The 72089-nt window shown below is 44.7% G+C and overlaps 2 protein-coding genes across 2 annotated transcripts; one reads left to right on the forward strand and one right to left on the reverse strand.

Moving 5' to 3' along the window:
- Positions 1-557: 557 nt before the first annotated feature.
- Positions 558-45255, forward strand: LOC126531660 (ceramide synthase 1-like). Its single transcript, XM_050179298.3, has 7 exons — positions 558-981; positions 9781-9943; positions 13913-14093; positions 18519-18680; positions 21003-21150; positions 31658-31782; positions 36002-45255. Exons 1-7 carry the CDS (start codon positions 739-741, stop codon positions 36132-36134), a joined length of 1155 nt encoding a protein of 384 aa, XP_050035255.1. The 5' UTR covers positions 558-738; the 3' UTR covers positions 36135-45255.
- Positions 21375-24680, reverse strand: LOC140218420 (uncharacterized). Its single transcript, XM_072288129.1, has one exon. It carries the CDS (start codon positions 24105-24107, stop codon positions 21924-21926), a length of 2184 nt encoding a protein of 727 aa, XP_072144230.1. The 5' UTR covers positions 24108-24680; the 3' UTR covers positions 21375-21923.
- Positions 45256-72089: the final 26834 nt, after the last annotated feature.

Raw genomic sequence — 72089 nt, forward strand, 5'->3', positions numbered from 1 at the left:
GCCTGCGTGACTCGGGTGCCGAGGGGCCCCGCACTTGCACTCAGCCGCTCGCTCTTTCTCGGTCACGAGCAGCGGAACATCCAGGCGCCGAAGGAAATGCGAGATTATGCAAGCTCAGTCTGGTGCGACCGATACATTCGAACAAAACCACGCAATGCGGCCGATTAAGTCGAACGTGTGCTACGTACTAATAAAATAAATATCGCTCCGGTGGCTTATTTCTACATATATCACTCTACATTCTTATGGCCAGACAGGGCGATATCTAACATGACACGCCTATCACAAGGCCCAATACAAACGCTGGCCTATTATAAATTCAGAGCACCTCATCATTTCTTTCGTTTCCACGCGTCCTTGTGAGCGGACTATGAAGGACACGCGAGTCGTGCATATTTCCGGACCTCGAGTTTTTCGGTGCAATAACAACACACGAAGCGGAGCGTAGCCGCGTATGACATCAAGCGCCTCCCGTGCGTTGAAATTGGTGACTCACTAACCGCGCCTCACTACGCCGCCGCAACAAAACGACCGCGCAGTAGTTTATGCCAGGAGCGGCGGCGGCGACCGCGCACCGCGCAGGGAAGCGCGTTCCCCAGACGACCGACCGCGCCCTCTCTCGCGGGCAGCTCGAAGGTACAGCAGCACATTCGTTGGGTCGTCGGCGTACGGGCTTTACGGGTTCCGCACGTAACGTCGGGGTTTGTGGGGGTGCGGTGGTGGTGGTGCTGTCAAGCCATGTCCGGCAACGACGGCCAGTGGGAGGTCCTGCCGTCGTACCTCGATGTTCTACGGGGAGTATACAACGTGTGCCACTATGGACTCTACGTGACTAACGGCTCCGAGCCCGTTACCGCCAGTGCCGCTGGGCCTCATCGGCGCTCCTGGCCCGTTGTACCGCTGGAAGATGTGTTCGTGGTCCTCGTGCTGGCCGTCCTCTGGACTGTGGTCAGGCGGCTGCTCACCGATCGTGTCTTCAAGGTAACCCTGAGTTGCCACCGCGCGTCTTTGCCTTTGCCTGTTGCTGTCGCAATTGCCTCTCACGGCCTGCATTGGTCGCCGCGCTCCATCCCGGCAGCGGAGAGCCGCGCGCTCCCCTCCCATTGCTGTGCGTGCGTCGTCGGCTGACTTGTCACAAGGCGAGCGGACGCGCACACCCCTTGGATCGGGTGCACCCCAGCCACCTACGGCCTACGCACGGGGCACACGCTCGCCTCTCGCGGCTGCCTCTGCAGGGGTGCCTTTCACCGGGCCTGACCAGCTCTCAGCGATGCGCACCGTCGATTGCGTGGCCCGGCGCAGCGTCGATCGTACGCACATAGCACTTGATGGGGGTAGTAGCAACGCGGACGCCGCAGTGTGTGTAATGGCGTGACCAAAGTTATAGCCGCGAGTCGTTACAGTCCGTGGTGTAGTGAAAAGTGGCCGGCGGTCCGATAACGTGGCGCCCACCGCCCATGTCTGCGCGTCAGTTCAAGCTTTGTTTGCGTCTGTGTGTCAAGTGCTTCTACAGCCGCTGTTTACATACCGGTTGTTTCTTGCAAAAAACGAAACCTGCTTTGACTGTTGGGAACTGTCGCCTTTAATGCCTGCCCTTTGCCGGCGGTCGATTTTCAAGCATCAGGTGCAGAATTCACAGAGCATTTCCTTCATTTAACACGGGGCAGCGCCTGGCCAAGTTTTCGCTGTAACTATTGGTTAGCGCCCGTCACTCTGCAGAAACCATTCCTGCGTACGATCGGCCCATAAATTATATGCGGAGTGACGTACGTTTCCTTGCTTATTTCCTGTTCTTGCTCGATAACACACACACACACACACACACACACACACACACATATATATATATATATATATATATATATATATATATATATATATATATATATATATATATATATATATATATATATATATATAAACAGAAATGTTGTATTTGTTGAAATGTTGTAGCTGGTAGAGCTCTAACCAATCAGCGGGGGCAGAAATGAACAGTCCACTAGGTGGGCACTTGCAGAATAACCCTTTCCCACCGCTCATGAAAGGTGGCATAATTATCTGAGCATAATGCTATGCATCATGTTTTGGGTGAAAAATCTGTTGGAAGGTGGGGAAGAAGGGGAAAATTGTCATCCACCCGACTGTAGCACAAAGCTACAAAGGAAACCCAATGTGGGTTTCTAAAAAGGAAGACTTCTAAGGTAAACTTCACATTTTAAGAAACATTTGTCCTGGTCCAAGGATTGAACCTGGGACCATTTTCTTTCTGGGATGGTCACTCTACCATTTGAGCTAACCAGGAGGCTATGAGATCACAGATCAAGGCCAACTTAATCTATAACTAGAAGGAGAGGGACATTGAATGACAAATGAGTTCCGTGGAAGCTTGCAAGGTGCAGGAAGGTGTATGACAGGTAATATTGTCATCCACTCACTGTAGCATGAAGCTACAAAGAAATAATGAGAAGGGAAATCATCATCCAACCACCTGTAGCATGATCCGGCAAAGAAACCTTTCTTGGGTTCTTTCACAGCTTTATGCTACAGTTTATTGGATGACATTCAACCTTTCCTGCACTTTCCTCCACCTTGCAGGCTTTTACAGAACTGATTTGGAAGGTGGAAGTGGATGCATATTGTGGTGATAGTGTGGACGGTGATAAATGCTTGTGAATGAAAAGTAAATGATTAGACAGTGATGCGTTAGGTCTTCTAGATGGCGAGAATAGAATAGAACAGTATAGAATTCTTCTGCTGCTTTCACTATACCTTCGAGATTGCTGATGATATTACCGTGCTTATCTTTCAGTCCATACATCTTAGTTTGCCCTATGCCAAGTTTCCTTCTCACTGATTTCAGGCTGCGTCCATTTTTTATGGCTTCCTCAGTCTTTCTCACATAATAATTTCGAATATCCCTTATTTTCGCCTTGTTGATCAGTTTTGACAGTTCCACAAATTCTATCTGATCTCGTGAGTTAGACACTTTCATTCTTTGTCGCTTCTTTATTAGGTCCTCTGTTACTTTGGAAAGCTTACCTACTGGTTGCCTTGGTGCCTGACCTCCCACTTCAATTGCTGCTTCTGAAGCCACCCTAGCTACGATTTCATTCATTGCCTCTATGTCATCTTCATCTCTCTGTTCTAAGGCTGCATATTTGTTTGCAAGTGCCAACCTCAATTGGTCTGCTTTTACGCTTACTGCATCTAGGTTGGCCTGTTTCTCCATGACCAATTTTACTCTTCTTCTCTTCAAATTGAGGTGAATCCTAGCCCTCACTAACCTATTATCACTGCACTTTACCTAACACTTCAACACCCTGCACTATGCTGGGATTGGCAGAAAGCATGAAATCAGTTTCATTTCTTGTTTCACCATTAGGGCTCTTACAGGTTCACTTTTTGTTCCAATGCTTCCTGAAGGAGGTGTTCATTATTCGCTGCTTATACCTTTCCGCAAGTTCTACCGACATGTCTCCTTGAGTGTTCCGGAACCCACGCTGTAGTTGCCAATTGCTTGTTCACCAGCCTGCTTTTTCCTGACTTTTTCATTGATGTCGCCCATGCCTACAGTATACTGAGTTTGCACTTTTCGCATCGCTAATTCAACATCTTCAAAAAAACTGTTCTATTTCTTCATCATCGTGACTGGAGGTTGGAGTGTAGGTTTGTACTGTCTTTATTCTATACCTCCATTTCAGCTTTATTACGACTACTGCTACCCTCTCATTAATGCTGTAGAATTTGTCAGTGTTGCCCGCTTTGTCTTTACGGATTAGGAGTACTACTCCGATCTGCTTCTTATCTGGTAGTCCTCTATAGCAGAGTACGTGGCCATTTGCCAGCACTGTATAACCCTCACCAGTTCTTCTAACCTTACTAAGGCCAATGATGTGATGTGTTGGTTGGCAAAGAAAGATTAGGCTCGCATACTGAGCCATGTGGTATCCCTGTAGCTATGGAGTTGCACTGCTGAGCTTAAGGTCGTGTGTTTGAACCTGGCTGTTACGGCCACATTTTAATGGGGGCGAAATCCAATCAGACGCTTGTGTACTTGCATTTAGGTGCATGTTAAAGAATACCAGGTGGCCAAAATTACTATGGGGACATCCCAGGTTAAAGAATCCCAGGTGGCAAATTCCACTACGCCATGTCTCATAATAAAATCATTGGTTTGACACCTAAAACCCCAGAATTTTTTTTTAATGTGAGGCATTGATGGTATTGCTATACTCATTTTCAAGTGTTACTTCAGGATAATTGGTTGGGTTTATTGCGTGTTGATTATGTGAGGTTGGTTGAAGCATTGTGTAGGTTGGAGCACATATAGCAGGGATTCGTCAGGTCACGAATGCCAGCTTGCCAATATACTTAAGTAGTATACAGTCAGTGCAATCTGCTGGTACCAAAGTACAGGATGCGAACTAGGCCCAATAAAATATTGTGTAAAAACTATCGACGATGATTGTAAATGTAAGCGAATAGCCCGAACGAGCAAATGAAGAAATGAAAGAGTGAATAAACGAATGTCACCTGGGTTTGACCACCAACTAACCACAAAAATAAGTGAAAGAGGTAAAGAAATCTAAAAATTTAATTATGGGGTTTTACGTGCCAAAACCACTTCCTGATTATGAGGCACGCCGTAGTGGAGGACTCTGGAAATTTCGACCACCTGGGATTCTTTAACGTGCACCTAAATCTAAGTACACGGGTGTTTCGCATTTCGCCCCCATCGAAATGTGGCCGCCGTGGCCGGAATTCGATCCCGTGACCTCGTGCTCAGCAGCCCAACACCATAGCTACTGAGCAACCACGGCAAGTGTTAAGAAATCTGTTTGCTTTAAATGTAAACTTGAAAAGTGGAGAACTCTGCAACGAGTAATGGAAGAGAAAACGATAGGGCTTAACATTAAGAAACGGGAATACATTAATATGGATTAGGGAACAAACTTGAATAATTGATATTCTAGATGAGATCAAAGGGCCTGACAACCGATTTTTAAGGACCAATTTCTTTAGGGCCAACACAGAGTTCACCCTCGGCAGTGTGTACATCCGCAGCGGTTAGTGCAAAAGCGCATGGATATTTAGTAAGCAGAATTTTTCTATCCGAGCAGCCTCTAAAAAAGTAAGAGTCCCTCCTCCAGCAACGCTAAGAAGTGAGAGTGATATTGATAGCCCGCCTCGCAAATTGTGAAAGCCGCCCATCGTTCTACTTTCACAGGAGTGAGTGTAACTGTGGTTAGCCACCTACATGTTGACCTTTTCAATCACTTTTGAAAATAAAAAGCTGGCGCAATAAGTTTGCGTTGTTGTACAGACATTTCTTATGCTTGTACCACGTTTTTCCCCAACTGCACACCTACTTCATGGCTGGCTGGCCCGCGTCGTCTGTGTTTACTGATAGGCGACCCAAGCCAACTTATTGAAAATGAAGGCACTTTTATGAATGAATGAAATTAATTTATGAAATGAGTTCACTTTTATGCTCACTACAGGCGAAGGCTTATCTGCCTATTGTAAGTTGGGAAAAGCTTATAATAATAACAAGTAGGCTGCATTTCAATACTAATAAAAAGACCAGTAACTGCGTACACTAGTAGAAGGTCACGTGGTGGACCTCTTGTGCAGCTTCATGTTTTTGCCACTTGGGGTGCCAGAGGTAATTTTTCGTAACATTTAGTGATGAATTAAAAATATATATCCATGTTTAATCAGAAAAACATTGCTCGTTTTAGCCACTAGGATAGGGAATCATTCCATCTGCACGGTTACCTTGATTTATGTTCTGAGCAGTTGTCTGTCCATTTGAGAGGGCAAGGTGAAGTTGTGCCATGTCATACAGTGTGTAAGGAATATAACTGGTGGCGTATTAGAGAGTTACAGAATGGCGATGAAGGGAGGGCAAGTGTAGTTCAGGACGACAGAGTATTGGGTGGTGTGGTGAGAATAGGAAATTTGTAGGCATAAGATGGATATTAACGACGCAAGACAGGTAATTGGACAGCTAGGAGAGGCCTTTGTCCTGCAGTGAAAATTAGCTAATGATGGTGCTTGTGTGCTTTAAATGCCGCAGGTTAGTTGCAAGAATTGAAGAGAAATCATGAGCAAACAAGTGCGGCTGGCATTTTTTGTCATATATATGTTGTAGGTCTGCCAGGAATCAGACAGTCATTATTGCCTTATCTGCAGAAGTGCTTTCAGTTTAGGTTAAAGTGCAGTGCAGTAGCTTCAGGTAAATATACTGTCTTATTTGTATAATAGCAACAATCATTCATTTAAGCTAGCTGATCTTTTAAAGTACCTTGATTGCTTGGTTATGACTCATAAGCTGTGTTTTTGCCTGATAAATGGCTGGAGGGGACACTAAAGACAATAATTTGGAAGCACATCATCAGTTGAGGCAGCTAGGGTATTCCTTGAAGCTACTGTATTCATTTATTTGGATAAAGATGTAAGACACAATACATCAAGTTTATGGTTGTCTCTCAGATGTCACGATGGTGTGAAATGCATCAATTAGGACATCCAAAGCAGAAAAAATTGATATATTATGCACCACTCTGAAACATACCACTGATTCGCAGTTAGTGGTATTGTGAAACTGACTTAATGTGTGTTAACAACTGTACATAAATGTTGAACTAAAATAGCATATTTGTCTGGCATTAAATGCCTGAATAGGTGCTGTTTGCAGAACAATGTTATGGTGCTAAGTCACAGAGTTGTAGATCTGGTGCTTCAAAAAAGTTTTCTTTGTAGTTTCCTATATTTTAGCAGTGTTTGTAAAATATTTGATGTGCTGAATCAATATTCTATCTTTAAAAGCCAGTGTAATTTAATTTTATCTCCTAAATGCAACAAACTTTATTCACATCCATTTGCTGTTGCTCAAAGAGACCATTTGTGCGTTTCACGTGTGTTTGTACAAAGAAGTCTGAATTCCTGCAGCGCTAAGAATTTTCCTTGGAGAGTTCACCTTGTTTTGCACTCCCTTGTGTTTTACTGACTCACTCAGCCAGCTGTGTTTACAATGTTCAGAATAAAGTAATCAAGAAGTGGGTTGGGCAAAACAGCTGTGTGTTGCAACATTCTTTTACGGCCAGGCAGTCTACATCCTCTTGTGCACGTCTTCATAACAGGTGACAAAATATGAGCACTTTCATGATGCAGTAGGCTTGCAGTTGAGTTGGAACAGCTGGGACAAATATTCTGCCATAGCAGTTGCTGAAACAATGGCAGCTGATGCAGATATCACTTGCTCGAACCAAATATTTGCTGGGCAATGTACGGAGGTCACCTGAGCAAATACTTTTGCCAATCAGTAGCACATGCTTAGACAGGTCATGCCTGCCTTTTTCCTAATCCCTGCTTGGCTTATTTTTCAGGCCGTTTAGCTTTATTTTTTTGTGTGGTGTGTTTTTTTCTTTTCTCTTCCGTCCCAGTGGCCTGTTCCGGCAGTACTTTTTCCGAGGGCATGCTCATGTCGGTAAACAAAGACATGGGTACTATTCTTGTTCAGAGCAAATGACAGATTGGCAGGGAATAGAAGCAGACAACAAGGGCACTGACTTCCAAAACATTTGTTCTGGAAATAGAGCATGCTTTACAGAGTGCTTCTGCTAACTTGTGCCAAGCTTTAAAAAAAAATATGCAGATTTATGCTGTGCAAATCCACTCGCCGCACCATTGTGGACTGCCCTCCTGAGCAAGTCAAAAGTAACTTTTACTTTGAGCTTAAGGCATGAAATAACAAAAATTAATTAAAAATCTTTAAAGGCATTCATTTAGGTGCAGTATCTTCAACGGAGAAGTTGTAGAGCATATTAGAACATATCCAAACGAATTCTGCCCATGGAGGTAGCTGCCACGGTATTATTTTTTGGGAACTCAAAAGAGTGCATCAAACCTGAAAAATATTTGTTATTTCAATTAAACATAACAATTAATTTCCCCTGAGCTTTTCCTGGCTTCGTTGTCCAAAAATTTCTTCTGCATAGTTGTGCCTAAAAAAATTTGAGCCCCTTGGGTCCCCTTTTCCAAAAGAACTTGTTCTTGTGCAAGGTGGTGTTTAAGTTTACTATACATGTTGTTCTTGGTACAGAGTAGAAGAGCATAAAGCAAGGGAATACACTATTTATTATTAATATTATTGGATAACATTATTATTAACATTATTGGCAGCATCTCACAACATAAAGAAAGGATCAGCTTGTGCTAGGACACATCCATTACGTTGTTTCGAAAATGTGCTTTGTCGAAAGGCAGCTTTCGTAATGCTGTGTTTCTGCATCACTCATTCTCTGGACTGCCCATCTGTGGAAGTCTTCTTCATTTGGTGTCTGGGTTTGCTATTAAACAGTTGGTCATCGACGCTTCTCTGAGTCTTTCCTTCATCCTGTTTCCTTGCTTTTTGCTCTTCTCCTTTGTTCTCAGAACAACATGTATAGATCCCACTGTTCTTCTCACTCCTACCTAATGACTCAGCACTTGTGCGCAACAACATTAGTGTCCTCAAACATGCTTTACACAAATGATCAGTGCTGCATGCAAACAGGATACATGAACAGACTCTTAGCAAGCGAGCCAGTTCAAAGACAGCGGTCCCAGCTTCCATTTTTGCCTACATAATTTATCTGCCGAAGCGATAGAACAAATGAAACCACATGATATAGTGATAAATAGGGCAAAACATATTTGTGGCCCTTTCAGCTTTCTTACTGTCAACAAAATGTGCATGCGAGGAAGTTATGGTGGCAGATGACAATGCATCCGAGACAACAGTTGTTGTGCCTCGCAATCAGCCTTTTCACTTGCAGCCTGTTCATTATGTCTGCACTGCATGCAGCACTGATAATTTGTTCAAGGCATGTTTTAGGGCATGAAAGTCACTGTGTGTGCACATGAAGTCACATGGTGCATTTTCAAATTTTGTGGACTTCCTTTGGAGCCGCCCCCCCCCCTTCAAGATAAAAGCACAACAGTTCTCTTCATTGAAATAATTCAGTTGGATATTTGTCAATATGCTCTACAACTTTTGTATGAAAGTATTGTGTCAAAATCAGTACTTTAAAAGTTGGTAATTAATTTTTGTTAATGATTTATGCTCATAATAAAGTATGCTTCGAGTTGCCCAAGACAACAGTCAGCAATACTGAGTTGTTTGCATTTGCATAGTGTGTACAGCTTTTTTAAGGCTTGGCACAAGTTAGCTGAAGCACCCTGTATAGTCAATGCTTGCTTTAAACGTAAAACGTCAATGCTGTATTTTTTTTTGCTGTGTGTGTGCGTCATATACTTTGTTTAGCTTTGTTAGTTTCATTTTATTGAGATGAATGCATTAAAATTTGCAAATAAATTTTTAGTGATAAGAAAGTTCATGTCTATTGTGTTAAACCCTGCTTGATCTGTTATAAACAATATATTGGAAAAAAATAAAAATAAAGAGTGGCTGTGCACACTTTTCATAATTGCAGAGCTTGCTTTCCTGTAATGTAGGTTGCCAAGGCAATGGAGGCATGCTCACATTTGCAGTCAGCAAATGCTAGCGCATCTTTTTAAAAACTTTCAACATGGAAAATATAGACATGGCTCTCGTGTGAAACCATGTGCAAAAGACAAGCCCTAGCTTGTGCAGCTAGCGTTTCGTCTTCATTTGAACCATGACTGATTTCGCCATTAGTTGGACAAATGTGCAGCGCGGAGAAGTGCACTTGTAAATTATGAAGAGGGTCTGTCAGACGTGTTGTTCAGCACTGTGCATTTGTTTGTGTGCAGCCCTGGGGCCGGTGGCTCTCGCTAGAGCCATCCAATGTGGCCAAGCTGCCCGAGAGTGCCTGGAAGCTGCTCTACTATGGATGTGTCTGGCTGCTCACCGTGTACATTGTGGTGCTCCAGGGGAAGTACCGCTTCTTCCAGCAGCCCTTCTCTGTTTGGGATGGTAAGCCACTCCTCCTGCTGGGCCGGGCAGTTTGTGCTTGCCTTGAACCCTGGACGTAGAGCTTTCTTATGTTTACCCTATTTACTCACGTAATTTGCACCCTTGAGTAATTTGCACGCTCCAAATTTATTACCCAGGTTTATAAAAAGATACTTTTAATCCCATGTTTTGTTTTCCATGCGTCGCTGTGTGCCAGCCCACCAGTGCGGCTCGTGTGGCAGGGCTAATACGTATGTGAATTCTGGTATTGCAGAATACGGTCTTGCAAAATCATGGAGTCAAGTTTCGAGAAAACAAGAATCTCATATGTGTTTGACAGAACTGAGGGCGACATTGTTTGGGACATCAATAATGGCAGCAATGGTTCAGAGTCTGCCATATTTGATGACTCTGGGTCCAACTCCAACTAGATGATGTAGTTGCTTTGTAAAATATCGACGTTTTGGTTGGGTTATAATTGTTTTCTTTTTCTGTGTATATTGCATATTTCGACATTGTAGACATGTCATTGGAGATGTTCTTGCAAGAACGCAACATAATTTGCATGCCTCATCTCTGAAGCCCCAAGTTGAAGAAAAAAGTTCGCAAATTACATAAGTAATTACATGCTACCTAGAGAGAAAACTGGCTCTGGTAGGGTTTTATATACATGAGAATGGCTGAGAAGAGGTGGCTTTGGATTGGCATCTTTCTCAGAAAGCTCTGGCACCTTGAAGGTATGTCTAGCTAAGAGCTTTCTGTCTGTGACAATGGTTCATTGTGTACTAAAAGTGCATATAAAGTGTATTATTTTTCTTTGTAGTTATGTAGAAAGATGTTTTATTAAACCACAATAACTCGTCCTGTGTTGAATGATTATATCAAATGTGAACGCTTCTGGTAGACCACTAAAGCTCACTGTGCATCTGTTTGTTTTCATGAAAGCATAAAGCTACAAGGGAAACCCATACAGGTTTCTCAGAATGAAAGCCTCGCAGTTGAAGGAAAATTCCTCCTGGTCTGGGATATCATGTTTCTATTTTCTTTCCTTACTTGTTATGTTAAATATGAGTTCGCAATAATGAAAGATGTATTAGTGATAAACAGACTTGTTGTGATGATTTTATTATGAAAGCTTCAAGTGTAGAAATGACAATGTCTTTAAGGGACTGCCAACCACCTAGAATGTGTCATGAGATTTTGGTGGAAATAATTGGTCATGATTTATAGTGATAGAATTGAACATGCTGTTTGCAGTTTAAGTTGGATTCATAATTCTAAATTGGCACAGAAACCCCTGAAAAACAGTATGTCATGATGCTTTGTGGTGAAACTGTGGTACTAGGGCTGGATTACCATTACCTTGTGATCGCAGATTACTGTACATAAGTCGGCTGCTATTAAATGCACCATAAGTATTGTTTAAGGTCACATTCTTCTTTGTACTTTATTTTGCGTGTATTACGATCTAAGGAAAGTTCACAATTACAAGTGGCGCTGCCTATGCGGCAATAGGTGGAACGGCAGAACTGGGGTGTCCCTCAATGCATGGCAGCACTCGTTATGCTGTTTTGCACTGTAGTTTGTATGAATGCAGGTTCTGATCGGGCATTCGAACTAACATTCTTCGTTCCAGCTCACTCAGGTTTTTAAGAGACAACATACTTTTGCACGGCAACCCACTGATCTGCGCATCACTTGTAGATGTGCAGTTCACTGTAGTGAAAGTGTCATTTTACATTCGAAGGCTTGGCTCGGCTAAAAAGAACATGACTTGATATGTGAATGACTAAAGTAGTTGGGCAGGAAAGCATGAAAGCATGTAACTATTATTGCAGAAATAATTACGATTCCAGAAGCATGAACCACATGAACATCAGCTTGATTAATTAACAAAAGATTAATTTATTATGGTTATGACTGCATTTGTCGCCTGCTTCTCATTAAAGCTGGTGTACAATAGCTATTGTGCTCACCTCTTGTTCTTTCCAGCAGAGGAATGCATAGAAAAGATTGTGACTACAGATAGAAAAATTATGATAAAAAATGTTTCAGTAAACTGTAACCCGAAATTTCAGTTTGAAATCGCTGCCTCTAAGCCACCACCACAAACAGGGAACACCAATTTGGCATGGCTTGTGCAACGTCAAAAAACACTGTGTCATCTGCTCCAAAACATTCTGAAATCCTGTGCATGCTGTGCCGGGTGGGTGCGTGCCCACAGCTGTGCAAATGCTCGAGCAGAAACCTTCCCCAGGAAGTGAGCAACAGCTCCTGAATTCTTTGAACAGCACATTTCATCCACAATTTTTTCACTAATGTGATGTAAACAGCATAAACCAGAGAATATCTGTAGAAACTATCTCAGTTTGTACACCAAGATGCACATGCAAAAACGAGACCAAGCATGGCAACCATGATGTATTTCTGGCTCCTGCCAATAGCTTCAGGCATTTCCCGTGCACAAATGCAGGACCTTTGTGATTGGCTTCTGTTATTTTGAGAGAGCTGGTTGTTGGGGGGTGTGATGTCATTTTATCACTCGTTAGGGTTGGCAAACTGCTGTGTGGTTTAGCTGCAATACATAATAATATGCAGATCTCACATGCTGTAGGAATTGGTTTAAGTGAACCTTTTGTTAGTGTTTGCAAAGAATGCTGTTCTTATTCAGCTATCATTTGCAAGTATTGGAGCATACGAGCAGGTTGGACACACATTGCCCCTGGGAACCACCTTGCTCAACATAAAACTTTTGGTGCTCTGTCATGTGTATCAACACTTAGCTTCATGTGAACTGATTGCAGTTGAAGCTATTTCTCCTGCTACATATTTGTTTTGCTGATGACTATTTCTCATCTCTTAAAGGGTCTCTCACCTGGCCACATAGCAAATTATGCTCTGGATTCGGTGTGGGAAACGGAGGATCGTGTGATGAATATGTCTTGGGCCCTGCCTTCTTTTTTTTTTTCTCTCACACGCTTTATTGCTGAGTGGCGTGCTTCTGGTAACAGTCTCGCGTGCGAGCTGTTGCATTTATTTCATTTCGTTCAGCGGACAATTTTGCTTCCTCTGCACGAGAGCACTTAGTGGTATAAGTCAGTGCCACAATCACGAGCACTGAGGCAGACACAAGTGGATCACAGAGCATGATTCAATGCTGGAACACAGTAGAAAACGACAGTTTCGTTCACTGCATGCACGACTGCGCAACATGGGAACAAGCAGACGAAATGGAAGTGCAGCTCTCTTGCTTTTGTACGAAGTAAAACAAAGACACGCAGAAATTCGGTTTGTAGGTTTTATTGTTACTGTAAACTTTAAGTTGTGTATTGAAGCAACGAATCAAACAAATAACTGCTGTTGCCTTGAATAATTCTCGAAGTCACATGTCACTGTGAGTGACGTCACAGCACTGCGAACTATGTAGGTGCAGTTGTGTGATTGATGTCGACTCTCCATCTGGGAGTGCGGCACCCACGAGGAGAAGGGCACAAGGCATTTGGTTTGAAATTTCAGCTCTTTTGACAGCGCGTAGTAGTGTAATACTTTGCAGGCACGATGTATTGGCATGCGCATTGTATGCACTGCATTTGTCTGTTCAATATGGCCAGGCCTGGTGAGGGACGGTTTAAGACAACATAGCAAGACACTGTTTCTTGTCTTCATCATGATACAGCTATGTTAGGGATCTTGCAATGCTTAGCTCATGAATGCCAGATTCCTTGGTTCATTCCATCTGCTGATGCACAAACTTTTGGTGTCACTAAAGCCTTCTTGGGATCTTTGTAGGGGGTCTGGAATTTCACTGGAGCCAGATGTATACCACATTCATGTTAGTAGGTGGCAGCTGTTACACAGTGCTAAATGTTGATCTTAAAGAAATTTAAGTTGAACACATTATGTTATGGCTGTTTTCTTGTTAAAATCTGGACCAGGTTGCTCATATTGTTGTGTATCCTGCTGCTGCTAACAGAAGGCAAATCTGTGCAGGCTGGTCTCCGGAGGTGGTTGTTCCTGCAGACATTTGGTGGATCTACGCCGTGCAGTTTAGCTACTATGTGCATGGCGTGTATGCAGTATTGTATCAGGACCTGTGGCGCAAGGACTCGGCCGTCATGCTAGGACATCACGGCCTAACATTGGTGCTGCTTGGCATGTCCTATAACTTCAGGTACTGACTCGCCTTGTTTATTTTCGTCCGTGTAACATAATGGATGGCACTATTGGAGCAGACTTGCACACGTTACAACTCGTCACAAAAAAAAGTTGCCCATTACAATTAGAATTAATTCCATTTAAAGATGCAATTGATTAGTGACCAATTACTGCCACACAAAAGTAATTGATTGCGTTTATGTTACTTTTCTCCCAACATTTATTAACATAGCACAAATACAGTAATGAAAAGGAGCTGAACTGCTCTTTCAATGAGTAGTCCTTCCATGTTGATTATCTTCACTGACATTTCATTTTCAAAATTTTAATTGGCCATTTTCCCTTGTTTTCTTGTGAGGACATCAGCAGCAACCCTAAAAACTCACTTGATGTACGTTCTGGAGCAAATGGTGGTGTTTGTACCAACATCTTGTAACGTACAAAGACTGGACAGGAAAATTAGTGAACAAAGGTCGGAAAGTATTGAATGACAATAGGAAACGTAAAGTCTAAAATTGCTGAATGTGAGCGTTCTGACGTGGTGGTGCTCATGCTGCTTAGAGAGGTGAAATCACTGCAGAGATGCAGATTGTGATGGTGACAGTAGAGATTGCATGACCTGCCGATAAGACAAGAAAACAAATACTGAGCGCTGTGTTTGCTTGTCCGAACATGCATATCCGCGAGATTGCTCCATGGCCTGACCAAGGCACTCTGATGTAGTTCCCAACAAAGTCAAGTGTTCAGAACTGTGTCATCTGTTACAGCTGGTCTCATCAATAAAGTAATTGGTTACATGCAATTGGTTTGTATATTGAAAAATGTTTAAATACAATGATAGACAGTACATGATAGAAACAACAGGACAAGGTGGTTACTGAAAAAAGTGATTAAATTACAGTGAGTTTAAAGAGTAAAAATGTAATTGATCAATTACAAAACTACTGAAGGCCTAATTGATTAAAAGTAATCCACTACATGTAACTCATTATGTATATCTTTTTCTGAGGTACCTGTCTAAAACACACTGTCCACTTTGTCTATATGGCTTGGCAAGTGTTTTTATGCAGTCGGTATGGCCGTTTTCAGTATTCAGCTCCTAAGCACCTGCCACATAGACAACTGCTATGTTTGTTTCCCGCTCATGAGGGCACCAGAGCTCCCCATTTTCTTGGATACCTTCATTTTCTATGTGTGGCCTGATGCCTGACGTGAGTTTCGATCTCCTTGATCTAGGGTTACATATTGGTATAAAACAAGCTAGGACTTGCTCCTCATTAAAGGGCTCCCGAACACTGTTGGCATCTGTTGCTTGTATTTCTTGTCCCTTTTGTTGTGCCAGAGTGCCTTCCGTTGCTTCACTGAAAGTGAGTGCCACTAAGATGGAAAGTTGGGCAAGTTGGTTCATGCTGTCTTACATGAATAGCACTAGAGGACAGCGATGATAAGAGACAGGGATAGTGCTTGTCCGGTTCACTTTCATGTCCAAGTTCCTTTGCATTGAGGGGAAGTACCATCTATCATATGCTGCTACTGTCTTGGCTGAGGCAAGCTGTTGTGGACTTGGGAGTTGTGTTGCAAGTGCTATCATTAAGAGAATATGCCATTGCTTCAAGGTCGACGAGTGAAACATAGCAGTGCTATAGACCTTTCCAAAGGGAGCTCCCTGGACATCCTGCTGTGCAGCCCTATCTCAACAGCACTACAGAATTGGCAGAATGTGCGCTTTGTACACGCACACAACAGTACAGAGCTTTTACCCTCCGTGGAAAGACCTTTAGTCAGACAGAAAAAGAAGTGCTGGCAGCGACTTGGGGTGTTATGCAGTTTGATGAATTTGTCCCCAATTTGACAAAGTTTGTCATTCTTCGAAACAGCTTCCCTCTTGTCGTCCTCTTTAGTGAGATGGAACTAGGCTTGTTGCATCTTGAATACAGTGGGTCTGAATGAAGACGATGCTATACCAATTCTAGATGGTAATGGTGCATATACCTGGAAAGGTTCTCACCATGGCAGACACAATGGTGCATTAGTCCGAAGTTGGATGTTGTAGAAAACTTTGCAACTGATGTAGTGAGCTCCACAATTGAAGTTTTTCTGTTCATACTGGAGAATGTGCATCAGGCAAACAGCTGCAACAGTGAGTGCAATGCATTCATGTTTTTATGACAGTGGGGCTGGCCACAGAAGTCCAAACCACCAATGCATTTTTCCCAGTAAATGCCCTAGTAGTAAATGAGCTCTCTCTATGCAATGGTGGCTTGCTTAAAGGCATCAAGGCATCAACTGCAGGAAAGTGCTTGCCCAGGAGTCTCTGTGCTGGCCTGGCTTATCATCGGACATTACGTTTCTTGTTCTCCTTGGCATACACCTAATCCATTTTGTAGCATCATCATCATTGCCATTGCTCATCATTACGTGTCGCAATACTCTATGAATTTCAGTAGCTCGGCTCGCGAGCCACAAGTGCAGAAAAATCCGCTTTTGATCTTGGCCACCCTGCATATGACGCGGCTCGCTACTTCGCCTTTGCCTTCTCAAATAAATGCAGGGACAATGGTTCGCCATGTTGTCTGCTGTCAAGTCGTCTTACAACCTCAATGGCCAAACTGTTATCCTGATAGTTGGCTGCTACTCAAGGTTTCGTGATGTATGCATGCTGAACTCAACAGCTCAAACAGTTATCCAATGTTATCAATGTCCTGGAAAGCATTTTTGCTTACCATAGGACCCCTCAAGAGATCAGATCGAACAGTGCCGTGCCTTTCTCATCATGGGAATTTCAAGGATTTGCAGTGTTGCATGGTTTCACTTGTGTCACAACAAGCCAGCTCTAATCATAGTAAAATGGAGCAGACAGATAATAAAGACCTTAAGGACATGTTAACCAGGTGAAAAAATAATTGGCAGATCCCATGCTTGTGTTAAGTGAAGCTTTTCATGATTCTTGTCCCGGTGCTTTTTTAAGTTGCCGTCACAACTCTGGAGTGAATGGTTTCTGTCCAGCTTGACTCTTGATGGGAAAACAGCTGAGGACTCATGTTCCCTAGAGGAATGAACAGCCGTAACCAAGCTGATCAAGAAGAAGGTTAACAGAAAGGTTGTAGTCTACAGACAGAAACAGGACAACTACAACAAACAATACCAATAAGCTGTCAGTCACTCTTAATGATTCAGCATGTCTGTGTGTGATCAGAACAAGTGACAGCAAGAATCCTCAACTTGATACAAAGACCACGGTGTTATGTCATCAAAACAAGGACACTGACCAGAAGCACAGCAGCAATCCAGCAGACCCACAAAATCCAGCGCAAGATCAACTGCCAGTTGATGTGACTGAGCAAAGGTGTGTGCCAGGACACCCTCCACAGCGTGACTGGGATGGTGTGCAAACTTGCAGCAGCTGGTGTGCGATTCAGTTGCACCACTTGAATTTGTGATATTGAGTAGTGATGAATTCTCTTGTCTTCATTTACTCTAAAGAGGGGGACATGCAAAGACGGCTACAACCTAGTTTTGATGTTGAGTTGCTATAAGGCGGAAGTATGTATGTGGCTGTCCAATCTGCACTGGTGCATTGTGTCTGCGCTGTGCCCATAGCTAGCAATTCCTTTAGGCATCTTGGCATGGCCCTCTTTGAAGCATTTTCAACCATTTTCCCAAACATGTCCAAGGCTTTGGGTTTGGTCCCCCGTCACTGGGGGGGAACAGAATTTGGTGGGAACAGAATTCATGGCTGCATGCGTATTGAGATTCTGGCTTTTGTGTAATGAACTGAAGTGACATCTCTCGAAGACGAGGTGTAGCATCAAGAAATACTGACAACACTAAATCAGTGCATTTTGAGTTTGATGCTTGTGTTTTGTACTTTCGTATAAATTGCTTTCTCTGTCATCCTGACATATAAATGAAGACTTTATTACTGTCATCATAGGAAAATGCACTATCTTTAAGCCTATAACCTTTACTGAAACTCCTTAGATATCTAAGAACGAGGTAGGTCTGTGAGATATGCATGAATGTTTCGTGGTGCAACTTGACAGCAGTATTGTGAAGTGCATTGCTGTGGCACTGCTCTAGCTGAGTTTCAATGGGGATGACTGGATCTGTTAAAACAGGATTGTTTCTGGAGCTCATCGTATCAGCAGTTGTGGTGAGTTGCTCTTTACACAGATTTGAAGATTTTTTTATGTGATTATATGTGTGAGTTAATCGCATAGATTTCTTGAAATATTTCAAAGGCTGTGATTGTTAATATGGGGTTAGATGAAGAGAGGGAGTTTTTATCTGTGCAGAAATTAAATGTGGCAGTTAGTAGTAGACTTGTGCCATAGCCATTCAAAACGACAACAGCAGCTCTGTACAATAGTGAATAGGGCAGTGAGATTGTTCTCACTCGAGTTTCGTGACTGGCCGTGCCTGTCTTTCCTTACCTATCCAGGTGCCACAACATAGGTGTCCTAGTGTTGGTGCTGCATGACCTGTCCGATGTGCTGCTCGAGTTTTCGAAGCTTAATGTGTATCTCAAGGTGCGGGGTGGCCGCAGGCACGCCGTGCATGACCACATGGCTACCGTTGCCTTTGCCTGCTTTGCCATCACCTGGTGAGTACTTCTGCTTTTTCCTTTTTCCTGACTTGTGTGTCCAGTGGCCATTTTAATGTAAAGGCTATTGTGCCTTGTTCTCTGGAACCATCTGGCCAGCTGCAGTAGACTTCTGATAATTTGACTTCGTTTGATTTGATTTTTCAGTTAATTTCATCCTGGCCGAAGGTCCTGGCCAGCTGCCATGAATTTCTATGGGCCCAAACTTTCATTATTTCGATCCTAAAGTCGGCCTTCATTGGATAATTCAAACTTTACCTATCAGCATGCACGCGCCTGATCCCTATGGTGACCCCAGTAGTGACTCCTTCACTGGCAGAGTCGTTCTTGGCATAGCTCACAGAAAAGTGTATACGTTGAGCACACGTCATCTCCCATTGAAAGCACCTATTTGCGGCCTGCCCTAGGAAGATTTTCAAGCAATAATGGTAGCTCACAATGTCCGATTACTGTATTTACTCGATTCTAACGTGGCCCTTTTTATTTTGTTGCATCAAGAAAAATTGACCAATAACCGCATTCTTGACGTTTGTATGCTTTGTTGCATAACATAACTGGATTGTGGCAGAACTAACTTTTGGAAGCCGGTTGCCACTGTGTAACATATAGTAGAGCCTCGCCCATTTTTCTTGCTAAACAATTGGATGCGCATCAGATTTCTACCTTATTTAGGCACTTTAATGTTACCTCTACATTATTTTTCTACTTTGAACACATGGAAAGCAGGCATGCATTAAAATCAGGCGAATACTGTCAAGTGAATCAGCAATTTTCTGCATCTACTTTAATTTGACCTGCCGAATAGTCAGGGTCGAACTAACAGAAGCTGACTATTCAATAAAAATGGCCTTCGAATATCGAAGTTTAATATTGAATATTTTCTCATTTCTTCATAAAGTGAAATACAGTTAAAGCTCGATACAATAGACTTCGATACAATGAAATTCGCGATAGAACGAAGTATTTAACTTTTCATAACCTCTTGTCCATAGAACACCATGTATTTAGAACCTCAACATAACGAAGTGTCCTTGTATGCCAGTTCCCAATATAATGAAATTTCATTGCCACCACAAATGAATGCTAAAACAATAAATGGAAACTTCCACGGATGCAAATGGTCAGTGATTGAGTTACAAGCAGCTGCTTGCAAACATACCTCTCAAATTTCACTCCATGCAACAATAGCAACCGCTGAAGTGGAGCTGCATCATGTTCCCTATAAAGTCCAAGTGCGATAACATTCTATCGTGCCCCATGCACTGTGTGCATTAGGTGCGAGTGAAAGTGTGCGAGGGTGAGAAAAGATGGTGGCTTCATGAGTGCCGCCTTCCTGCGCGATGAAAGGGAAAGAGGGGGAGGGAAGCGAGCTCGTGGTAACGCGATCAAGCGTGCACTAGGGGGCATAGAAAAGGTTGGCGTACGTCTTGGCCGTGGCTGCGCATACGCAGCCGCGCACCCTGCTTTATTGGTAATTTGCCGCATATGCAAAGTAAAGAGTGGGCATGCCGAGACGGCGTGGTACCATGTAAGCTGTCTTACCGTGCGCTTAGTATTGTAAGTTGCATAATCTCAAGTTTCGGTGACCTGTTGAAGCGAGAGGCAGACGAAGCATTTGCTCCCCTCTGCTGGCGCTTTTCCCGATAGCTTTGTTCCAGTGCGGGTGACACTAAGAGCCGCGGGGACGGAGCGCACGCGAAAGCGTGGATGGCTTCGCTTAATTCGTAGCGCCTAGAAAATATTGTTGACATACGTGGCATGAAACCGTATCATTCGTCGCCGACTCCCAAATTTATCAAAATTGTTTTCTCATTCAAATTTGCTTTTTTTGATCGCCTGGTAATTCGGAAAATGCTGCGGCCTCTTTTCGTGTGAGAAAAATTGATTGGCGACTGTACTTATTTGCATAAAAGGTGGAATTTCAATAGAATGAAATTTCGATATAACAAAGCAAATTGCCGATTTTACTGACTTTTGACAGCAAGACTACAGTCTTACTGTCAGAATAAAGGAGCTGTGCTTTTTTTTTTCTGGCACTGCCTTTATGATGCATAGTTTTGTGCCTTACGACAAGGCTCGGGTGGTGCTTGCACTGGTCAAATTTTTCTTTCACTAAATATACTTCACGAAGTGACCTTTTCTATTACACTGAAGGGCTCTGAATTTTTAAAAAAGAAATCACAGGTGGTTGAGTGCCAAGGCTACGACAGTTGGCATGGAATAATCCAGCTAGTTTTCTGCCTACTGGACATATTGAGATGTCAAAGAATGCACAACGATTACCACTGTATAAGTAATAAACACAGCCATCCTGATGCACAGGTTTCTTATGCGGCTGCACTACTACCCACGCAAGGTGATGTATGCGGCCAGCACGGGGCTGTTCGTGAAGCAGGTGTTTCCATCCCACTACCTGCTCTTCCTGGGACTGCTGTCGGTGCTCCTGGTCATGAACCTCTACTGGTTTGCGGTGTGTCTTCTATATGTTTGTTATTTTATATGTTTAGTGTTTGTACTGGTCTGTGTCAACTTGTCTGAAGCCTCTTGTGTGTCATATGTTTACTCAAACAGAAAGAAAATGATAAGAACGAAGGTGGGAAAATGATTCATGCATGAAGAGCACAAAAATTTCAGAGGCAAGAGCAGTCATTTGCAATGTGCATGCTAAGTGGTGCCAAAATACTGTGCTTAAGGGGGGACGTGGCTTTGAAAATCAACTTTCTTATTTCTTCATAGATTTTGATTAAAATTGGCACAAATGTTTAGAATGTCTCCCTGATGCTTCCATAAAAGTTTCAGGGTGATACCTTAAGAACATTTTATTAAATTTGATTGAGCAGAATGTTTCAACCTCGAACTTTGTGAAGAGCCTGGGGAACATAAAAAACGTGATAGAAGGCTTGTTAAGTACTGATTGCATAGCTAAATGCACGCTGAAGGTCGTGACATTCTTGCTTTTGTTTTTTTTCAACACAAATTTTTTTGGAGTGTCATTTTTTATGTTACCTTCGTATCAAGCACACTTTCAAGGTGAACAAATAGCCACATCATAAATTTATAAAACGTCAAGGCCCAAAAGCAAGAATGTCACGACCTGCACTGTAGCCCAAGGAACAAGACAAAAAAAACAGAGTCAGAATAGGCCAAACGGTAACAAAGAAATCAGCTCCGCAAACTGAGCAGAAAGGCAAAAACACAGTTTTGAGAAAAAGGCCTTCAAAGTTTTGCCTTGCCTCCACTCTCCTAAAATGCACCAGGATTGTAGTCCTTGGTGTCCTTAGCACAGCGGGGCTTCTTGGGCATGTGGCCTTTCATCTGATGTTTTTTCGATGCCTTTTTTTTTCGTAGGGCATCCTTTTCTGCAGCTCTTTGAAGGGAATGCTTTCCTGGCTTCAAGCCAAGTGAGGCACAAAACTGTCTGTATGCACGAAGCGTTCCAGCATTGTACTTGCAGACTGCCTCATTGACAGCTGTCTCCGCTGCGATCAATGAAGCATTTTGCTCTTTTGGTAGAATTGACCAAATGACAGCGTGGAGACTCTCGGCTGCATTCTGAGTCTTCTTGCCTTGGCAACGGCTGAGTAGCTGAGGATCCGAGAGGCGTTGATACACAGGCAGCAACGCAGCTGAAACATGTGTTGCCAATTTGTACTTGTGTTCTGGCGGAGCTTTACCTTCAGCTTCTGCAGCCTGGTGTCTGCACCAGCTCAGGGGTCCTGGAGGGCAGAGCTCATGATGAGGGTCTTTATCTGTTGAAGTGATATGATAAAAGGTTGCCATTATGGCCCTTTGCATATCATCTACTTCACTATTGTTACGTATGGCCATGCCATAATAATTGGTGAGCTTTTTGATTAGGTCTTGGGTCAGGCCACCCTTCCCTCCAATTGGTTTACTTCTTCTGCTTTTTGAGACAAGTGTTCGCAGGGCTGTACCCATCCTCTTTTTAACGTGATTGATACAGTCCTCTTTGTTGAATGTAATGAAGCCATAAGCCTTGTCTTCACAAAGGGCCTGGAAGGTACGGCTATCCCCATCACAAACAACACATGTGTAGCGGAGGTCATTCCTTTCCAGTGACCTTCTGAACAAGATCAACGCTGCCTCGACCTCCATACGGCTTGAGTTTGCATCGGTGTTCTTTTGGCACACGTGATTCTCTTTCCATTCACTGTAGCCTTCATCGTTTTCTTTCGGCCCAAGCGTGCATCCATGGCATCTGTTCGAGAGCACAACGCAGTCAAGCACCAGACCAGTGTAAAATTCAATTATTGTGCCCACACCAATATGGGATGCATGACCACGTGTCATCCATGTGCCGTCGTAGACTACCGTCACATTTTTTGTGAATGCCAGGTCCATTTCGCTGTAAACTTTCCGCACGGCTGCCACAGCATCAGAAAAGAGACTTGCTGCAGCCATCCCACCAGCAGGCCTGAATTTTGATTTCAGGTGTCTTTGGAATGTCTTATGGTGCAAGCCTCTGTGTGAAACGTTCATTACTGACCAAAAGTCAGTCAGTGCAGTTGCCCCTCTGCCGGTGGTTTTAATTGCTTGCATTGCACGCATATTCACGTCAAAAGCCTTACCACCCTCTACTCGCGGCGATGACCATTCACTTGCAACAACGCCGCAGGCATTGCAGGTCAGTAGCATTCGTGCAGCCAATCCATGCCTTGTTCCCAAATGAACAGTCAGTCCCGGCTGAGAGCATTCTTGGCTCAAGGCATTCTTGTACAAAGCATTCAATGCTGTGACCTGCACAACCAAAAACTCATCCGCCAGCTCCACATTGGCACAACTTCCTCTCTCACCTGTGAGCTTCATTTTTCTTTCGGTCGCCGAAACAGAACTGAGTGATGCTTGCACTGTCTCGGCTCGCCCACGAGAAGCTTCTATCGATATGTAGTGCGGTTCCAAGTGAGCCTGAATTGTACTGCCGAATCTCGACTGCGTTTCATCCACGCGCGAGGTGCTTGGTCGCGGGTCCGAGTCGTCGGCGGGTGAAGTGCTTGGTCGCGGGTCCGAGTCGTCGGCGCGTGAGGTGCTTGGTCCCGGATCCGAGACGTCGGCGCCCGAGGTGCTTGGTCGCGGGTCCGAGTCGTCGGCGCCCGAGGTGCTTGGTCGCGGGTCCGAGTCGTCGGCGCCCGAGGTGCTTGGTCGCGGGTCCGAGACGTCCGCGCCCGAGGTGCGTCGTCGCGGGTCCGAGACGTCGGCGCGCGAGGTGCTTGGTTGTGGGTCCGAAGCATCCATACATTGAGGGAACTGCTGCTGTGTGTCCACGATGTCCGCGCCGCACTGAACATCAGCAGAATCAGCACTGGAAGCTCTTGATGACGCTCTACTTTTGGGCATCGGCGACTTGCGCTTACGGCTGCCAAATTGATGCGAAGTTTTGTATTTCTTCTTGTGCCGTCGCCGATCCATGATCACAGCCGAGATCCAACGCGAAACTACGCCACAGAGCTTCTGAGCCGCTACCGAAACTATGGAGAGGCTCGTGATACGGGCGATGGAGAACGTAGCCTCGGGAAGAGCAGACGACGCGCGGCACTTCGCCCGCCGTTGCTAGGGGCAACCGCTCCGGAGACCAACGGGGCCGCGCGCCGCTGTCACGTGGCGCGCGCCGCCAATCAGGAACCTCCGCGAGACCTCGAAACTTTTGCTTTTTCTGCATTTGTTTTCGCTCGGAGGAGGCCGGGAAGGCGGCAGATTTGAAGCTGAAGAAATGCTCTTTCTGTTGCGACCAAGATGGCGGCGTTCGGTTGCGCCGTTACGGAGATGTCGTGGCTTGAAAAACACCGTCTTTTTGCGATTTCCGCAAAACTTCTCGTCGCCGTGGCTGATACAATAATTTTTTTAAAGCACTTCTAAGCGGTTTTCAGGGAAGATATTTTGGAATCAGGTAGAGAAAGGGTTATAAAAACTGAAAATGTGATTTTCGAAAAATCGGTTTTTCGGTCATTTTTCGCGATGCGAAAGCCGCGTCCCCCCTTAAGCAAATGCAAAGGCTTCACTAAGGCATGTAGCATCTCCACCTTGCTCAAGTTTATTGGTGAGCTCCTGAAGCGGCAGTCGCTGTCCATGAGCATGAATGTCAGTGTAGCGTGCTGTGTGCAACTGAGACATGAGCTTGCTTTCACAAATCGAACTTGAGCTCGCGGGTTCAACCCCGGCTGCGGCGACTGCATTGATTGGGATGAAATGAAAAAAATGCTTGTGCACTTAGATTGAGGCATACATTAAAGAACTTCAGATGGTCAAAATTAATCTGGAGCCCCCACTTTGTGCCTTATAATCATACCCTTGTTTTGGCGCGTAAAACCCCAGAATGTTTTTTTTTTTTCACAAACACTTTAACTTTCAGATTTAAGCTAAGCACAAGCAAAGAACTAAAGATTAATCACCCTCAGTTCTTTGCTTGTGTTTCCTCTACAATAGACTTTCTTTAAAGATAAACTTAAGGAAGAGTGTAAGTCAACATAAAGTGATGGATTACTACTCCAAGCTGTTGAAATCGTCACTTTGACTTAGAAGAAAGCTGTCATAAGTGAGAAAAAAAAGTTTGTTACACTGAAAGGATGAACAGAACTAGTTGGTGGTACTGCACCTTAGATGTGCACTTCAGTTTTTCCAGAGATGGACTGGAACTTCTCTTTTTGTCAGCTGCAGTGTGCATCTGAGGTGAACTTAATTATTTGGCATTTTAAGATGAAAGAAAGGACACTCTGGTCGACTTAATTAGATTTTGCTACAGACAAATTAACTGGTCCTGCTCCACACTATTTGGTCGGCAACTTTCACAGGTGTGGCACAGGCAATAGCCCCATGCAGAGCACAATCTTTGAAATTGCCTGTACAGCTTGGGTAATTTGAATTATAGAAGAATGGTGCAGCCCCTTCGGTCACAAATTTCTCTGCAACTAAGTCACTGCTTGGCATAGAAAAAGCATTGCAAGATTTCTATTTTCAATTGAACATTCTCAATGGATTGAGTGTCTCTGTTCTAGTACTCATCGTAGACAACTAAATAGACAGCAATACAGACAGTGGCCATTTATGGTGCGATGTGATAATTGTTTGGAAAGCAACCTGTTTACTTTCAGAACTGTTACAAGATTGTACCCCTGAGGGGAGCTCTTGTTCCAATTATGACAAATCCACCAAGATAGACAGCTTCACGAAGACAGCATTGAAGTTGAGAACTATGCAGGATAGTTTGCTCCCTAAACAATATGGCAGCTGAGCAGCATGCCTGGGAGGTTGTTGGAAAGTTTTCCTGCACACAACAAAATGTAGCTGTGCCTCTTCAGACACTTGTCTACCATTGTCTACCAGAGCCGGCCAACTACCAGGCCCAACAACAGAGGCGACATTGCCAAAGTCGGTGATTGGGGCATGAGATGAGCTTGGACTGGTAGTGCCTTCGTGCGGCGGCGGCGCAAATGTAATGGCATGTGATGGCCGGGCTAGGTGCGGCAGGCGCTGCTGCCAGCTGCGTTGATCTAACATGTTCCGTAGTTTTTTTTCGCTTTGATTGCTGAAGTGCCATGTGAAACCAAATCTGATCAAACATGTTGCGTTTTTGGGTGCACGAACAGTTACTGAAGCATGACTGAAGCTGGTTAGGCCAATCACTTCAATAGTTTTTCATAATGGCCTCGCCAGATGAAACGGCAGAAAGGCTGGATATGCCCGGTCTGTAGGCCACAGTACTTGCAGTGCTCAGCAATTGAAACACAATACTCTAAGCACGTGGTCACCAGTACTTTTTGCACTGACTGTAAGCACTGGGGATGCCAAGCTGATGAATCATGGGATACAGTGAAAGCAAGAACCTTTGTGACACATTGTGACTGCATTTGGTCCCACGGCAATCACCTAGCGCTCACTTGTGGCTAAAAAAAAATTGTGGCAGCCATGCACTCCGAGTATCGCGTTTCAATTGCTGAGCACTGCACATTTCCGGCACTGCTTTGCTATGGTCTAGTTCTAACATTAATAAAGGAGCTATTCACATGCAAGAGCTTCATGTCCCATGCGAATCGCCTGTCTTTGCCTCCACAGGTGTAGTGGCTCTGGAGCTTTGGCACTGAAGGCGAATACTCAGATTTATAATCGTCATTTTGCCATCTTAACTATATATCAGTCTTTCTTTTAGTGTATATTTTTCTTCCTTGTGCCTACTAACTCCGGTTGCGCCCGGCACATGACTGTTTGCTGTGCATCAACGGTGAACACAAACGCAGCGGCATGTTCACACTTGCCACCACCGATGACTCCCGTCGTGCTAAAGTGGTACGTGACTGAAGATTGGGCTAGTTTCTAAGACATTAAGAATGGCGAAGCATTTCAAAGATAACAAAAGAATTGCAATGGACAGAGAACGGGAACTTGCCAGCACATATGCGATTGGCGAAGCAGCTTAAAAAACAAACAAAAATGGAGGTACCTTTTTTTTTGTCCTTAATTTCTGTGGCTTTCGCCTATTGACATGATTAAATATGCAGCAATGTTAATGTGTACGGCAAAGGCAAAGTAACATCTGGAATGGCTTAAGTTCAACGTATTGACTTGTTGCGGTGAGCTCTGTTCGCGGGGTTCATTTACATAGTAATTTGCACTAGTTTTCTACTTTAAATATTACCTGATGCTATGAGTGTGATTTGCCTTGTACAAGTGGTAACTTTTCTCAAAAGCAGACACACGAAAATGTGTTTTCCAGTATGTCGGGCCTTAAAACCTGCAGTGCGATTTCACTGGAAGCACCATGAGTGCCTTCATCCCGACCACAGCGGCCGCATTTCGATGGGGGCGAAATGCGAAAACACCCGTGTACTTAGATTTAGGTGCACGTTAAAGAACCCCGGGTGGTCGAAATTTTCGGAGTCCCCCACTACGGCATGCCTCATAATCAGAAAGTGGTTTTGGTACGTAAAACCCCATAATACATACATACATACATGGACGTCCTTCGCAAGCTGATAACAAGGGTGAAAGACTTCTGTCCGTAGGTCCGTATGTTCGTACCGTCCGTATGTTCGTACCGTCCGTATGTTTGTATGTTTGAACGGTGGTGACAGGTGGAGTTGTGAGGTGGCGGCGGCGGACCTCCAGCGTAAGAGAGATTACGCACACCTCTGCAACGGTGTCCATGAAATTATGCACCTTATTGACGCGGTCGGTTGTGTGAAATAGGTGGCTGGTTGTTGGGCCAAAAGCGCTCGCCGCCTTCAGTGTGAGGTTGGCGCGTTTCCCACAAACGTGCAGATTTGCGGCACTGATGAACGTGGACTACATACCGGTGGTGGTATCAGGACACGCTGCGGTGGGTACTCGGCGAACTGACACGACTGCGGGAGTGGCGGCGATTGCGTGATGCGCTATGTTGATGGTTGGCCTTGAGCAAGTTCATTTGGGTGGTCAGCTGGTCGATCTTGCGATTGAGCATCTCGTAGGCGGTGAGGAGATGGTCTAAGCGATCATCACGGAGTGGTGCATCACGTGATTGAGCGCAGGGTCTCTCGATGGCAGCAAGTGCAGGTGTACCAACATCCATGATCTTATCAGCCATCTGTGTGAGTGAGTCAAGCGATTCGGATGACGATGTGCTCAAGATCATCCATACCTGCTAAGGTCGTCGCTGCAGGAACAGCTCATGCAGGATGGAGGTATCCAGTGCGGCAGAGCAGTCTCCGATGAGGTGCTACATGTGGTGCAATATCTCCATAGCTTTTCTGTCACCAAGCTCCTCTGCGGTGAGCAGTTGCTGCAGTCTGCGCTATTCCGACTCAGATGTCCGGCATATGAGTTCGGCCTTCAGAACATCGTACGGATTTTGAGGAGGCGGGGAGTGGAGAATATTCCTGCCGATGGCAATGATGGGAGGCGGTAACGCACTGATGACATGGTCGAACTTCACGGTTTGTGATGTCATGCGATGCCATCGATAAAGTAGCTCGATGCTCAGAAACCAAGGTTCTGAGTCTTCGTGCGAGAATTAGGGTAGCTTGATTTTGGCGGCGACAGGGTTGGTGGCCGTGGCATTCGTTGAGGCATCGTCGCAAGGTGCGGTGTCCATGGTCTGTTGTGGCAAGCGGTTTCTACCAACGAAGCCCAGAAAATGAGAACGGCCTTGCATCAGATGGATGAGCAGGTGGTATGTTGCCGTCTGGTGTCCGTGGTCACCACTTGTGGGAAGATGTGTGGTTTATGATCTCCCACATTCTTTATTACTCGTCAGTTGAACACAGACGAAATCACTGAATGCAGCTGACTCGATCGTTTCTTGTTCGAGCGGTGGCTCGAGCGTGCAGTGCACGTAGCTGCGTGCTAGGCGCCACTTTGTTATCGTAGATCAAAATGCCGATGTCTTGCCATAGTTTATTTTTGGTTATGTGGAAGGAAAAAATGATACACATGATGGCAAATGCATTCTGTATGGTTTTCACAGTACTAGCTTTATTACTTATTTCCTACCTAGTTTAGTTTTGACGCGCACTCTTCTGCTGTGGTGCCACTATGTCCGAGTCAGAATTCGACATGGTCGAACTTCTCAAGCTTGGGCTTGTTCTATTCCAAGTTTGGCTCGTGTGAGTCCAAGCATGGCTCGTATTCCTAGTCGGGAAAGAGCCACCACTCCAATCAACAGTTGATGGTTCTAAGCAAGCAGCCATCTCAAAGTGATCACATGGCCATGCTCAAGAAAGGATCGCTTTCATTTGTTGGAACTTGACCAATCAAAGAAAAGAGAGAAACAGATAAAAAAGAGAGCAACGGATGAAAGAGATACGACAGAGTGCAGGGCAATCCTGGAGGAAGCACACTGATGAAAGGAGCACCCTTGTCACTGGGAAAGAGGTGTGCCATAGCGAAGACAGCAAGACAGCAATTATGTAAACCTACAACAGATAGCAGAAACATGCAAGATTGGCGACTTTGTATGGTGGCACGAATATTTGAATGAAGAATCACTGTCGTAGCGCTGTACAAGTGTGGGAGCCCTTGCACCTGCAGATGCGCACGCAAACACGCACATGAAGGGGCATGTTCCGCAGTGCACTAACAAAAACCCAGACTGAGCAAACATGGAGAGAGGAGAAAATATGCTTCTAGAAGTATACAGCAGACGGCGGAACTACCTCGGAGCTCTCCAACTTCATGTTACTGCACACATCCAAGTGGAGAAAGTGGAAAATGTACTGGTACGTCAGTGACACTGAAAGGGTAAAACTAGACCACATTATGTTTTTCTAGGGTTTGCAAGCATGAAGTGTTAAAATGTAGAGCTGATATTTGTTTTTCTTATATTTTTGTTGACATGAGGTGGCATCAAATCACAGAGGCATGTTCCAAATGTGTTTTAATACCTGGCTGCAAAGTTGTCTTCATATACATGAAGGTTGACTGGCTTCAGTGCTGGCCAGAATTGGAATACACCTAATGTTTGTCTTTGGTGTTCATCCTGTAAATCAGGCTAAGCTGAGCTGGATCCTTGGATGTATATTAGAAGGCTAAGTATGCTTGTTTATTTTCCCATTGATGCAGTACATAAGAAAAAGGAAGGAAAGGAGAATCAAGTTAAACAATTTGGCTTTTTAGCATTGGTTATGCAAACCTCTTGTGATAATGCTCAGACTGATTTTCATTGTATACCATGTGACCAATTGTCCTTATGTTGCTGCATAAAAAATGTGTTTTATTTACTGGCAAATCTTTCTTTGAATTTTGCCTTCAAAAATATGATATATCAAAATACTGCTAAGGAAACAATGCCAGTGTGGGCTTAATTGTTGCAGAGGGCCATAGTTGGCATACAGTTTATTGCATCTTGATTAATTGGTCACTAAGGTGTGCAAATTGCCTGAATGCTACAAGGCATGATCATCAGGTACTGCTTACCGCAGGGCAAAGCACATATTTCAGACTTGCTTCAGCTTACTAAACTCCATACACATGACTTCATTTAGTTGCTCGAATGCTAAAATTATTTTAGGTTTTATTTTTTGACAGCCTCTTTCCTGGTGTATTTCTCACATTTGACTTTGTATAATAATTCTTTCATAAATAGGAGTGGCAGGTGCACATGAATCTTCCAGCTAATTCGCCCTTTGATTTTCACTCAAAATTTGCACAGAGGTAGCATTTAGCAGTAGGTTCAGTTTAATAGAGTCCACATGTACAAGCAATACTAGCCTGTTTTGTTCACAATACAGCTGTAGTGTGTGTTGTCTGCAGCGATGCACAAAAAAATTTTGATTTTTTTACAACAAAATGGCGGCACCATCTGTCTCTAGTATGGTTAAATGCGTCCTTCACTGTACTGGTGGCAGATGGTCCCACCGTTTCCTTGCAGCAAAATTATAATTTTTTTTAGTGACGTAATTGCAGATTACACGCACTTCATCTTTGTTGTGAACAAAACAGGCCCGTAATGCTCATAAACATAACTTTAAATGATACCCAATATATAACGCTATTTTTGTGCAAAGCTTGAGCTCAAATTAACTAGCAGCTCAGCTGGAAAATGAATGTATATCTGGTGCTTCTATTTATGCAACCCTCTGTATTTTGCACAAAACCAATTGGTTTTTTAAATGAATGCTTTGCTCAACCTATTTCGGGCCATTTTTGGGACAAGTTGCAAGACGTTCTTACGCTTGTTCCAAAAGGCTACCACACTTGCCGTGGTTGCTTAGTGGCTTTGGTGTTGTGCAGCTAAGCACGAGGTCGCGGGATCAAATTCCAGCCACGGCAGCTGCATTTTGATGGGGACGAAATGCAAAAGCACCTGTGACCTCAGGTGGTCAAAATTAATCCCGAGTCCCCTACAACGGTGTGCCTCATAATCAGATCATGGTTCTGGCACGTAAAATTCCATAATGTAATTTAATTTAAAGAAAGGCTATCTGCCTGTTCACCCTGCCTGAAGTGAACAACACTGAGATGCTCATGCTCCGGCGTTGTCTGCGATGCAGCTGATCGTGCTGTTCACGGTGCGAGTGCTGACGGGCGACATCCAGGAGCTGGATGACACACGAGAGTATGACGTGGCTGAGAAGTTGTGCTCTTCACCATCTGCCAGCAATGGCCACCACCGAACGTGAGTACCAGCCATCTTCTAGCATTTGGAGCACCGTTTAACGAGGCACCTAAAGAACTCGGTGCTCTGCCATCAATGCTTTGGTTAATTAGAGCAGTTCATTGTTGAATGCAACGGCAGGAGAATGCACGGTGATAGAGTTGGCAAGTTTGGAGAGTTCAGCAGACGTACTTGCTGGCACAGCATAAAAGGTGGGATACAAGAAGACAGTGTGTTAGCAGTGCCAGCAGTTAAGCAAAAGCATGTTTCGTCGTTTCATTTCTTAGGACATGGTGGTCACATTATGATGAAGACAGAACATGCAGCAGATAATAAAGCTCATGCATTTATAGATTTACGGAAGCATTTCAAAGAAATACAGATTGTCAAAATTACTGTATTTACTTGTGTAAAGCCTGTCCTTGTGTAAGGCCTACATCCCTATCCTGGAGTGCGAAAATTCGGAAAACAAGCTTCACTAAGTGTCACATGCGTACCTGGTGTGCATGGCAAACTTTTACAAGCTGGTACTAGATGGCACTAGCTCTTGTCCTACCAGAAATGGTATATCTCAAAAGATAGCGATCACACAGCATTGATCCAGCTTGCTTCAGTGGCATTGGCTGTGCTGAGGAGTGTTGTTTAGTGGGTTTGGCTACACCGTGCTTTCAGGTGCACTAACTCGTTCCTTACCATGCCTATCGAAATCGATCAATTCGATCAGAGTGTTTTCTATGTACTGCTAAACATTTCCTTTGGAATTACTATTCTATTAACCCTTTGAGGGCCGATTTTTTTCGCCATATGCGACCGCCCCGGGTCGAGTTGTTTTATTGCAGATTCCGATTCTTCTTGGGGACTTATTTCGAAAAAAATTGACCGTAATTTTTCTAGGGTGACCGTAAAGTGAGAAAAAGAATCTTTTGCATTGGTATATATGCACTCTTCATTCATGATAACAACAATAAAAAAGGAAATAAACATATCAGAATTAAAAATTTTAGGTATTTTTATGCAAATAGCTCAAGGCTTTGAAAATCCATACACGAGAATATTTCGCGAGCCTCAAATGTTCCTGCTCTTACACTAATACGTACGTCCATAGCGTAATCGAACTGCGTAGGTGCGCGCACTCAAGAAAACTGTTTGGTTGTGTGCCCATCAAAAAAAGACACGTGTGACAAACTTCCGCTAATCTTCATCTTATCGTCAACCAGCTAGGGCAATTATTTTTCGCCAGTCTTAAAAAAAAAAGAAAAGAAACGGAAACGCATGCACGGCGGCATCGTTCCTATGCATACCCCTGTGAGCACTAAACGAGCGAGAAGCAAGTGGTCGCCCTTTGAGCGATTAGGAACAAGATAGCCATCAGTTTCGCAAGCACAAAAAGCCGAAACCGCCCGTGAAACAAAATCCAAATGGCCGCCCGCCCGCGCGTGAGCAAACTAGCGCTAAAGCAAACCATGCAACGAAAACCGAGAGAGGTAGGCGCGCAAAAAAATTCCCTGTATCCCCACATAGTGGCAGCACATGACAGAAAAGAAAAAGTTAGGAAGTTGGCACACTTTTTAAACGTACAGACGGGGCCATAAATATACGACATCGACCATTTTCGGACTTGTTCGCGGCGCCGTATGTTTACGTCATTGACCGTCAAAAGGTTAACAACGTCATGCACTGCCTTAAATGGTGACTGAACTTTAACTGTTTGTAAGAGTGGCCATTTTTGGTAGATCAAGGAGTCTGGAAATATAAATCTTCAACCGATGGCATCTTTGAAGCTTGCCTTCAGTCCTCCTAGCACTTCCTAAATAAACCGACACAACATTTATGCTTTGTTCAACACAACAACATAATTTTTAAATGACAGCAGCAGTGAAGACACAGCAGCTTCTATCGGGTTGTCTGCTTCTCATCTTACATCTAGGCTGTTTTACTGATGTCTCAGGCAACGGGAAAGGTTCATAAATGCATCTTATTTTAATGATTGTGTTTGACTAATATCAAATGCAACTTCATTTTTCCCACCGTGGGTTGCTTTTACCCATCAGCATTTAGACAGCGTATGTACAAATTATTACAAGCAATCCTTCCCGTCATGTGGGGTTTTCACTTACACATAAGCACACAGTCAATTTCAGACTGACCTTCTACTGAAGCTTAATTAGCAGTCAATCTCTTACATTTTTAAAACCACCTGTGCAGGAGCCCTCATTCATTACTGTACAATACTGTGCAACACTCCCTTTTACTGTACAGCACCGTACAGGAACAGAACAAAGCATTTGGAAGCTCCAGCGCTAGTTGGACATACACTAGACCACCTTGCTTGTGTAGAAAAGATGATCGAACTCAATCATCAAGTATGAGGAGGCTTCTGCGTGCTCCCTGACCTGATAACCATTGTTTCGTGAGCCTAAAGAATGCAGTAAAAACTTAAGAGGTGCCAGCTACGATGAGTAAAAGAAAATGCTCGTAGTAGAATAGGAACTTATTCCGTTTCCACATTTGTGAAACTGCTGCTTTCCCACATAGCATGGCCATCACTATGGCCAGCATTGACAGCAACAAATCTTCATAATAATTTTTTTTGCACAATCTAACTTAGAAAAGTTTGGAACTAGGAGCCAGATGCATATTTGGCATATTTCAGATTTCTTTTACCCTCCATACTTATACTAAAAATAGTAAATTATTACTTTCATTTGTGTTCCTCCTTGGCGCCTCCTCTTTGAAGTTTCACATAACAATTCTCAAAAACTGTCAGAGCAATTACTATTGCTTTACATCTATTCAAAACAACAGTAATCAGTCTATTAGTATTTTATATATTGTGGTATACATTGTGACTACAGTCTACGCTCGTTACAACGGACCCGTGTAAAACAGACTATCGGATAGAATGGACCACATTTCAGCCTTAATTTGTTCTACCTAGTTTATTTATGCAAAGAATTTCGCTTTTAATGGACTGTGTTACAATGCACTATTGGCTACAGCGGATGAAACTAGCAGCAATTTTTTTCAAAATTGGGCATATAAAATGTAATTTTGCCGTGTCGACACCTGACACTGACTTGCTAGGGTCAGCTGACGATCGCGGCTCAATATTGCACGTGCAAGGGAGGAAGGTGGGACGAAAACGCGCTGTCTTCTTTTGCGCGCGAGGCAAGATGAGGGAGGGGGAAGGATAGAGAGAGAGAGGGTTCTACTCTGACGGCTGCTGCTTACGGCGCAGACGAACGATCGGCGATGTGGACAAAGTGCACCCAGTTCCGGTAGCTTCGTATGTGCTGTGTTTTCTACGTTTAGTTCGCGTTGAAGTGAGAGACAGCACGAAGGTCAATTCGCTTGCTGCTGCTGCCGTGCTTATCTTGCTTAATTTGCTATTGTACTATTGCAATTGATGCTTCGCCTCTTCAACGAAACTGCGACTATTTTTTTTTTTACTTTGAAATTTTGTCATTCAATCATTTCAATAAAGTTGGTAGACATCGCAACGAAAGTTTTGAAAGTGAGGTGGTTTGGATATTACGGATTTTGGATAAAACGGATATTTTTTGTCGAATTGTCAGGGTCCATTGTAGTGAGAGTCGACTGTATTAAGTCTTGAAATAAAACATAAGAACATAAAAATACTGAAAATAAGCACATTTCTTGCGTTAACGAAAGTGTTAAGATGGTATTGTCACAAGTACATGTGTGTGGATTTTAAATGCATGGCAAACGGTTTCATTTGAGTCTGTCGTCATGTGTTTCAAGGTGACATGAATCTCGAACAGTAATGTATAGAAAGGAGCACGACAAGCTTTAGGAAAGTGCCACTGAGGTGAACACGTCAAATGGCAAAGGCAGCGGAAGCGATGCGGACGACTGAATAAGAGTGATCATATTGGGCTGCTTATAGAACTGTTCTGTATAGCGGTCTGAGCGCAGTTTGAAGCTTCAGTGAGTAACCATAAGCCTGCCTCATGTAAGGCTTGCACCCTGTAAAAAACCAGAAAGAAAAAATAAAGAAAAGTGCGAGCCTTGCATGGGTATGTATGGTAGCTTGGAGCCGTACATTACAGTGTCTGTCATGGCCTGCTGTGCAGCTTTTGGGGTGTAAATGCCATTATTCTTTTGAAAGTTCAAGAATTTAAGAACACCTATATATTTAGTAGGTTTTAATTGCTACAAGGACATCAAAACCACTCTCCAATAGCAAAAAAGGCACTAAAATGTAGTACCACTCCTGCAGGTCTGATGAAGCTGTTGTCCTACGACCACTGAGCCAAGGTGATGGGGCCAAACCGGAGAATGGCTTCCAGAACGGCTGGCATGGAGGTGTGCGTGAGCGCCACACACAAGCGCAGCCACAGAATGGCTCTTAGCCGACCACAGTGGCCAGGTCACACTCCCCTGTTGTCAATTGTCCTAGGATCGGCTGCCCTATGCATGTCGAGCTCAGAAAATGGCAGGAGGGGCCACTTTCTACGTTGGCCACACACGTCTGCTTGAAGTGTTCAGACATAAGAAACCAACAGCCAGGCGTGGGCACTCTGCTACTGTTACTCAAGGCACGCCATGCCGTGCTAGTGTAATTGGCACGCGTAAATTTTTCAAAAAGGCATTCCTTCAAAAAAGTGGTTCACGAGGAGGAGTACACTTAGCAGCACACCACTGAGGGCTGCCACCGCAGCAGCAGCTCTGCATCAACATTTGTGCAATGTTAGATACGATGTTATTGTGTGCACTGCCTTGCGCTTCCAACAAATGCTCTCTCTAAACACTTGGCTATAAGCAAGTTTGGAAGTATTATGCTATTTCTGTGTGTTCTGCGCTGTGTCTTATTAAGAGAAGCACTTTTTTGAAGGGATCACACAGTTGAGTGTGTTTTTGCCTATGTCATTTTGACCAAATGGCACGGTGCACCTCTGGGATATGCCAAGTTTGATTTGCAGCCTTTTGAGGCACCTTGGCACAGTTGCTGGCAGCAGCCGAGCCCATGTGTAGTGATTAAGGAAGAAACAGCATTTTGAGAAAGAATGCGGTAATTTAGGATTTGAATAGCAATGTTTTCTAATCAATTTTAATAGTTGATATTTTTTATGTCTAAGAGAAAAACTTAGGGGTCTTACAAATAACATCTGCACATTTAACTCCTGAGCTTCTTCATTCTGTTAGGCGACTCGCCAAATAAGTTTGTACATTCTCAAACTAAAGGCGGCACTGGAGTCAAGCAAATAGATAGTATGCTTTCAAGCTTAGTGCTTGCTTAGTGAAAGAATAAAAAAATATGTATGGGTGTATAAGGAGTTACAGGAACTTAGGCACGAAGCTCTTTTGTGGCTCTTGCTCAAGCGATATGACACTAACATCATTTTTAGAGGGTCATTTTTGAGCGCTCTAGTGTGTTCCGAAAAGGATGATCTTGTTCAGATGGTTGGAAAAGGGTCCTCTGGCTACGTTCGGATCATTATTTGTGATCACCCAACTCCAGATTATAGCGCTGAGAGGCCCTCCTAGTATCACTGTTGGAGCAGATGATAAATCTGGCCAGTTATTGGTCATGTGACCTCACCTCTTCCTGTGGTTGCGCTAGCAAAGAGGACTGTTGATCCATTCACAGCGACAATGCCATCCAAGTGCAGCCAGAGGCGGTGGTATTGCTGGCTGCTTCCCTGGAAGTTTCCCTCACCTTTCACTTCCTTCCCTCTCACTGCTTCAAAAAAGCAGCTGGCTGTTTGGTTAATGCAAGATATCTCTTACTTGGACCCAGAGTACCGCTAGAATCGGTCCGCTCGGATTCGGAGGATCACAACAAAAATCTGCTTGCGAGTGCATGGGCTGAATTGTACTGGAAACAGAATGGCAAGCACCAGCAGAGCGCACTCAACCCTGGACCATTTTCAGTGGGCTGTGCCTGCTCTCATCTGTCATCCTTGTTCTGTGCTTTTTGTTTAACCTAACATGTAATATTGCCCTAAATTGGGTAGAGGCAACTAACGCATTACGAGTACAGCTTAGGGCTGAGAGAAAGTAGAAAATTTGCTTGTGCAGTCGTTTCTGGTTTAGTGTCTTTTCCCATTCATTTAAGCTGTGACTGTTTAGATACTTCTTTTTTGTCTAGGTGTTCTATTCTCTTTGGTGTCCTTCTTGCATGACGTTTAAGCTGGTGGTGTTGATTTGTGCGCCTTAGGCGGTCCGCTGCTGTATTAGAATTTTGCATGTGTGCGTCTCTCTCTTTGTATCTTTTGACCCAAGGTGCACAACTTTGTCTGAATAGCAGCCGCAGGTGGAGTCGGGGCATAGATCATGGATTTTACTTGCACAGCAAAAATGGCATGAGCATCTGAAACTTGAAATACCTGCTATGCTTCCTCAAAACCAACAGTTCAGTCAATGCAGTTTTCATTGGATGACCTTAACTGTTCCATCAAACTAGTCTACCTGTTATTGCTGTTTCAATTTCTGAAGCAATCTGCCAGTGCTATACCTTGTGGTTGGTACCACGACACAACAGTGTTTTCCGCTTCTGGAAATTACACGAGGTGTAGTTTGCTTTCAAACATATGCAGGCGGTGAAATGTAGTGACCCACTTTCTTATCTCTTTTTCATTTAGAACCAGATACCACAGTGATATCTTTGCGGTCAGGTTCGCCTCAGTGAATGAAGCAAATATGGTGAAAGGACTTCAGAGTGAGAAAACAAGTAAGACGGCACCTAAAACAATGCTTTTGCAGCTTTTGAGATGCAACTACAACTGGTATCCCCAAGCTCGGGTAGCGAATGGGCTGCCAGCAGCCTTGCTATGGTTTTCATTGCTTCTGCCTTGGAGTAGTCTGTCCGCTTTGCTGTCCCAGGAGGCCAGTTGAGACCTTTCCTCTGCTCATGTCAGTTCACAACTGTTGTTTCTTTAAAGAGAAATTCTAGTGGGGGCTACTCCTTGAGGACAAGCATGCGCCGAATGTTCTCTGGGCTCACTCACTATGCTTTCACTTTGAGGTCAGCAGCTGTCAACTTGCTACTAAAATCAATATAGGATTCTGTGCAATGATTGCCATGAAGGCTTACTGATCTCAAGGAGGCCACAATAGTGGCACTTAATCATGGCTGGAGTTAGTATCTGCCCATGATAGATATCGCAAGCAAGAATAGTCCAGGGAAAGGAGGTGGGACATGCACTTTTTCTATTCTTACTTACACTATCTGTCGTGAACGCATACAAACTGGCCAGTTTTCTTCATTGCTTCAGTATCCATTCCCTGATCTGGTGTTCCTGCTGCAATCTTGCTTTTTCTGGTGTTCATTTCCAGTATGCGGAATATCTTGTTGCTTACAGCATTGGATAGTTCGCTATGGCTCACTATGAAGTATTAACACCATTATTGCGGCTATCATTGGAGGTATGTTGCACAGACGTCTACGTGGGTTTCACAACCTCATGGTTGTGTTGTTAATCACAGCTATATTCTCAGGCGCCATCCATTGATATCTTTTTTCTTTGCTGGCAGTTCAGTCCAGTCTGAGTGCTCTTGTAGTGAGTTGTTCTTTGTGTTACGTTTTATTATCACAGAATCTCGAGAAACCCAACCCTGTTATTTTGGCACATTTACTTTCTTTAGGCAACACTTATGGCTATCATGCTATGTGCTGATCAAAGCTTCGGGGCATCTTTAATCTGTCATTTTAATACCTTCCTGCAGCATTAATAGAACACTACACTACATTACTTAGTTTCTCTTTTTCATTTTCTCTCACTTGCTCTCTCCCTTTTCATGCAGCTATGAGCAAACTACTCATCATTGCCTTAGTACTTTTACAAAAGCTTTCAGGAAAGCATAGAAAGAAATGTTGATTAGTTTATTCGTGAAGCTCGTATGCACATTTTCAATGGGTAAGTGGATGCCGAAGTCTTCATTCGGCAGAACTTTGTTATTTGGTACTCACAAGTTTCAATGGTTTACTGGAAGTGGGCTTCACCTCATAGCGGTGAAGCTTATGTCTCAAGATTGCTCCGTGTAGCTAGTATAGTGGTTTACTGGTGGAGCCACCAACAAAAGCAGAAATGAGGTGATGCATATCTTTGGAAGAAACATTGGTCCACAAAAATGTAATGATGTCAACTTTAGTGCTTTCTTTTTCTGAAGATGAGGTATTACAGCCAGCTTTCATTAGAATCTGTTTCCATCTTGTCATTTATCTAGCAAAATGAAGACATTTCTGTGAGGGTTGCATTCTGTTCTCACATTTTTGATGCTCAAATAAGAAGAAACAGTCTCTTATAAGGTGACATGATCTGCAGCGGTCAGTGCATGGGAAAATAGTGAAAGGAGTCTATGTATTCAACTGAACTTGCGGCAGCACAGTCGCTTTTCACCATTTAGGAGCTGCTTTAGAGAGCCGTATATAAATTTGTGCAGGTCTTGTTTTTCAATGTGAGCAGAGAGAATGACTAATGTTGTGGATTTGAACTGGTATTTTTGTTAAGAAATTTTGGCAAAAGTAGGTTGACAAGCTGAGCTCATCTGTAGGGGAAAAGGTTAAAAAATCCATGGTCAATGTTCTATCATATCAGCTGATGGTTTTTGCTTTTAATAGTACCATTATACACACTGAGGCGTGTAAAATACAATATTGGAAAGACGAAAAGGCTACAGCAACTGCTAAAAGACTGCTCCTGACATCTACTTTGTCAGTTTTATGCTTAGTATTAAGAAATTACATTATTTATCTCATTTGCTGTTTTGCTGCACCAGACTGGGCTTTTTAATGATAGTGCCCTCAGCAGAACTGATGTCAGCATTACAAAAACAAGTAGATGGCAAGCAAACAGCTAGAATTACAGGCTGTATTATGCTTAATCTTGCTATTGTCCTATTGTCTGGACTGTTTTTTGTATGTCAGCCTTGAACCAACCAGTCCAACTCCATACACTCCTGCAGCAAAAACCACTGATATGAGCAAAGGAAGGCTTCTTTTAAACGTTGGTTGCTCTCATGCTTGTTTGTCTGACTCTCTTTACAATATGGAAACTTTATCATCAGAAAATTGGGGCGGACTGCTCCGGATGACATCATAATGTTTGGCAATGTTGGTACACTTTATTGTGGGGAATCTGAAAAAGGGAAGGCCACTAGTGTTGCTTACAGAGCAGAACCCAATGTTTTAACAATAGTGGCGAGGTAATGTTCCAAAGTGTGCCTTGTAGCTAAAGAGGCACTTAGCATTGTCTGAAAATTCCATCTCCTCTGCGCATTGCTAGGTTGCAAAGCCTATTTGTGCAAGTCTGCAGAAAGCTCCACAAAGTCAAGTACACATGACGAGTTCAGTGGAAGCATGTCATGCATTTCCATAAGCTTTACCAAAAATTTCACAGCTAGGCTTTCCACACATGTCTGTTGACATGACCAAAGTGGCCATGCTTGTGCTTTATGTAGAAATGAAGTAGAAAGTAGATTGCAGCATTGACGGCACTGATTGCGAGCCTGATTATCCCAGTTGTATTAGTCAAAACCCACAAGTTGAGGATAGATTTGTGAAAGGGAGTGTGGGCAAGATGAAACTTTCTTCAGCTATGATGATTTCTTTTCAAGAAACCTGAACAAATTTCCTTTGTAGCTTCATTCTACATATAGGTTGATGCTACCTTTTGCATTCATTATTCGAAACGCGTAGGGAAGCCCTTTCTTGGGATTTCGCAGTATGCCCATCGGCAGTGTGCTTAGTTTGTCTGTCAGCACTGGCCAACTGTCTCGAGAAGTTATGTCAAGGTCTGTGGACTAGGCTCCACACTGGTGCTGCCCTGTAGTCACCTGTAGGTGCACTGTGTGCCTCGCTTGGCCTCCCCCTCGGCAACAGGGTGTACAGCTGTGCCTGCAGCCCTTACAGCTGCACCGCATATACATTGAGGCTTTTGGGGCCTCCTTGCATGGCATGTGGCGGTCGGGTGCACTTGTTGGTAGGTACTAGTGTTTGCACTGTTTGAGTGACAGCTAATTCCTGGAGCAGGCTGCTCCTGGGACACTTTTGTCACGTCTTTTTTGGAGTCTTCAGTGGGTGCGGCGGGTGCACAAGGACTGGAGCAAGGCAAGCCGCGTTTCTGTTTCTCGCAAGCATGATAATTCAGATGTGCGGCATTTTTCTTGGTCAAGTTCTTTTTTGTGCTAAATGATTTCAAAGGGAAAATTAGCTGCTGTGTCTGGACATCAATGTTTATAAGATGCCTCTGTGTGCCATTTACTTTTTTTTTAAAGGAACACTAAAGAGAAAAATTAATTGAGCTTTATAGTTACCCTTCCACAACACCAAAAAAGAGCCATCAAAAGAGCTGATGCAGTTCCTACACCAGCTCGCTCCGACGTCAAGGATATTGATGGCGTCTGGCCGGGCCCATTTCATTTTTTATCAGTAAAGGTGGGCTACCACTATATTCTGTAGAAGGTGAGGGCTAAACATAGCAAGTTTTCAGGACCTTTATTGCACCATAATCTTCCAAGCAAGGGAGAAAAAAAATATGAAGTCTGTGAATCACGCTTGCATACCAGTGCTGGGGTTTTAGTGGGAAATTAAAAAAAGAAAGAGAATTTTGGGTCTTAATTTTTTCATGTAGTAACCAACCTCTTGTCACAAAAGTAACAAGAATGCAGTTTTGACACAATACCTTATCAGGCTACACTACTTTAGTGTATCTCTTTAGTGTTCCTTTAAGTGCATCCATCGTTGTTGTGTGTTGAGCAGGTCACTGACTGCAATTATTCTGTAATGTGAACCTGCTGAGAGAGCTGTCTGCAGTAAGCTCTTCTGAACATTTGAAATGTTTATGAGTACTAATGTTTAATTTGAATGTTCCCTGTCCAGATATGTGCACATTAATTGGCTGACGTTAACACCGTGGAAACTCAAATTTGCTACAGGTCACTTCATTCATTAGGAGCTCACCTTGTAGGCACTGTTTAAAACTAGTTTTCAAGCACTTGATTGCTGTACTGTTGTAGTCAGTTTAACATAGTGTAAATTTAAGGGAAAAAGTGTCATTATTGAATGACATGTGTTGATGTATCGAAAGTACAGTAATATTAAGATAGCTCATTTCCCATGTTCTTTGGTGGTTTCATTGTTTCTAGAGGTAATGGCTTGTCTCTATTTAATGTGCAGAACTTTTATATGTATAAAACATGCTCAACGATTTGAAAGGTTCTATAGCTAAACAAATGAAGAAGGAAGAACATGTTTCATTGTAATGCTACTACATAGCTGGCACCATTTTTAGCAAGGCGGCACATTCAGGAAGCCTTTTCTATCTGCAGTGCTTCTTGTGCATTCACTGCTGACAAACATTTGATATCATGTGAAAACATTGATTGCATGTTTCAATTGTACTGCGCCTGTATCTGCGTGGGCTCCCCTTTATGGAGCTATACTTAGTGACAGCCTTTGCACAGCAATATGATTGCATCTGTTTTGAAGGGTACATGGCAGGCTGCGTCGTTCCTTTGTAAGAGCCCTTTATAAAGCTTCCTTTTGCGTGTATACCCAAGCCATCTACTGCTAAGAGTGGATCACATATCGTAATTGTGTTATCTTTATGTGTAGATGGTTATGTTATCGGTTCATCTCTGAGCACCAAGGTCATCCTGGGTGGTACACTGTTGGCACTTTAATGTGTTGTGCGTGTAAATGTCATTGCTTTGGCGGGTCTCCTTGTTCCTGGTGGTAGGTGAGCACCAGCGTGTTGTGTACCTTCTCATTAGACATTTCTTTTGGCACTGGCCCTGTGTTATTTAGTAAAAGCTCAACAAAGGCCCAGCTTGCTTCCTCTGCTGGCTTCCAGGAAGTGGTCTTTCCTTGTGATGAAACATGATGCCTTGTTAGGAAACTTCGGACCTGTAGGGGCTGGCTCTGTACGCAGCTGTAACGTGCACAGACTTCCCAGAGAAGATGTCGAGACGAAAGTGCCCTGACGGTGGCCAGCTATTTTGGTTCTTCGGGCCACCGAAGCGCATGCATTTGTGCATCACCTGACACCTGCTTTGTTACAGGGATTGCACCTGTTGTGACTGCGAAAGGCAGGTGTGCCTGAGGGTACGGCAGGCTCTGCACAGAAACTGTGCCCATGGGACGTTGTTCAGTTCGGTCAGCAGGGTGTCACTGTATGGCTTAGGCATCACTGCGCTTGACACAGAAGTTCACATTACGGTTCACGTCTTTTGCTCTTTCTATTGTTTCTTGGCTGCACCTGGTCAGAATGGTTTCTTGCAGTGCTTGCTGTGCTTGAGCAGGGCTATGGCACAAAGGTAATCACCATGCAATGCAGTCCTATGAAACTTGGCACTAATGAAATTTAGCTCATTCCTGTGAAATTCAGTGCAGTTCTATAAACTCAGTGCAATCCTATAAGAATGTATGGGTCTGGCATAAATAGTGCCACAATGGTCTCGGTAATGCCTCTTGTGTGCGCATTGTAGTAGAAGTGTTTGCAATTACCAAGCAGCCAACTCCATCAAAGTAGAGCAGAATAGGCATTTCCAGACTTATTTTTAGCTCTTTTCGATGCGAATGAACACTATGGTTGCTCATGAAACATAAGTGGTGCAATGTTAGCTGGTGCTTCGATTCTGGCCTCTCAGCGAACATCTGTTAAACTCGTTTAATTATTGAAGGCAAGGTGCTGCAGCATCAAAAAGACATTTTGTTTAGACGAACATTGTGCACAGCTGTCTTTTCATGACGCAACGGCCTATGTTTGCAATGAGTGTTGGATTCCGTGGTGTCTTCCATCCTCAAGCTTTTCAGAGCTTCCAGTGTTGAGGCACACATTCGGTATCCTGTAGGCGATAAATTCGTCAGTATTCCTGCCTGCCATTATTGCCAGTTTCTTTCTGTACAGGGCCTGCCGTATCAAGTGTGTATACTGAAGTACCAAAACTTGGAGGCTGTGACATTGCACGCTGCCGCTTCCACATGCCATGCTGATCAGGCTGATCAGCGCGTGTGGGCTGCGCTTGTTGCTTCTTGGCACAGTTGCCGTCTTTTGACTGCCTGCCTTTTTACCACAGCAGTGATCAATGATGCAGAACTGTAGAAAAAGAAAACCAACAAACAAAGCTAGTCCGACTTTTCTCACGTGTGCATGTGTGCATTTGTGTGTGTGTGTGGACTGGGTGACGCAATTTGTATGTCACCTTTCTCTAGGTGCCTATGGTTGTTCTTTTCTTTTTCCACCTTGTCTCCTATTGGCAGAAATGTGTTTACGATATGTGTGTCTCAAGAGAGAATTCATTCTTTCGGTGTCGTTTACTGAGATCCATTATATGTGAGCTGTGCGTGTTACTTATACTGCTAGCACGGGAACCAAGCGTGTGCTTGCGCTGCATGCAGCGTGTATTTTTCTTTTTGTTCTCTGCCTTTTGCCGTTTCTCCTTGCGCGTGTACTGAAGTGCTATTTCCACAAGACATGGTGTCCAAAGCAATGGAGCCTTCTGAGAAAATAAATGCGTATGAATATGTCATCACACGTCATCTGTCTAACTCGTATGTTTCCTTTCTCCCCCAGCGCATGACATTATTGACACCGAATGTAGTGTTATTCATTACTAATAATTGCCGAGCACATGACATCGTGGATGCTGTAGCAGTGCACCACTCACACCTTCCTCGTTGCTGCTGAAGGTAAGCCAGTGAGCTTTTCTGCATACTACTAGTGGTGTTCCAACCTGCCTTACTTTGCATGCGTGACATGGCATGACAGGCTTTCGAAGCCTATATGCACTTTGAGCCATGCGTCACGATGTCTTGCATGCAAACCGACGATCCATGAATTTAAAACGGTATGCTGGCAGCCCTTAGTGCTGGTTAATAGAAAACGTAATAGTTACTTTTGTGCATTCGTGTTTTTGTGGCTGTAAAACCAGATAATGGGGCCTTGGATATTTCTTTAGGTGATGAAACTCTGAGAGGCGTTGGTTGTCTCTCTAGGCGAGACAACTTCGTAGTCCTAAAGGTGGGTTGACCGGGAGGAGCTGCTGGGTTCATGGAGCTCATAGTTGCTCTACATGTAGTAACAGTGTTCATGTGGGGACCTTACATGGAGTGCTGGGGGCACATGTTTGGACAGGCCCACTCATGCTGCGACTTAGGCCAGAGAACACCTGTAACTTAATGCCTCGCTTGTCTTGCGAGGGCCCGGTTTCAAGGCATACACTTAATAAATTCGTGGAATTCACTGCAGTGGCGTAGCCAGAAGTTTTTTCGGGGCAAACGGGGTGGGTGGCAGTTGGGGGGGCGTGGAGTTGCGACGTCTGCCCCTTAGTTCCAACAATATTTTTATTGTTCGGAGGAGTTTCTTTTAATGTTAGAAGATGCTGAATTTCTCTTCAAAATTGCACACGCGGCGTAAACAGGGAACCAATTCTCAGACACGAAAAAAACTTTTCACAATAACAGTTTATAGTTTGTTTACTTTATTTTCGCTGACGCGGACTAAAGAAGCCTCGATCGCATTTGCAGAAATCGCAGCAGCTAAAAAGACAGTGTAAAATATCAATGGCGGCCGCGGATGCGTGCATGATTGCGACAAAATAACCGCGGAGGGCGTTCATGGGCGGGTCCACTCTCTCGTTTCAGGGGAGGTTGCGTAACTCCTCCCCACATTCTTGTTTTCTGTGTTTTGTTGTTCTTGTACATCTTCAACAATATGTTTAACATGCGGTAACTTGACTTTGTAAGTTAGATTTCCTTTTATGTTGCCGAGACTGGACTACGTACCACATCTCTCAACTATTGGTAACCGCTCCAAAATAAGTCTTGGCAAATACAACCAGCACGAAAAACGAGTTTTTTTTTTTTTTAATTATGGGTAGGCCCTAAAAAAATGTGTGCTGCTCTTCAGTGAAACGATGTGGGTCCCACAGGTCAAATAATGGGCAGTCAAATAGTTCTCCAGACGCTCTGTTTTGCCAGGTAAATGTTCCGGGCGCGCTATGCTACCTTTGGGGCGCAACACAAAGGTGAGTGCGGTCCACGTGATAGCGTTATGGATTCCGGCCGACAGGAGAAGCGATGACAGTTGCATGCACAACCCACATTTCTCATTCAAATATAACCGAAAAAAAAAAAACCTACGGTGACAAACACAGTACCCGTTTTATAAACACCGAAAGCTAAGAAAATAAATACGCAATTTGGGAATCGGTGTAAGCGAATAATTTTATAGACCTACACCCCCGCTAACCTTGTTAGTTATCGCTTTACTAGCGTGCAAATGAGATGTGCATTTCAATCGTCTCAAATCGCTAGATGCCACGAGCGAAGAAGTGTGGTAAAGGGGAAAACGTAATCGTGAGCTATTCAAATCACTCGCGCGATGTGGTCATTTCTTTTGTTTTTGTTTCCACCAGGTGCCGCCACACATAACTGCTAAAAATAAAAATAAAAAAAATTAAATGTGCCAGTGAACATTTGGTGTGTAACATTTCCAGAAGAGGCAAAGGCGCACCAAAAAGATTCTGGAACCGTGGCACTCGGAGCGCCACCTAAGAATTTGCGAAACGGTTATAAGGGATTCATACAGTAACATCTTCGAAGTAGGTGTACCGAATACTGAATACCGAACAGTAGATTTCGAATCGAATCAAAACAAGAAATAAAAGCCGAACGTCGCATCGAATACCGATTATTAGAAAATTGACACAAAATTTTATGCTTCCAAATTTTGCGCAAGAAGCACTGCTACACATGCTCCGGAGGCTAATCACAATATTTGACGAGAATCTTGCTAGCTATCAGTAACTTGAGTAAGTGTGAATCGACATGTACTTTATGCTCTGCTCTTATTAAAGGGAACACCAAATTAGTATGCCAGCACTGATAACAACTCGGTTCGTATACGAAGGTCTCGAAAATATTTTTCATCGATCGATGGAACGTCCGTCAAATAGAATTAAGTGCTTTTTTACCCCCTTCTGAATGGAGTTCTCCGTTTAATAGTGGGCCATACCGTGCTTAACGGCAACCTTCTATTGTTTAGAAAGTATTGCTTCCCAGTTTTCTTCCATATGAAACAGGAGGGTTTTCCCATCTTTATGGCAGGCGGTTTCTGCGGGTTATTGTCAGCTCGTTAAGGCCGGTCTGCGTGACAGACAAAACCGGGGAATGCGCATCGCGTCACTCGGCGCCGCAAGCGTCGACCGCCGGCGGTAAAGAGTTCTCAAATCGGGAGGCCCACGGCTAGCTTGCGCTTCTTCGAACCTTCACACGTGCTTCGGTGCTTGACACTCGCGTTGCTTTTGTTCCCACTGTTCGCGTAGCGCTAATCGTTTCGACCGGTCCGGTCAACCTAGTCGAACCTTGCACGGATAAAGATAAGCGCGCCGTGGGAACGTAGCGCGCCTCAGTTAAGGTACGCCTACCACGGCCGGGTAATTCACCGGAGGTGTCGGATATTAGCTGTTTCATCCACGAATTAAATTATTCGGACGTTCTCTATTAGATTCGAAATCGTGTATTCGAGTATTCGCACACCTCTACTTTGAAGGCGACGACTATGGGGAGAACGAGGCAAGACAGATAGCGTGGTCCAGACTCGGACAGATCCAGCAACAGGGAAGGAAGCCTTATAGATTGAAATTTAGCGTGGAAAACTGTTACTGAAAAAAAAAAAAACTGAAGAAAATGTCCCTAATGATTAAAACGGCCGCAGGACCCGATGAAATCCCCATACACTGCAACTAACCTAACAGCTGGGTCCAAAGAGTAAGTGGTTAAAACGAAGAAAATTTCGTTTGGATGGTGTGAAAGCAAGATGAACCTCATCTACAAAACCAAAGGTGATAAGAATGCTCGTACAGGTCAGTTACAGCTGCAACGTCGGTGATAATATAGAATGGCAATGCAAACCATAAAATTGTGGCTCGAAGTGAGTGTAGTAAAATGATATACATTCTAGCGCCCCTACAACGATCGCATTAATGACGTGTATAACTAAGCAATAATTCGACTTTTACAACGAAGTGACCTGTATAACGAATGATTTTGGAGGCCCTAAGCACTTCGTTATAAAGGCGTTCAGCTGTACTGGGGGAAGTACAGAATGGGTTCAGAACAGGTAGACGCTTATAGGATAATATTAAGGAGTTAGCATTCCTTAGGCACTTCACGCACTTTCTGGGGACTATCTATGCATTTATGTCTGTATCTATGTATCTATCTATGTATGCATCTAAACACTTTTCCGCCTACCTGTGTCACTGGGTGGTCCGTAGGCGAATGGGTAGCGCATCGGGCTGCTGTGCTGAGGGAACAGGGTTGGAAACTGACCATCAGACCAACTTAGGTCACTGAGTGTGTGCCAATGTGTACATATGTGCCGCTCTGCAGAGTACCTCTTCCACACCGACATGGGTAAGATGCGGGACTGGGTAGGTGCTGCTGTTCGAAGAAACGCTTTGACACCGACTTGGACCACTGGGTGGTCTGTGTGTTGGCCACTCGGCCTGTGCTGGTATAGAATGAACGTCGTTGACGCCAACTTGGGTAACTAGCTATGCGCCACTGGGAATGTGCCACTGGGAATGTGCCGCTCTACAAAAAGGGAAAAGATCCCTTACATTTATCCAGTGATGAGCGGAATGAAATCCCCGTCACAAGGGTTCCTCAAGGACAGAAAACCGACGTATTATCAGGCTGCGCCACAAATGCATCGGGTACGTGCCGCTTTCAATGAACGCCTTTCACGCCAGTGTTTTAGCGAGCTGTGCCGTGAATGCACTGTGTATGTGCCTGAACCTTTTGCCAGCTTGAGTCATTGAATATGTGCGGTAAGCGACTGAGTAAGCGATTGTGTTGTGGGAAGCGAGGAAACAATTCTCAGCGTTCGCAGGCACCGGCGCGTCACACTTCTTGTCTTGGATGCCACGCGCGGACCTTTCGGTCGCGCCTCGAGATGGCGCGGCGTGTCCAAAAAAGAAGCGCGGGAGAGGAGCCCGGTTTCTGCATGACGCGTTTCTTATGGCGTTTTTCACTGGTCGATCTGGAGCGGCCACCGAAATTCTCGAGCGAGCGTTCGGGTTTCACAAATCCGAATCGGCCTGCGGAGCGCAAAAACGCTCACAGGAGCATCACACAGGAAGTCTGCGTACACGTCGCACAAACCGGTTCCGGTAACCCTAGAGTTTCCTACAAAAATTTTACTAGGAAACTATGCCGGTAACCATGCCCAACTTCCGCTCTGTACGTTTCCACGGCAACCAAACTCGCCGTCCCCCGTGCTTAATTTGACCGCGGCAGTCGCAGAGTCCGTCATTTCCATGTCGCGCCCGCAAGGATTGTGCATGGACAACGTGCATAGAAGGCTTCGTACAGCACCTGCGTCCCCTCGTAATCGCTGTTGTCCGAGCTCTCATAGCAAAACGCGAGCTCTGCAGCAGCACCGAACGCAGCCATTTTGCGAAGCAACACAATGTTGTGCGTACCAACCGGGTACCGATTTCGCTTGAAGTCTGACGCGAGCTATTTCTGCCCGAATCCGCGCCTCGGCGGCGGAGCGAGTGAGAGCGATCCGGCGCAGAGCGAGTTGATCCGAAACGACCAGTGGAACGCGCGAACCCGCTCCAGATCGACCAGTGAAATTCGGATTCGTTGCCATGGAGCAAGAAATTCTGCTCCGAATCGACCAGTGAAAAACGCCATTAGCGTTCGCACTTACTGCGCCATGCATTTCGGAGGCCAGGCGCAGGCTTCGCGGCGGCGGCGTTAGATGACGCCGAGTGTTTTTAGGGGAGCGCGAAAGAGGAGTCCAGCGGCAGTACACGCCTCATACATAATTCGTTTCGATGGTGGCAATACGTCACTATATTGATTCAGTGCTAGCGTTTCCTGTTAATAGTAATTGTTAGATGGGTTCTGCCGCATTGTTTTTAATTATTTGCCCTACGATTCCCTTTTTTAACCATGAAAATGTTTTTCCCGCCATGAATTGTGACTTTAGTTTGCCACACTACGAGCTGTACGCCGAGAGTCTTTTCTAATTCTTTAAAGATGTGTTCCCCTGTTACCTTACCATGCATGCTGTGGACTTGAGAAAAGAACTTTGTATTGTATACAACTATTTGCATGCTGTAGTTTCGTGGGCGGAAATTTGGCGTAATCTCTGTGGGCCCAGCGCGCCTAAGCGACGTCGCGGGAGCGTCGGCACGTCATGGTGACTGGGACTGGCCGATCGGAACGTTCCGCGCTCCTCGCGCGATGGTCGCACGAGACTACTGATTCGTCCGCGCTTCCTCGCACGAAGTTGCCTCATCATGAACGGCAGTGAAGCCAACTTTGAATAAGAAGCGCAGCAGGGCAAGGTTTTGTGGAGAAGCGCCGCTGGCAGGCGGAGGCGCGTAGCGGAGGCTTTGCCTGCCCACTTGTGGGTGGGCCGGCTGCCATCGGATAGACCGCCGCCGGTCGCAGGCGAATCGGGAGGCATCTGCGGGCCAGATCCGGCCCGTGGTGCTGTAGTTTGGAGACCCCTGGTCTACAAACTACGTCTACAAATGCAAGTATACACAGACAAATGCATGCATACAATGAAGATATTCACTCGGGCCCCGCTGCTCTATAGCGCGCCGCACACACACTACGCGCGTATACGCTGCAGTTTTCGGGAAAAGTGATCTCGTAGATCTAGAAATTTCAGCGAGTCGATCACACATCCGACTTTGCCAAAGACTGCGCCACTAATGCCCGGGGGAATTCACGCCACGAATGCCGCCCTTCAATGAACCACCTTCACATCAACTTGCGTCAATAGGTATCAGACCTTTACATGTTACCGGAAAAAAGTAATCGATTATGCCATTACAATTACTTCATTCAAAAATGTAATTGATTGCAGTTTCCAATTACTGCTCCACGGAAGTAACTGAGGAATTCCTCAATAGTAATCGATTACTTCTACGCCACTTTCCCAGGTACTTTTTAAGATTGCATATATACCGTAGACAGAACGAGCTGGCCTGGCACTTTCAGTGCGTCTTCTGGAGCCATTTATACATTGCTTATCTACATGCGTTAATAATTTCATTCAAAATTTTGTCGATGATCGTTTCTAGTTTTTGTTGTGAAGACATCAGCTGCGGCACTGAAAACTTGTTCGAGGAGGAAAAAGCGAGGGGAAGGCAGGAAGGTTAGCCAGTTTGCTCAATGCGTGCCCTGAGACGTATGCGGCGGTGTTGTAACGTATACATATCTTGCGCTCAAAGAGTGTGGTCCTCTGTGAAACGCAGCGCTTGACTGTTGCTAGGGCTTGCAGCAAGCGGTCCCAGTTGGGCCAATGAAAAGCTGAAAAAAATCACCCGTATGTAATTTCCTATAGCATTAACCAACCCCTCCTAGATAGCACAATTCCGGTGGACTTCGATCCATGACGTCATGCTACTTTGCCCAACTGTCATATAATCTAATGGGGATTCTCCCGAGTAAGCCGCGGGGATTTTGACGTCGCCGCTTTCGTTACGCCAGGCTCGGCAATGGAAATGTTGGTCGAAGTAGCACGACGTCGCAAAGCAGGGTGCACAGGCCTGCTATCTAGGAGGCATAGGATTAACGCCCTAAGTGGTCTTCCCTATTGAGACCCACCAGCACCCGTTTAGTTCGTCGCCCCACATCTGGTGGAGCGTTAAGAAGAAATGAATCCTGACTGCCGGGTTTGCCTGCCTGAACATGCGAATTCGCGACGCTGCTGCATGGCACCACCTCGGCTGTTCTGCATTTTTGCGAAATGCTGGTTCTCAGCTGCCTCACTTGTCACAGCTTGTCTCGTCAATAAACCCATTTTTATTCTGTGAACTTCCTTCTCATGGTCAGGGTTCCCTGTGATTAATTGACCTAGGTAAACGTTATCCTTCAGACTCTAGAGGCTGACTGGCGATCCTGAACTCTTGTTCCCATGCCCGGCTATTTATAATTATCTTTGTCTTCTGCATATTCATCTTCAACCCCACTCTTGCACTCGCTCTGTTATGGTCCTCAATCATTTGTTGTAACTCGTCTTCAGTGTTGCTTAACAGAACAATGTAATCTGCAAACCGAAGGTTGATGAGATATTCGCCGTCGATTCTTACTCCTAAGCCTTCCCAGTTTAATAGCTTGAATGCTTCTTCTAAGCACTCAGTGAATAGCATTGGAGAGATTGTGTCTCCTTGTCTGACCCCTTTCTTTATAGGTATCTTCCTATAATGGTTTCTTCCTAGTTGTGTAGAATTAAGGTAGCTGTGAAATCTCTGTAGATATTTTCCAAGATATTTACGTAAGCGGCCTGTACTTCTTGATCACGTAATGCCTCTATGACTGCTGGTACCTCTGCTGAATCAAATGCCTCTTCCTAATCTATGAAAGCCATATAGAGAGGCTTATTGTGCTCTGCGGATTTCTCGATAACCTGATTAATGACATGGATGTGATCCGTTGTGGAGTACCCCTTCCTGAAGCCAGCCTTTTCTTTTGGTTGACTAAAGTCCAGTGTAACCCTTATTATATTGGAGATTATTTTGGTAAATATTTTATATAATAAAGGGAGTAAAGTAATGGGCCTATAATTTCTCAATTCTTTAACGTCTCCCCTTTTGTGGATTAGTATAATGTTGGCATTCTTCCAGTTCTCTGGGGCCCTTGAAGTCGATAGACAGTTTGTATAAAGGGCTGCTAGTTTTTCAAGCATTATGTCTCCACCATCTTTGATTAAATAGACTGGTAGTCCATCTTCTCCTGCCGCTTTTCCCCGTTTCATGTCTTGCAAGGCCCTTCTAACTTCATCTCGCTAGTTATAGAAGGAGCCTCTGTAACCTGTTCATTACTATTTCGAATAGAGGTATCGTGGCTGCTCTGGTTACTGTACAGTTCAGTAAAAAAATTCTTCGGCTGTTTTTACTATATCTTCGAACTTGCTGATGGTATTACCCTGCCTATCTTTCAGTGCATACATCTTGGCTTGTCCTATGCCAAGTTTCCCTCTCACCGATTTCATGCTGCGTCCATTTTTACTGCTTCCTCACACTTATTCTCGTTATAATTTCGAATATGCCTTACTTACTTCTTGTTGATCAGTTTGGACAGTTCTGCGATTTCGATCTGATCTCTTGAATTGGACACTTGTATTATTTTTCGTTTATTTATGAGGTCTTTCGTTACTTGGGAGAGCTTACCTACTGGTTGCCTTGGTGCCTTACCTCACACTTCACTTGCTGCTTCTGAATTCAGCCTAGCTACGATTTCATTAATTACCTCTATGTCATCTTGATCTCTCTGTTCTAAGGCTGCATATTTGTTTGCAAGTACCAGCCTGTATTGGTCCGCTTTTCCTCTTACTGCGTCTAGGTCGGTCTATTTATTCTTGACCAATTTTACCCCTTCTATCTTCATATTGAGGTGAATCTTAGGTCTCCCTAACCTGTGATCACTACACCCTTTATCCTACCCAACACTTCTACATCCTGCACTATGGTGGAGATCGGCAGAAAGTATGAAATCTATTTTATTTCTTGTCTCACCATTAAGTCTTTTCCAGGTCCACTTTCTGATGCTACGCCTCCTGAAGAAGGTGTTCATTATTCGCAGCTTATTCCTTTCCGCGAATTATACCAGCATCTCTCCTCTAGCGTTCCTAGATTCGAAGCAGTAGTTGCCAATTACTTGTTCACCGGGCTGCATTTCCCCCACTTTTGCGATGAAGTCGCCAATTACTACAGTATACTGAGTTAGCACTTTTATCATCGCTAGTTCAACATCTTCATAAAACTTTTCTATTTCATCATCATCGTGACTGGAGGTTGGAGGGTGGCTTTTACTACCTTTATTCTATACCTCCTATTTAGTTTTATTGCGACTACTGCTACCTTTTCATTAATGCTATAGAATTCGTTAATGTTGCCCGCTATGTCCTTATGGATTACGAATCCTAGCCTGTATTGCTTCTTATTTAGGCGTAGAAGTGGACGTGGCCGTTAGTCAGCACAATTCATAAGCCTCACCAGTTCTTCTAACCTCACTAAGGCCAACGATATCCCCAAATAATGGCTGATATTTCCTCAAAGAGTCCTGCTAAGCTAGCTAAAAAAGTAAATAATATAACTGGTTAAATGTAATTGGATATTGAAAAAAGTAATTGCATTACAGTTAGCGTTACCGAGTAAACAAGGTAATAGTTTAATTACGAAATTACGAAGAAATGTAATTGATCACAAGTCATTAATGACATGTACATCGTTACGTACAAGTCTGTCGGGTGTGTGCCACCGGGTATGTGGCCAGCGAGGGAACAATTACCACTCGAATGCACCGACGCGCCAGGCACCTCGGAAGCCACGCGCGGACTTCTCGGCAGCGACGCTATAGCTGACGCAGCGTGTCCAGACGGAAGCGCGAGAGAGGAGCCCGACTGCAGTACACGCCTCATATATGACGTGTTCCTCAGCGTTCGCAGGCACCGGAGCGCCACGGATTTTGGAGGCCGCTCGCAGGATTCGCCGCGGCGGCGCTAGATGGCGGAGCGTGTTCTCTAGGAAGCGCGCGGGAGGAGCCCAGCTGCAGTACACGGCTTTACGCACCGGCGCACCACCGGTGCAATTTCGGAGGCTGCGCAAATTAGTGTCCGTGTATACGGCTGGCTCCCACAGGGAGCCAGAGTTGCGCAAAGGTCCGCCATCTTAGTCTTCATTGTCATTTCAGAAAACCACTCCTCGCACGCACAAGAGCCGCGCTCGCGCTGGCGGTGCTGTCAGCAATGCGGTTTTAAAGCAAATAGCATTCATTTACTTTTTTGCCCATTTTCGAGGTCGGTTGGTGGTCGGACTCAGAACATTCGTTCGTTCGTTTTTGCTATTCGTTTGCATTGACAATAATGGTCAATAATTCCTGCAAAATTTTTTCTGGTGTTTTGGGGGTGTTGTGAGAAGTACTCTATCTCTCACGTCAAATTAACGTGCTTGGTTTTTACGCGTATACGTCTAAATATGATTACTGAAAATGCAACACTGAGCACATATGCAGGCCCCACATAACAACGTTTGCGAGCCTTTCCGATTTAAATGCTAAGCGTCGAGCACAATAACAAATTTGCAGAGAATGGCTGTTTCACTTGGCACACACGTGATCGTGGCTCTCAGCAGCTGAATGGAGTGGGCATGCTTGAATTAAAAACAGCTCTGTTTTGTCTAACACCCTCAAGCTCTGTCGTTTCATTATTAAAGCTCCGCCTGATCCGGCTGTATGTCGTGAGGAAATGAGTGCGTTTATCAATTTGCCTGCGACACTATGTCAATACCACGGTGAAAGTCGATACTAACGAATCCAGCGTAGCTCTTATTCAGGTTAGGACAGTTCAGCGCATTACACCCCGTCATACTGGCCGTCATAGTCAGAAGCTGACGATATCACTGTGGAGGAAGGAAACAAACAGTGAAAGACGTTGTCAACAGCAATTTATCGGTCGGATAATGTAGAATCTTGGCGTTGCCTCTGACGAACTGGCTTTGCCGCAGCGCAGCGGAGCCCGCTTTAACCACGTGATGGCGCTTGGCGAATGGCGGCGCTCGACGGCGCCTGGGCAGCACGAGCGGCATGCAGAAAATTGTCGCGCTAATACGGCTTTCTGCGGGAGCTACTTACAGGACGCGGACATCGCAACGGTGTCGCTATAGATGGCGCAGCGATGTCTCTAGAGGTATATATTACTGTATATGCTACCAAATGTTTGGTAGCATATGCAGTAACTCTATCCAGAGGTAAAGTCTCTTGATAATTTGAAAGTACCGCCACTCTTTGAACTCTGCTGCCGCCGCGCGACCTCATCGCCTTCCGCTCGCCCCTTGCGTGTCTCCCCGCGGTAATCAGTTTTACACCCATTTGTCTGCACGACGATTGGTTTCCTTGCCTTCGCCCTTGGAAACGCGCGGATCTTGTGTTTTGCTTATGTTTTTCTTTGTCGCCATTTTTCTCCTTAGCTCGCGGCTGGCTCGGCGCACCGAACGTTGCACGCTGTGTTTCCTGCGGTGTTGTGCTAGCGCTATGCCGTGCTGTAGCGCATATAACTGCAGCAAGAAGCCTAAAATGGTTGTGCAGTTTTTATGAAACCGCATGGAAAGTGTAACGGCTTGCGCAAGAAGCATTGGCTGCACAACATTTGCCGAAAGAACTTTTTTCCGACAAAGAGCAGTGTTGTTTGTGAGGTAAGGCGCCTTTCTTATTGCTCGTATCGGAGCATCTCCTAGTGCTTCATTTTTTTTTTAATTCCTCAGGCCGGCTCATCAGCGTTTTTGCTGCGACAATTTGTACATTGCATAAAAATGGGGATGTCTTTAGTATGCTGAATGGGACTCATCATCTCGCACGTTGTCAACTGTGTCAACCAGCCTTCATCAGAGTACAGTAATGCATGATGCATTACTGTACTCTGATGAAGGCTGGTCCACCAGCCGAAAACGTTCAGTAAGTAAGTCTTCCTAAAAGTTCGTCGTCTCTTTCCTGCGTACGTTACGTCGGTCCTGCGTGCTGAACATTGAAGAAACCCCCCCCCCCCCTATATATATAAGTGAACTCTCACTTGAGTGAACTTCAAGGGACCGAAGGAAATAGTTCACTTAACTGAAAGTTCACTAAACTGAATATTCACTAGACCAACATAAGACATGGCATACAGACTCAAAAGTTTGAAGCGCAATTCATGGAGCAAAAGACATGGCATCCATATATAGTGTTAGAAATGTGTGAAATGGAATTTGTACATATCAACTAGTACAAGGTTCATAACAGTTATAATGCTGCCTTTGTGTGCACACGCGGAACCGACGAGACTGGAAAGGAAGAGACGACGACCATGCCACGACTAGCTGGTCAGAAAAAAACACACCACGTGGTTCGTGGTGTGACAGATCGCCGCTTTGCTCTGGCGGCGTTGTAAGCGCCAGCGATGTTACTTTGATTATAGCCTCCGAGATTACATGCTTGCTCGTTTTGTGCGGGCAATCTCGGAGGCCATGCCTCGTTGTTCGTTTTCCGCGCCGCCGCTTTGCCCCAGGAGGGCTGTAGCGCCAGCGACGTTACATTGCCGCTGGAGCGGCGGTTTTATGAGGGCGGGAATCGGTTGCGCCTGCAGTGCAGGGCGCAAAACTTCGTTAAAAATAAGCCTTGGTCCTCTGAGCGAGTTCGTTAAGCTGAAATATTGACTGTTCCGAAATTCGTTTAAGTGAAACATTTTTGCATAGACTCTATAAGAAAACTGCCGGGGATTTTTAAAAAGTTTGTTATTCTGAAGTATTCGATAAACCGACGTTCGCACAACTGAGAGTTTACTTGTATATATATATATATGTGTGTGTGTGTGTGTGTGTGTGTGTGTGTGTGTGTGTGTGTGTGTGTGTAGGATCGCTCCCCACCTGCGACAAGTTGTTTTTGCATCCACTTTCATTGCTATTAATTTATCATGTCATTAATTCAATTGCTAAGTACAAGTAATTTCCCCTATCTTTTCCTTGGTGTCTTTGTTTGTTGGCTTCTCATGATATGATTATTAAAAAAATTACAGGGTCTCTTAAGATTTCTCTTATGAGGTGAACTGCGAAAGCCTACTCTTCCTTCTCTATCATTCGCCTCTTTCTCTTTGTATCATTCGCCTCTTTCTCTTTGCCTCTTCTCTTTCTCTTCTTTCTGTTAGTCATTACTGCACACTACTAAGCATCTTTAGTCATTTGTAATCAATTATGGTCATTACAAGCAGTAGTTAGGCATGTTGGTCATATCATAGTGATTAGTAGGCATTACAAGTCATTTGAGTCATTATTAGGCAGTACTGGTAATTACTAAGCATATTTAGTCATTTGTAATCAACTGTGGTCATTACAAGCCATCGTTAGACATATTGGTTATTTCGTAGTCATTAGTAGTCACTACAAGCTATTAGAAGTCATTTTAGTCATTACTACTCATTACTAGACATTTCTATTGATTTCTACTCAATTGTGGTCATTACAAGCCGTCGTTAGACATATTGGTCATTTCGAAATCATTAGTAGTCATTACAAGTCATTCGTAGTCATTATTAGTCATTAGTAGTGATTAATAACCTGTACCGATCTGTATTGTAACTTTATCACTCACTAACTGTCACTATCAATCATGTTTGATTCTTTAACCTGTCTTTAATCTGTCTTGATATGGCGTGATGACGCTCCGGCGAAAACTCCGGCGGTCAGGTCTGCTGACACAAACTTCACCATGAGCCTATAAAGGTTTTCGCCTTAAAAAAATCGGGCCCCTCGGTTAACCCCCTTTCTTCTCGTTTATTACATAACGAGGGTTTCGAATCCAGCAACATTGATGCCTTCAGGTAGCATGTGCGGGCTTATTGACCAGTTGCCTTCACCCAGAAAGATCACGTACTCGTGACGCCTGCGGCAGAAAGGATGTTCCACATCCGCCGCCACGGTTTGTGAGTGGTGGCGCTGGCTAACACTTCCAAGGTTAGTTCTAGTAGCGACACATGAATACTCAAATAAGCGGGTGGGGAAACCATGCCGCGGTAGCTCTATTGGTTAGAGCATCACACTCGTAATCCGAAGACGTGGGATCGTTCCCCAGCTGCGGCAAGTTGTTTTTTCATCCACTTTCATTGCCATTAATTTATCATTTATTTAATTCAATTGGTAAGTACAAGGAATTTCCCCTATGTTTTCCTTGGGGTCATTGTTTGTTGGCTTCTCATTATATATATATATATATATATATATATATATATATATATATATATTAAAAAAATTACAGGGTCTCTTAAGATTTCTCTTATGAGGTGAACGGCGAAAGCCTACTCTTCCTTCTCTTATCATTCGCCTCTTTCTCTTTGTATCATTCGCCTCTTTCTCTTTGCCTCTTCTCTTTCTCTTCTTTCTGTTAGTCATTACTGCACACTACTAAGCATCTTTAGTCATTTGTAATCAATTATGGTCATTACAAGCAGTAGTTAGGCATGTTGGTCTAGGAAATATCTAGGAGTTCATATGACGCCATCACTTTCATGGGTGAAACATATTCAAACAATTCGCTGCGAAGCTTCACGCACACTAGGGTATTTACGACGTAACTTAAGATCCGCATCGTCTGAAATAAAAAAAACTAGCATATTTAACGTATGTGCGACCCAAACTTGAGTACGCATCATCCATCTAGCATCCCTCACAAGCTTATCTCGCCGATGACTTAGAAGCCGTACAAAACCGCGCTGCTCGCTTCATTACGTCACAATATTCAAGACATATCAGCGGAACCACCTTAAAACAAACTTTGTCTCTTCCACTGCTTGCTTCACGGCGCGTAACTTCTCGTCTTTGCCTTCTTCACACTTTCTTTTACTTCACCAATTCAGGACACGCCCTCTTAAAACGCCCGTTCAGAACATCATCCCGTTTATCTCACACTCACCCCCTGGCGGCGATAAAGTGCCGGACGACGGCGATGAGCAGCTCATTCTTCCCCCATGCCATAACACTTTGGAACGCACTCCCGGATGACATTGTCTCGTGCAGCGACCGCAAAACATTTCGCGAAAAACTAAACGATTTTGATAATGCCAACATAACCACATGAACACCACATCTATTTATTTATTGCCTTGTTGGTACTGTGTATATGTTCCGTTTTCTTCTTTTTTGATATTTTCTTTTTTCTACCTATTACAACCAATGTGCACTTTATTATGTAACTTTCTTATGAAGCTGTTCGACTTTGATGTACGCCCCGCCCCCCCTTATGTAATGCCTTCGGGCCCTTAAGGTTGAATAAATGAAATGAAATGAAATTAAATGAAATTTCATCACGTTCACATACTTCACGCACCGTACGGTCGATTTCTACCATTTAACTGTAGTTTTTTTAGTACTAACATGCGTCCTAGAATACCAATACAAAGTAACTGTTCTAACTAGGCGTGTATGAATAGTGATTCTTGAGACCGAATCGAATACTAATAGAAGAGTGCCATGAATCCCGGCCATGGCGGTCGCATTTCGATGGGGGCGAAATACCTGTGTACTTAGATTTAGCTGCACGTTAAATAACTCCCGGTGGTTGAAATTTCTGGAGTTCCCCAATGCGGCGTGCCTAATAATCAGATCGTTGTTTTGGCACGTAAAACCCCATAATTTAATTGATATAATAGTGCTATAAGCGAATTGAATCGAATATCGAATATTTTTCGAATAGTTCTTGAATAGTTTTGACATAATGAATAGCCGTTATCACAATTAATATACAGTGATGTTAACATCCCATAAGGATAACAAGTTTGTGTCATTACATTGTACGTTACGAAGCGTTGTTTATTAAAAAGACAAATGGTGTATCAGAAACAAACAAGTCATTTCTTCGCATGCACAGGGCTATTCAGAGACAGAATTGCCAAATGTCATGAGACAGATTGTTGTGTTCATATAGGAGGTTGTGGCCAAGTACCAGGGCGGCCAATCCTGCTCTGGTGAGGAAGTGCGTTACCGGTTCGGGTCACCGGGATCAGGCCACACTCCAGGCCTGTTTATGCAATTTTATCAACCCGCGGATTTTTTTTTTTAATCCGGTGGAAAATTGCGCGGCACCGGGATTCGAACCACGGACCTCTTGCACGCGAGGCGGGTGTTCTATCTCTACGCCACCGCTGCACCTTTGCCTGTCCTGGAGAGGCAAAGCCGAAGGGTGGGTCTAAAAATTAATCTGCAAAAAACTAAAGTAATGTTTAACAGTCTCGGAAGGGAACAGCAGTTTACAATAGGTAGTGAGGCACTGGAAGTGGTAAGGGAATACATCTACTTAGGACAGGTAGTGACTGCGGATCCGGATCATGAGACTGAAATAATCAGAAGAATAAGAATGGGCTGGGGTGCGTTTGGCAGGCATTCTCAGATCATGAACAGCAGGTTGCCATTATCCCTCAAGAGAAAAGTCTATAACAGCTGTGTCTTACCAGTACTCACGTACGGGGCAGAGACCTGGAGGATTACGAAAAGAGTTCTACTTAAATTGAGGACGACGCAACGAGCTATGGAAAGAAGAATGATAGGTGTAACGTTAAGGAATAAGAAAAGAGCAGATTGGGTGAGGGAACAAACGCGAGTTGATGATATCTTAGTTGAAATCAAGAAAAAGAAATGGGCATGGGCAGGACACGTAATGAGGAGGGAAGATAACCGATGGTCATTAAGAATTACGGAATGGAATCCAAGGGAAGGAAAGCGCTATAGCAGAGGGCGGCAGAAAGTTAGGTGGGCGGATGAGATTAAGAAGTTTGCAGGGACAACATGGCCACAATTAGTACATGACCGGGGTAGTTGGAGAAGTATGGGAGAGGCCTTTGCCCTGCAGTGGGCATAACCAGGCTGATGATGATGATGATGATGAGACAGAATCGTGAGACAGAATCGTGAGACATAATCATGAGACAGAAGTGTTTTTTTCCGAGCGTGAAAGAAGCACACGAATACACGCAAATTGCCTCGAGCCGCCAGTCGCGCGGCAATTTTGCGTGTATTTGCGGGCTTTCACTCTCGGAAAAACTTTTATGTAGCACGTATTGAGCAACAGAAAGCTGTTTCGGGAGTTTTTCATGTTGCTCTATGATTTAATGATTTTCACTTTTCATCTATTTCTAATATTTCAGAAGTTTAATAGGTAATTAAGATTAATTATGTAATTATGTATTTTTTTACTGCCAGAAGGCTTCGTAGCCTTCTCTCACAGTATAAGAGCGGCCATTTCGTTATAAGGTGCAGAAGCCTATTTATCAAAGGTACCACTTGACTTGATCTTTCTTTAAACGTGGCAGGGAAATAAACGAACCAGCAGTTACACCCAGCAGACTGTTCTCGCATCGCTGCGAATGTTTTCCGCAACTGATACGGCGCGAAGTACGTATTGTGAATAATTCTGCGTATTAATGCACCAGCTACCATGGGCACAGCTCAGTGCAAAATCGGACATCTTCTTTCTTTCATTTTTTAGCCAGTGCGGTGTTCGCTCTCGCAGTGCTGTTCTCAATAAAAAGAAAATAATAAAAACAGAACTAAAGCAGACGTCGGTTCGTTCACATGTACTTGCTTCGAGAATTCGTGGTTTTCTCTATTCGTGAGCAGAACGACATCGGTCACTAAGCGGCTGAAACTGGAATTAAAAACTTCCTTGCGCATATACATGATATTTCTGGCTATCAGTACTGCGTAATCACCGAGTTAACTTTACGGGAGAAAGAAAAAAAGCTTGCCTTCTTTTGAAATTCTCTGGCTACCGACCCTCATTCTTTCTCGCTAGTTCCTGTTCAGGTTTTTAAACGTTCACGAAAGCGCAAGAAGAACCGAATTCTGCTTCGTTTTATCGACTGAATTACTCAGCAGAAACAGGTCGAGTAAGTGCCAAATACGCGAACAATTTTCAAACAAGACGCAAGTGCAGGCAAAAGTCCACAGGGAAGCGGGAGAAAGAGAAAGGAACCTGATTACGGGAAAGAAATTCCTGAAGCGCCAAGCCGAGCTCCTGGGCAACATTCCCGATAAGCTGGACAGGAATATTGGATCCCCGCGCTCACGGCAAGCCCAGAAAGGAAGTGCTGAAAAATTAAACAAAAAAAAAAAAACACTTGCTTCGATCTTCCTTGCTCTCTATATAAGTGCAGCACTGCTTGCTTCTCGAGTGCAAAGTTAATGAGGTCAGTACCTGTTAATATTTCCCGGGTTATGGTGAAAAAGCAGCGAGTCACAGTGCGCTCGCTGCTCGGCAATTGCAACCCAGAGCGTGTGTCGCAGCCGCAGTGCGCCATTGCCTGCGCGGTCATCTCGCTGTGGATGCTTAAAAGGACACCAAGGAGCAATGCTAGATCAGCTTATACTGCCGATGTATTCCGTCTCAACCCCATTTCCATTCATTCGGTGAAAACAGGGTGATTCTTACTTGAGAAAGTGAAGGCCACACTTATCTCTTTGGATTTCGAGTGGAAACCTCAACGCGGGGAGGGTATACTCAGTGTAACGTCAGGGGATTCAAAGTATTTTTTCGACGGAGGAAACGTTCTCGAAACTTGCTAAGTTGAGTCTCGTCATCTTTAGGATGCAATACATAGTGTCCTTGCTAACCGTTAACTAAGTAATTGGGATTGCAATCCATGACCTCGCAGCGAGGTTGTTCGAAAACTTTATGGCAGCCTCGTTTCGACGCGATAGCGTTCAGGGCCCGTGTGACAGAAAATCTGGCGTCGGAGTCCTGCGTCTTTCTGCCGAAAAACTTTCGAACCAGCCTTATCCAGGCTCTCCATGTGGCGCAAGGAAGCTACAGAACTAATTGAATTTCTCAAGCTAAAACACGTAGAAAATCGTAAAGTACGACTTACACACAACCTACAGATATGATGGCGTCGTGTTGTAATTTGACTATACGAGGGAACATAATTCTGTTACGCGAAAACTCAAAGAAACCCCTTTCCAGCGTTTCACGATTCATAGAATGGCCACGGCGTTCGCCATTCGCACGTGCCGGCACCTGAGGGTCTTAGGGGCCGCGAAGCAGCGCACCTGGTTCGTTGCAATACCTCAAGATGGCGCTCGCCTCCGCCGCATTGCGAATTTAGGTTTGAAATTTAGTGTTAGAAAATCAGGTGTTATGGTATTCAATGGAAACAGTGAATAGACAGTGGCAATACAGGGCCAGGAAATATATCGGGTAAGAGAATATAAATACCTTGATATATGGATAAACGTAGGCAATAGATATATGGAAACACAAGAAAAAACAATAACAGTAAAGGGGAAGAGAAATGCAGCCATACTGAAGCACACAGCGCTATGGGGATACAATAGGTACGAGGTGCTCCGGGGTATGTGGAAACGTGTAATGGCTCCAGGAGTTACTTTTGGAAATGCGGTTGTGTGCTTGAAATAAGGGGTACAATCACTCAATGGGAACCAAAGGTCAGTGGGACGCCTCGCATTGGGCGCTCACAGGAAGACTACAAATGAAGCTGTGCAGGGTGATATGGGCTGGACTAGTTTTGAAGTGAGGGAAGCTCGCAGTAAAATTGATTATGAAGAACGACTGAGGAATATGGAAGAAAGTAAATGGGCTGGGAGAGTGCTGAGGTATCTGTACAGGAAAAATATTGATTCAAAGTGGAGGAAGAGAACTAGGAAACTTACCAGCAAGTATGCGGCTTGTAGGGGGGTCAACACAGCAACAAGGAACGTCAAGCGGAAAGTCAGGGATGCTGAAATAATATCATGGGTGGCAGCAATGCAAAAGAAACCGGCAATGAGTAACTATACTTAAGAGGAAAAAAGGAAATCAGGAAAGAAACAATTTATGAACACTCAAAGGGAAGCTTATTACTTTTCGAAGCGAGATCGGGATGCCTTAGAACACGCACCTATAAAGCGAGATATAAGAAGGAAGAAGAACCATGTGCTTGCTGCGGTAAATGTAGGGAAACGATGGAGCATGTTTTATTAGAATGTGAAGGCATCTGCCCAGCGGTCAATTTAGGCACCACTGGCCTCCTTGAAGCTCTTGGGTTCAGCGAGAGCAGGGGAAAAGTAAATATGTCCGCAACAGAGATTACTAAGAGGCGATTGGAGGATTGGTGGAAGTAGGGAAACGACAGAAAACCGAGACGTACAAAAGCAAAGTTCTCAATAGGGGGTCAGAAAATTGGGTTGTGGGAGTTCATATTGGTTTTTATCTCTATTTCTTTTTAAACCTAGGTAGGACATTAGGCAGGATAATAGCAAGAGCTTGGTGGCGCAACCCACCGCCACGTTCGAAAGGGGACGCTCATAACATCCATCCATCCATCCATCCATCCATCCATCCATCCATCCATCCATCCATCCATCCATCCATCCATCCATCCATCCGTCCGTCCGTCCGTCCGTCCGTCCGTCCGTCCGTCCGTCCGTCCGTCCGTCCATCCATCCATCCATCCATCCATCCATCCATCCATCCATCCATCCGTCCGTCCGTCCGTCCGTCCGTCCGTCCGTCCATCCATCCATCCATCCATCCATTCATCCATCCATCCGTCCATCCATCCGTCCGTCCGTCCATCTATCCACTCATCCATTGCGGGCAACGCAAGTGGCCGCATTTCTACGAGAAAGCTCGCCTTCGTGCATAGCGTACGCGGCCAGCGTTTCCCGGTAAACATTACGGTTACGTACGTTCCAGTTGCCGGGAAGCGTGAGAAGCAGTCAGGGATTCTTTAATGCTATCTAGTTCCACTGTTAAAGGCGAAGCTTAAACGTCCTCCATCTTTTTGCATCTCCTCTGTCTATTCAAGCGTCACTACCCAGCAAGAGCGGCCGTTTTGCTATTGCACAAGAATTAATGTGTCATGAAGTTTAACCTGTTATTATTCTTCTTTCTCCATTCAACTTCTTGTTTCCTCTTTCTATTCCCCTCTTCCCTTACCTCAGTGTAGGATAGCAAACCGGCCACTCGTCTCGTTGACTTCCCTGCCTTTCCTCTCTCTCTCTCTCTCTCTCTGTACTTGTCCATTTAACCTTTAGCCCTGCACGGCGATGTATATAGGTGCTCTGCCTTTTGCACGAAGCCGATGTGCCTCTCTTTGCAGCCTTGATCAAACGCTCGAATTCGTCGCTCTGTGGAAACTGGACAATCGGACTGAGCTTGCTGCTCATCGGGTGCTACTTTCCGTGGCGTACGCCCGGTGGGTTCTGAGTTCCTGCACTAAGCTCGCCGAGACGTAGTGGATTTTGAAAGCACTTGGTTGGGTCCCGGTAACTGCGTTAACTAATTTCGAGAACTGATCATGCGCCCAAACGGACGAAATACGAAAAAGAAATACGTTGGAATCAACGATGTCACACTGAAGGAGTGGCATCTGAGATTCCGGCACGAGTCTCTCTTTCTTACCTACGAATAACCCCCTCCCCCCAAGGCAGAAAGATAAATAAATAAATAAATAAATAAATAAATAAATAAATAAATAAATAAATAAATAAAGCAAACGCTCACAAACAAGCGCTAGAAAAGATTGAGTTGTTTTCTTTCTGCAGTAAAACCAACATTCCTCGCCAGATAGAGAACACAAGAGTTGATAAGTAATAAGAAATACTAGTCTAAACGTATTAGTTACTTGATTAAGTTCTTGTTGCACAAATAAAAAACCAATACTGAGAACGCAAGACCTGGAGTTGTTTTTTTCTGCAGTAAAACCAACATTCCTCGCCAGATAGAGAACACAAGAGTTGATAAGCAATAAGAAATACTAGTCTAAACGTATTAGTTACTTGATGAAGTCCTTGTTGCACAAATAAAATACCAGTACTGAGAACGCAAGACCTGACACGACGGGTGTTTTTTGTGTTCTTATGTTCATTTTATTTGCGCTACAATGGTTTCATCAAGTATCAGTCAACTAACACAAGAACAAGTTATCCTGCGATTAGTTGCTGTTTAGCGTTCCTCTTATTATCCCTCTAGGGTGGCATACGATAGAAGAAGAAAGAAAAAGTAGACAGAAATTACGCATGTGAAACCGCCTTTCAGTCGTGTGAGCTCGTCGTTTGCTCCGTGTATTGCGCTGTTTGCTTCCGTGAGTCTCGGCTGGTTTAACCATTAGCCATTGCTGCACAGAGAAGCTGCAGGTAATTTGGTCTCCGTGTACCTCGCTTCCTTAGTCAAATGTGACCGCTGCGGCGCCCCTGCAGACATTTGCCATACTGGCGTGGCAGCACTGCCGTGACTGCGTTCGGCAAGACGAATCGCGTGAAAGGAGAAAGCGAAACGGTATGGCGACGAAAGAAAGGAGACTATAAGGAGTGAACAAGCTCACAGTCGCGCATCGTCGTTCGTTGTCTGTCGAATCTGTTTTCAGCGCGTTTCGTTCGGAAAGAAAGGCAACGAAAGACGGTCGGCTTGACAGCCGTCGGGTCCACGGGTGCATGGACGCGCGTGTGGGCGGCCCGCGGCGTCAACTGTTGGTGGCGGGCGACGGTCTTTTCTATCCGCCGCCGCTGTTCTCTCTGGGGAGGAGCACGCGCCGACATTTTAATCTCTCGGAACCCGCCCGAGGCACTGGGCCGCTTCCTGCCGCTCTCCGGCTTCCTTAAGAGTTCAACTCTTTTTTCTTTTTTTAACTCTCTTCGTGCACCGTTCTCCCGATACGATTACGCCGAGCCACCCCCGGGGCGCCTCGAAGCTTGTCGTGCGAAAAGGCGTATACATTTCAGATTAACTTCTTTTCTTCGCGCTGTGACAGGTGTCTGACTTTCACGGTTTTTGCTTTCTCCGCGCAACATAAGCCACACTACGTTATGTGAGCGACTAGAAATGAAGAAAAAAACAGGAAGACCGAGAAGTGATTCTAAATCGTGGGCTAGCTACCTCGGGGGTCATTTAATATTCAAAATACCCGCTACCAGCCTGCCCTCCCCCTTCCCCCAACTTCCCTGACCTGAAATTACGTGGCTCTCGCGCCTTCTTTCCCTTGACCGCCACATTCCTCCTCTCTCAATTATTGTGGCGAAATTCAAGAGGCTAAGAATGGCAAACGTCTCATTTCCTCCAGCTTTGGCGCTGCTCGGTCACCCCCCGTCCGCGCGTGGCCCCACGAATTACCCTGCGCAAGTCTTTCGCGGCTTAATGGTAAATGCGCCCGCATACATAGGCAGCGTTCGCTTGCGGATGGACCTGTGCTGTTCGCTCACGTTTTTACCGTCTTTCATTATTTCACCCAAATTTAGGTAACGCGAAACATTTTCGTCGCGCGATCCAGTTTCTTGGTTGAGTTACCTCATGTGAGTTTATTCAATGCAAAAATGCATAATGCGCTATAACATGAGTTTCTGTGCTGATGGTGGCGGTGGATTGTACGACAGGCGGGCTTATAAGCCCGGCCACTGAGGCTGGCACTTGCTCCACCTAGCGCCTCTAGCAATGCCACTGGGTTATGTTTCCGCATGTCCAACAAACCAGTGTCTCCTATGGAGGCAATAAATATACACGAAGCTTCCTTGCGGGCCTAAACGAATCCTTTTGTTAAAAAAAGAAAAAAGAAAATCTGGGACTTTACGCGCCAAAACTGCGATGTGATTATGAGGCACGCCTTAGTGGAGGACTCCGGATTGAGTTTGATCACTTGGGGTTCCTTAAGGTGCCCCCACCGCGCGGTACACGGGCGCTGTTGATCCCGCGCCGTCGAGCTTAGCAGGGCAACGCTGAAGCCACTGCGCCACTATCGGCGAGTTACTCTCACATTAAAAGGAAGTAAAATTGTTGCATGCACGTAGGCGGAAGGTCTCTTCGCGGAAACCCGCAATGTGGAATGTTTCAAAAAATGCGAAACTGTCTTCCACCTCAAGTATAGCATGAAACTACAATGGAAACTTGATCCATGCAGTGTGACTCAGTGGCTGACAGTTCTCGGGTGGCGAGGTCTCGTGTGCGACTTCCGCCGGCGGGCGCCGCATTCCGATGGGGGTGGAATGGAAAGGAAATGCTTGTGCGCTACGCTTTAGATGCAGGTAAATAATAATAAAAAAGAAACACGCGTGGTCAAAATGAAAGCGCAGACTCTCCTACAGCATCTCTATAGGATCAATATATGGCTTCGGGATGTAGAACCAACCGCAGGAGCGTTTCGTAATAGACTCGCAGCACGACGGGCGCCCGAACTATCCCACGGTCGTAGGTATTAAGTCAAATAGAGTGTGAAGCGAAGAAGAGGGGGCTAAATTGTAAGAGAAAGTGCAGAATCAGCTTTCGCTTATGAGGAACAGTAATTGCAGGTCGGAAGTTCAAACGAACAGCCTCTCCTATTTTAATCACCCGCTATCGTAATGCGCTGCCGTCTACCCGTTAGCACCGTGTGTTTCCCTCAAAGTTCGTTTTGTAGCCGCGCATACGACACTGCGATCACGGAAGGTATACGTGAAACTCGAGTGAACCCTCGCCAGGAGCACACGCCGATCGCACCTCGGACCAAGGCATCCTTTGGTTTTACTGATATATCCTCGAACGCACACAAACTAAGCATCCTTGAAATCAGGGGTATACTGGGATATGCTACATGAACACGGCGACGCTGCCTTGGACGTGCTAAACGCACATTCGGGGGGTGGAGGGTGTGGATGACGCAGGGGGAGGCTTCAGTTTCGCCCCATTAGCACACCGCCGAACATTGCATGGATGAGGGAAGAGCGAGCAGCCCTTCAGCAACAGGCTTGTCCGCTAAAATTGGTTCCGCCACTGCTGCGTGCAAAGCGCGTACTTGTGTGCGTGTGTGCGCGCGCGTATTTGTGTGACCTGTTGCGCGCTGCTGCCGGCGACGACGCATGCGCAACGCGCGATCAGGTGCAGCCGCCGTTGGTGCCGATTAAAGCGCCTGCACCCAACGACCAGAGGCGCTAGCGGTTGCGGCGGCGCGTCGTTAGGCGCGCCGCGCAACGCGTTTAGCCATCAGCATTAACCGGCTCAGGTAGCGTCGCCGGGAAAAGATCAGTCCTCGACAGGCGCTTATACAACGCGGCCGAGCGCTGCCGCTTGCCTTGCTAATTACTGCCGTTTGCTGGCGCGCTACCCGAGCTCGCGACCACGGAAAGCGACACTTGCTAACGAGTGTTTTAACGTGCCGCGCTGCTCTCCTTCGCGCTGCTTCCTTCTCATCAACCGATAAAAGATGTGCCGAGGCGCTGTACATTTTCTTGACGCAAACTCCCGCGTCGTTAATAGCCTCGCGTATACACTGAACGGTGCGCGTGTGATGCGCAGCTGTACCGTTGAACTGAGACGCAGTTGTTCTTTTAGTCAGTGAAGAACTTGACTGGGTTAAAATTTAATTGCGTCGTGAGACGGAAGCGCGCATCTTGGGACTCAGTATCTGGATAGCTTTGTCCTTGTCGATACATGTGAGCTGAGCGGGCCGCGATGACGCGACGGATGACACAGGACCCGTGCACATTGAAGAATAGGACAGACATTCATGCTGTTGCCTTCGATTCTCACCGGGTACAAGGTACTAGTACTAATATATTAACCTGAAACTTGAACGATAACAAAGAAGCCTTGGAAAGAAGTAAAAAACCTCGGAAAAGCGCGAACGATGGAGGGAAATAATATAGGCTTAACGCTAAAAGGAAGGAAGAGCATCACAGTAGCAACTTGCTCTATAACTACTAGACTACGGACTACCCAGTGGCCCAAGTTTGCCGGAAAACGATTAGGGACACAGGTAGACAGGTCCCCGGACCGACACAGGTCCCCGGAAAGTGCTGGACGTGCCCTAATAATGCTAATCACATTAATAAAGGGAATGGAATGGAGGTTAACCAGTTGGCAGTATCCGGTTTGCTATCCTTCACTGGGGAAAGGAAACAGGTAGGATTTGGATAAAACATCATTGAAGAAGGGAGAGAGAAAGAGCGCGTGATCACGCAGGACGCGAAATCAATAACACGTTAAAAGGGCAGTCTTTCGCGGAAGCAGTCGCTCGAAGGAAGGAAACGCACCATGTTATGTGCATTGCAATCGGTGAGCCTGCTTTTGGATCTTCTGTGAACGAAATGATGGTAACTTGCGGAGCATTTCTCAGCTCAAAGGATACCAGCAGTGGTTAAAAATCGGATTAGTAGTTAACACAACAGATTATGATGATGATGGTGACGACGACGATGACGACGATGATGATGATGATGATGATGATGATGATGATGATGACGACGACGACGACGACGACGACGACGACGACGAGGATGATCATAAACTGTGGCATGTACCCACTACGGTGGATAGACAAGGAATCGGGTGGCAGGAGGAAAAAGAAAACTATAACGAAAGTATCACGGTAATCATTTTATTTGCCGTACAAAATTAGATACTGCACGAACATCCCTGTGGTACAAACCCTAAGCTTTATAGTATATATTATAACAAGGAAACGCATGCATAGTGCCAATCTGGCTAAGGAGAGCTTCGAGGAAGTAGAAAGAACACGACGAAAGCTTCTTTAGTATGTTATTTCTTATTTTAATATGATGTGGCAACGATTAGCTATGCCATTGCGTCTAAAATATGGCTGTAACGGACAAACTTTCGGATACACGTGCCTGTGCCACATTACATTGGGCTGCCTGTGTGATACGGTTGCTTTTATCACACTAAAATGTGAATAGTTGGAAGCGACAATATTATAATGTCCTTCGTAATCTAGGGAATGACTTCAGCGCACGCGCTCTCGATTGGTTCTCATTTTTTTTAGCGGCGCCATCTAACGTTCCACTTCAAGCGTCCCTTCACTCTGCATCCATAATGCGCGCCAAGAAATAACCAT

This window comes from Dermacentor andersoni, chromosome 5 (assembly GCF_023375885.2).
Source record: "Dermacentor andersoni chromosome 5, qqDerAnde1_hic_scaffold, whole genome shotgun sequence".
NCBI classification, from domain to species: domain Eukaryota; kingdom Metazoa; phylum Arthropoda; class Arachnida; order Ixodida; family Ixodidae; genus Dermacentor; species Dermacentor andersoni.

What these genes read in the sequence shown, in the direction of transcription:
- LOC140218420 (XM_072288129.1), bottom strand. Translation starts at nt 24,107, where the DNA reads ATGGATCGGCGACGGCACAAGAAGAAATACAAAACTTCGCATCAATTT.
- LOC126531660 (XM_050179298.3), top strand. Translation starts at nt 739, where the DNA reads ATGTCCGGCAACGACGGCCAGTGGGAGGTCCTGCCGTCGTACCTCGAT. An exon ending in TCACCGATCGTGTCTTCAAG is followed by an intron (nt 982 to 9,780) that starts GTAACCCTGAGT and finishes GTTTGTGTGCAG; the next exon opens with CCCTGGGGCCGGTGGCTCTC. An exon ending in AGCAATGGCCACCACCGAAC is followed by an intron (nt 31,783 to 36,001) that starts GTGAGTACCAGC and finishes CCACTCCTGCAG; the next exon opens with GTCTGATGAAGCTGTTGTCC.